This window comes from Papaver somniferum, chromosome 7, assembly GCF_003573695.1.
Source record: "Papaver somniferum cultivar HN1 chromosome 7, ASM357369v1, whole genome shotgun sequence".
NCBI classification, from domain to species: Eukaryota; Viridiplantae; Streptophyta; class Magnoliopsida; order Ranunculales; family Papaveraceae; genus Papaver; species Papaver somniferum.
In genome coordinates, this window is record NC_039364.1 from 197,650,995 (window position 1) to 197,723,083 (window position 72,089).

The 72,089-nt window shown below is 37.4% G+C and overlaps 3 protein-coding genes and 1 pseudogene across 4 annotated transcripts in view; 2 read left to right on the top strand and 2 right to left on the bottom strand.

Annotated features, from left to right (window-relative positions):
* LOC113299342 (60S ribosomal export protein NMD3-like) overlaps nucleotides 1–1,230 on the top strand; it is a 3,809-nt gene extending 2,579 nt beyond the window's left edge. The window contains exon 3 of the mRNA XM_026548358.1: nucleotides 838–1,230. The gene's annotated coding sequence lies outside the window, so the exon portion shown is untranslated. The remainder of the gene's footprint in view (nucleotides 1–837) is intronic.
* Nucleotides 1,231–7,983: 6,753 nt separating this feature from the next.
* On the bottom strand, nucleotides 7,984–9,712 carry LOC113295777. Its single transcript, XM_026544102.1, has 3 exons — nucleotides 9,151–9,712; nucleotides 8,731–9,066; nucleotides 7,984–8,189 (listed from the first exon to the last, which is right to left on the bottom strand). The coding sequence occupies exons 1-3, from the start codon at nucleotides 9,710–9,712 to the stop codon at nucleotides 7,984–7,986; spliced, it is 1,104 nt and encodes a 367-aa protein (XP_026399887.1).
* Nucleotides 9,713–26,901: 17,189 nt separating this feature from the next.
* LOC113295779 lies at nucleotides 26,902–32,217 on the top strand (annotated as a pseudogene).
* Nucleotides 32,218–32,239: 22 nt separating this feature from the next.
* On the bottom strand, nucleotides 32,240–33,505 carry LOC113299343 (universal stress protein A-like protein). 2 transcript variants are annotated; one of them, XM_026548360.1, is made up of 4 exons: nucleotides 33,071–33,505; nucleotides 32,895–33,001; nucleotides 32,687–32,805; nucleotides 32,348–32,596 (listed from the first exon to the last, which is right to left on the bottom strand). In XM_026548360.1, exons 1-4 carry the CDS (start codon nucleotides 33,246–33,248, stop codon nucleotides 32,494–32,496), a joined length of 507 nt encoding a protein of 168 aa, XP_026404145.1. In that variant the 5' UTR covers nucleotides 33,249–33,505; the 3' UTR covers nucleotides 32,348–32,493. The 2 variants fall into 2 exon arrangements, with proteins under 2 accessions (XP_026404144.1, XP_026404145.1); XM_026548359.1 differs by having other exon boundaries at nucleotides 32,240–32,596; nucleotides 32,895–33,248.
* Nucleotides 33,506–72,089: the final 38,584 nt, after the last annotated feature.

Below are 72,089 nucleotides of genomic sequence, written 5' to 3' on the forward strand. Positions count from 1 at the left end.
ATGTCTTTTTCGCCATTTTTTCCTTCCTTATATTTAAGCAGAACTTAGCTTCCTACTCTTTCCTCTAAAATTCACATGAAATCTAATTGAGCTCAGCTTACAATTGTTCTCCAAAGTTACATTTGATGAGCAAGAAGCTCGGAATAGTCACTCTGCGCGCCTTTAAGCAAAAGTTCTGGTCATTCACAGCGCTATGTGAGCAAATCTAAACAACAAGAACACTGTTATATTTGTAATCAACATAAATTCGTCATAAGTTAACTTCGCTTCATAAACATTTGTTTGTGCCATAAACTTGCATATGCAAAAAAAGTTCTGCGAGGTAGTATTCTTGATATGCATTAAAAGTTACGGATATTAAGAACGTATGTTATATCCTTTTTCTTTGATATCCTTACTATTTTTAGAATGTAGGCAATAGGCTGAATCATAGTAAATGGAACCTTTTACATATTTTTTACTTTTTAGCGATTGCACCCTGTCATTGAGTATATTTTTTATTCCGTAGCATTTGGTATCCATGCCTCACTTTAAGATTGATAATAGAATACTTTTGTGAACGTAGCTGCGATCGTAGGGTTTCCTGTTGATCTCCCCAAGTGGAAGTGGGAGAACTTATGTTGTAATTTATTGGGTAGAAAGTATGAGTGTATGCTCGCATGGTGCCTTCTTAATAAAATATAACCGTGACAGGAACACTAATAAATACTTATCAAGCATTCTTACTATCTTATCATATATGCTACAATGATTTTCGGTGCTTCAACCCTATGAATTTTGTTGTTAGGTTCTTGAAAAATTGAATTCTTCAAACAAGTTGAAATATTCTTTTTGCAGGAGGAACTGTTGAAGCTTGTAACTACTCTATGGATCAGAATACTTGTTGCAATGTATGACGCTTGATTGCATTTTGGGAAATTTAGCTGATGATTTCAACTTTGATTTTTGCCTCTGGTGGGCATCCGCAGTTCCTCATCCTTCTACCTCCAAGTCCTTGTATAGAGGATAACAAGTGTTAGTCGTGAATGTAGTTAGATCACGTTCATAGTAAGTGGAGGGTGCAGAAAGGAATTTACCAGTTTTTAAGTTTTGGGTACTTTTAAGTTACTGTTTGCTATTTGATACTTTTTAAGTGGTATAGTCGTATCACAATTCTTCAGGGGAAGTTAATTTTAATTTGCTTGTAGTGAATTTTTCCTTTTGATTGTCTTGCAGGTGTTAATTCTTTATCATTTATTTCTTGCTTCTGTTCTTTTTTTTTGTATCCAATAGTTTCACTGTTCATGTCTGGCAATGGCGTTCCTTGAGCTACTATTGAGATAGAATGTGACCAGTGAAGTAATTAGATATGATAGTTCTATCTATTATCATAGTATATTTTTGATGGTCTATCTATTATCATAGTGTATTTTTGATTTCTTGGCTTTGCAGTTTCCAGTCTCATTATCAGTCAAGAGACTCAAGAGGGTTTGTCCAAGTTTTGGCATGGATTAGATATATGGTTAAAGATAGTACTCTCTCCGTCCAAGTTTACTTGCCTAATTTGGATTTTGCAAAAACTTGAAAGAAATTCAAATTACTCCCACATACAGCATCGATCTTCCAAATTGTTTATTTAATATATTAATTTTTATATCCTAATTTTTGTTTCTTTCTTGATAATTAGGAAATTTTAATGGAAAATATACCAAGTTTTTGGTACAATTTTGCTAAAAACACACAATTTAGGCAAGTAAAGTCGGACGGAGGAAGTACCAAATATAAGTACCAGACAGGGTACCGAGCATGTTTAAATCGGGCATTGGCTCAGTGATTGAATTAGCCTGAGAGTACTGCCTAGAATCTTTGCTATTTCATCCATAATCTTTAACTACAAAACAGAAGCATGCTACTTGATTCATAATCTTTAACTACAAAACAGAAGCATGAATCTAGTATTCATCTCCTCCCTACATGTGGGTGTATCACCGCACTTCATTACTTACACCACTTGGACGATTAAAATAGGATTAACTACTAATTATAACACTTAAACAGGATTTTAACACCTTACTCTAGATATGAGACATCACATAACCATAATAATACTCCCCTTTCAGCATATCATTGTCCTCAAGGATGATATTTTGGAAAGTGAGCTATGATATGGGCCAAGTTCTCCTATGTTGCATCAACAAGAGTGGTGTGAGACCGGAAAATCGGTAGCTGTTAAACTGCTTGGCCATTGCCAAAAATTTATCGGGAATCCAAAGATGCAAGTGGCTTCAAAATGATTTCATCTTCAGAATCCAGTGAGGGTAGTGTAGGGATGGTGGTTGCAACAACATCAATCTTCTTTTTTAACTGAGAAACATGAAACACATGATGGATCTTGGAGCTAGGTGGAAGGTCAAGCCAATAAGCAACTTGGCCCATCGGGTTGACAATATGAAATTCTTGCGTAATGTTGTAGAAGACTGACTGTAAGGTTGTAGTTTTAAGTAAACTAAATCACCAATATCAAAGGATTTATCTTGTCAACAGACAACTTTATCCTTTCTTGTGCCTTATGAACAGACTCCTTCAAAACATCTATCACAACATCTCTTTTCTTCAAATATTCTTTTACCGAAGCTACAAAAGTAGTTGTTGCATACGAAAAGCCAAGTGAGATGGTAAGTAACCATAAAAAGCTTGAAATGGTAACATCTTCAAGCTAGTGTGGTGGTTGGTATTGTACCACCATTCTCCCAATGACTGAGGATGGTACGCAATACTCATGAGAAGATGTGTACCAAGTGTCCTGAAGAGTTCTTGCCCAAAGGTACTGGTGAAAACTTTATCTTTGTCAGAGACAACGGAGACTGGTAAGCCACGTAGCTTGGAGATGTTATTCAAGAATTCTTGAGCCACTATAATTGTTGTAAAATGATAAGTGAGCCCCAAAAAGTGACTGTGTTTGGTGAATCTGTCCACTACCATAATGACATCCTTGGTATTGGATTTCTGTAGGCCTTCAATGAAGTCCATGCTGATGTGATGCGAAGCTCGATCTAGTGTTGGAAGAGGCTGTAAAAGACCAAGGGAATAGGTATGTTCCACTTTGTTTCTTTAACGAGTATTACAGTGACTAATCAACAATAAGTTGTCTTGCTTCAATCCTCTCCAATAAAAGTAACTTTTGGCTCTCGTATAGCTACCATGTATGCCTGAATGACATTCAATAGCAGAGAAATGAATAAAATGCAAGATGTGTTGTCTTAAATTTGTAGCAGCGTCCACACAAACCTTGACTTTATACCTGAGAATGCCATCATTGTAAGTATAATGGGGAGATGTAGAAGTGTTGACCAATAGTTATGGGATCAGCTGATAGGCTACAACGTCATTTGCATAGCTCTTTATGATGTCTTGAGCCCATGTAGTAGTAGAGATAACTATGGATCTGCAGCTAGAAGTAGAGACATCAACAGATAATCTAGAGAGAGCATCTGCAGATGATGAGCCATCTTTGTTGTAATAAGTTGGTAATATTTCGCTCCATGAAGAATCTGATACTTTGTTGATCACTTCATTAACAGAAGTGTTGATGATGAAATGATGGCCAGTGAGGTAGTATCTCCACTTAGTGACAACATTGACCACAACCAAAATTTCATTTTCAGATGTAGAAAGTCCCAAAGCTTTTGGACCCAGTAGTTTGCTGTAGAAAGCAATTAGTCTTCCTTTTTGCATCATCACAGCTCCAACTCCTCTAGAACAAGCATCAATTTCCACCAAAAATTACTTCGAAAAGTCAGGAAGTCCAAGTACTGGTGTAGTACGCATGGTATTTTTGAGTGTAATGAAATCATTACTTGCTAATGGTGACCAAATGAAGGAATTTTTATGTAAGAGGTCTGTCAGAGGCTTACTAATGGCACCATATCCTTTGGAAAATTTCCTATAATAACCGGAAAGACCCAAAAATCCTCCAAATTGTTTAAGTTTGGTGGGAACAGGCCATGACTGCACGCAAGCAATCTTTTCAGGGTCAGCAGCCAGAACATTAGCTATGATGATATGACCCAAATACTCAAAGGAGGATTGTGGAAAACAACATTTAGAGTATTTAGCAAAAAGAGGACGCTCTCTAAGTAATGAAAGCACTAATGATAGATGATGAACATGCTCTGTAATGTTTGGAATATAAACCAAAATGTCATCAAAGAAAACAAGAACAAATTTTCTACGATGATGACCAAAAGCAAAATTCATGAGTGCTTGAAAATTTGCAGGTGCATTGGTGATCCCAAAGGGAATCACTTTGAATTCATAATGACCATGCTGCGTCTTAGATGTTTTTTTATGAATGTCAGGTGTATGCAATTGTGACGCCCCTAAGTCCACCTACTTACAAATCTGACTTAATTCTCAACGTTCAGAGGCATCAAGGTTCTAAAATGTCTATTGGAGCAACAATAAGAAACTCTAGTAATGGATTAACCCAAATCTAAACCCTCTCTGTAAAAATATATATAGAATCCCTCATTATCCCGACCACTACAAACTCCAGCAACACCATCGTCGAAAACGCCACGGATATCAATAATTTTTTTTTTTTTTTTTGAAATACCCTAATTAAATTAAGGTTCATTTCTCAGATTGATTGAAGCTAATTAAAGAAATTGGGTTTTGTTTTCTATAAATTTCACAAGATGAGTAAGTTTCCTAAACCTAATTTTGATAATTTTCTTTTTGATGCACTTGCATAAATACTAGTTTACATTTTATTGAATTTGTTTAGATTAAGGTTTAGAATCTGATGCAATATTTTACTAATGGATGGGATTGGTTTATCATGTATTTCCAGTGATGAAACATGGTTTCAGCATGTGTTTATGTCGAATGACTGTTTCAAATATCTTGTGTTATTACTGGATGAAACTGGTTTCGTCTTGTGTTTCCGCGGGATGAGCCTGGTTTCATCATCTGTTGATACTAGTTGAATCTGCTATACATCTTATGTTTTTACTGGATGAAACTGGTTTCCTTTTGTATTTCCACAGGATGAGCCTGGTTTCATCATGTGTTGCTACCGGATGAATATTTTGTACATCTTCCTATTTCAGATTCGATTGAATTTAGTTTTTTCCTATTTATATACTAGGATGAAATTGGTTTCATTCTGTTTGGGTTGGATTTGGTTTCGTCCATTTTTAACTAAGATGCAATTGGTTTCATCCCCGTTTTAGATTGTGTTGAATTTGATGTCTCCCATGTTTAAAATAGGATGAAACTAGTTTCATTCTGCTGTAATTTAGGTTGAAAATGATTTTATCCTGTTTTAGATTGGGTTGAATTCGATTTCTCCCATGTTTAACTAAGATGAAACTGGTTTATAAGAGATTGCAACGGGTGAATTGAGAGTAACAAATACTAATGGGGTGTTTAAGGGATTGCAACAGTTTTTTTTTATTATGGTTGATGGTCTGGGTATGTAATTGAATCAATATAGGATACTATGTGTGTAATGGATAGTAGTCCTAATATTATAGGTTTTATTGTTTCAATTAATTGAGTGAAGATATCTCACATTCAATGCTTTTAGTTGAAAAATAAGGGTTTCATTTGTTATAAAGGTGGTTCAGTTTTCATCTTTATCGTTATACTTTACTTGATTTTCTGGGTTTTTGATGTGTGTTTATCCTTTCTTCTTGTATTAGCCCTTTTCTTGTAAGTTTCAATCTTTCAATGGTGGTTACTTCTTGTTTTCCTTTTCTGGGTTTTCTTCAAATTGCTTAAAAATGGTTTATGTTTCCATTCTGTGTGAGTTTCTTATGGTTTCTGTAGTGGATGGTGGATTTCTGATTTGTGAGTTGTTTGTATTTGCAGGGACTGTTGAGATAGAGGGGGTGAATTGTGACTGAACTTCGCAGTTCGCAAGTTTGGCCTCTCTTAGAATCAGCAACAATACTCTAACAGGCGATGTTCCACCTACATTAGGGAATTCTCTAAAGCTGGCGTTCTGTAGACCTCTATTCCATAAGCTTATTCACTTCGATGCCATTGATAAATCTGAATCTCTCAGGAAATCAGCTTAGGGGTCGATTCCTTTTCAAGGTTGTCATATGTTTGAATTGTTATTTCTACCGTCTTTTCCATCTCTAAAATCCCTAGAATTGTAGAAGAACTTGTTAGCAGGTGTTTTACCTTCAGATATATGTATTTTTGGGATATAAACAAGGTTTGTCGGTCGAAAGATGAATACAAGAGCATTTTAGTATGTGAGTATAAAAGTTGGTTATTAAAGTTGGGTGACATAACCAAACAGGATATTTGAAAAGTATCGATTTGATTCTTGGGCATTTAAACAATATCAAACTTTACATGTTATTTTTTTTTTTTTGACAATGGCAAATTTCATTCGAAAAAATATACTCAGTCATAAAGGCATGACTAAGTACAACAAACAAGAAACAAAGTCAGGCTTAGAGATCAAGTCACTATAGCCTCCCAGTTACAAATGATTGTGCTCAAAGAAATGTTTTCAAAAATCTTAGTACTCCTGCACCAGCTGAAGATAGTGCATTTAACTGCAATGATTAATTGGTTAACATTTCTTCTTCTATTCCCATACAATCTGTTGTTTCGCTCAGTCCAAATGTTCCACCAAATTGCAAATGGCAACAACCCCAAAGATTCTTGTGCATATTATTCCCTTTCTTAGCAGGCCACTCCCACAAAGTTGCTTTGACAGAGACAGAAAAAACCCAACCAATGCCAAAACCGTTTAGGAAGTAATTCCGAAGTTTTAAAGTTTCAGAACACTACATGAATAAATGATTGTTTGTTTCTTGAGACTCATTGCAGAAAAGACAATCACTATTATTTATCCTGCCAGTTCTATGGAGAAAATCCAGAGTTGGAGCACCTCCATAGCAAAGGGTCCAAACAAAAAATGAAACCTTCGTTGGAACCTTTGAATTCCACAGTTGCTTATGTGGAAAAATAAGGAAACCATCCATATCCAAAGATTTATAGCAGTTACTCACTGTGAATTCTCCTCCCTCAGCAATCCATTGTATCTGATCATCTCCCCTTACTCAGCTGTCAATAATAGAAGCAAGGTCACCTAAATACTGTAGTATAAGAACAACATCATCTAGCTCAGCAGCATTTAAGTTCCTAGAAAAATCCAAATTCCAAGCTGCTTTATCTGAAATGCAATCCTTAATAGGTACATGCTTCTTTCTTGATAATTTGTAAAGTGACTTGTAAGTATCTTTAAGTGGATTATCACCATTCCACTTATCTTCCCAAAAAAGAACTCTGTCACCAGAATTCACAGTCAAGGAAGTATTCTGCAAGACATGCTCTTTAGCCTTTAAGATTCCATCCCATAAGCTACTTTTAATAGCCAATTTGAGTTCTTAGGAAAGAAATCATTCAATTCACCACCAAATTTTTGTTGAATGATTTGTTTCCAAACAGCTCTAACTTCAGAGCCATATCTCCATATCCACCTACAGTGAAGTTCCTTGTTCACCAGCTTCAACTTTTTAACCCCAATTTCTCCTCTCTTCTTAGATAGAGCATCTCTAGACCATTTTACCCAACTTCTCTTCTTAGAGTTTGCTGAAGAACCCCAAATGAAGTCTCTCATAATCTTTTCTATTTCTTTCATGACAGATGTAGGCATTTAAAACATAGAAAGATAGTAAACTGGTAAGTTAGATAAAACATTGTTCACCATTATTAATCTTTGTCCCTTAGAAAGATACCTACACTTCCAAGTAGAGAGCTTTTGATGAATTTTCTGAATTATAATTTCCCACATAATTTTACACTTTGAGTTGCTTCCCAAGGGAATGCCTAGATAATTCAGAGGCCATTGAGATAAGCTGCAACCAAAGATATTAGCATACTCAGCACCATTATGTGTATCTCCAATTCCAACAATTATACTTTTTCTGAAATTAACTTTGAGACCTGAAATCAACTCAAAAGAGAGCAAAATATTCTTCAGATTGAAACTTGTTCAGCAGTGTCATCCAACAATACAATCAGATCATCAACAAACTGAAGATGCTGAACTGAAGTTCCATTTGAAGAGATTTTGAAACCAGAAATCAACCCAGAAGAAGCAGCTTTCTTAATCATTAAAGAGAGAATTTCAACTACTAATATAAGCAGAAAAGGGGAAATGGGGTCACCCTTCTTATCCCTTTCTGAGATTTAAATAAAGAAGTAGCTTCACCATTTAGGAGTATAGAAAATCTTGAATAAGAGATACACCATTTTATCCAGCTCCTCCAAAGGTGACCAAAACCAAATCTCTCCAAAGAAATGTCTACACAACCCAATTGATGTTGTCAAAGGCTTTCTCAAAATCCACCTTGCAAACAATGCCTAAGTTATTCTCTCTTTTTCTTGAGTCAATCAGCTCAGAAGCAATCAAGATGCCATCATTTATCTGTCTCTCATGGATAAAAGCTCATTGAAATTCAGAAATAATAGAAGGCATGACATGTTTCGTTCTCTGAGCTAATAATTTAGAGATGATCTTATAAACTCCACCTATTAAACTAATAGGTCCGAAGTTATGCAAAGAAACTGCTCCACTGCATTTTGGGATCAACTTCAAGTTGGTGCACTTTAATCTCCAGTCAAGTGAAGAAGTTGACTCAAATTATTTTATCACCTTCATTAGATCATCCTTAATTACCTCTCAGGTATGCTTGAAAAATTCCATAGTAAATCCATCTGGACCAGGAGCCTTGTTAGCTCCAAAATGCCAAATTACATTCTTGACTTCCTCTTCAGAAAAAGGCTTTTCAAGTTGAATATTGTCTTCCACAGGAATAGATGGCATTTGCAGCTCATCAAACCTTGGCCAGGTAGGGAATTGCTCAGAAAAAAAGTTAGAGTAAAAGTTAACATCTTCTGCAGATATCTTTGATTTATCATAAGACAAATCACCATCTATTCTTAAACAATTGATGTTATTCAGCTTAGATTTATAAGAAGCAAGTTGATGAACATATCTTGTATTTCTCTCATCATCTTTAGACCACTTACCTTTAGATCTTTGACCCCATTTTCTATCTAGATTTAAAGAAACATGCTTTTCTTTTGCATTCTATCTCTGAACAATATCATCAGTATTGAGAATAACAAATTCTTCCATACAATCAATAACATCTATTTCCTTTTCAAGATAATCCAGCTGAATTTGGAGGTCACCTAAAGATTTCCTCCGAGCTTTAATAAGAACTTTTAAGCCTTGAAGTTTCTTAGCAAACACAAAACTTGGTCTACCAGAAAAAACTAGACTAGCCCACCACAATTTCATATTATCCAAAAAAGAAGGATGAAACAACAAGTAATTATCAAATCTGAATGGAGAAACAGGCTTCATTACAGAATTACAATTCATCATAATTGGACAATGATCAAAAATGGGTCTCTTGAGTCTCATTTGCATTAAAGAAGGACAATGATCTTGAAAATCTCCATTAACAAGGAATCTATCCAACCTAATCAAAAGTGGATGCTGCTGAGAATTAGTCCAAGTAAACTTACCTCCATTCGGTGGCAAGTCAATGAGGGAATGTTGTTTAACAAATTTCTTGAAAAATTTCCTAGAAGCCAGACAACCTTCAGGTTTGTTCCTTTCTGGTTGGAACAAGATAGCATTAAAATCACCTCCCACTATCCAAGGCTCATCAAAAAGAATCTGAATATCATTCATCCCAGCCCAAAACTGTTTATAGTAACCATTGTCAGAAGCACCATAAACTTAAGTAAAAGCCCACCTGAAACCATCAGCAACATTCTTGAATTTGATTGTGAGAGAGAAGGCCCCTAGAAGACTATCCTCCATTTCCACCACACCATCTTTCCACATAACAATAATTCCTCCAGATGCACCATTAATTCCACATGATGGAATGTGAATATATTTGCAACCATTATTGCCCCAAAGAGACCTAGTAAGAGCATCATCCACCAATTCCTTCTTAGACTCTTGAGTTGAACAAATAGTGATGTTGTTTCGCCGGATAACATTTCTAATTGCAATCACCTTGGTGTCTTGACCCAAGCCATTAATGTTCCACAACATGATTTTATGATCCATTAAGATCTTGAGAAGCCCTAGAATTCAAAATTGGGTTAAAACCATCCAAATCATAGGATTCGAATTCTGCAACATCAGAAACTGCATCAATACAGTCATTATCAGTGGATTCATCAATTGGTTCAACATCCTCCTGGTCAAATGATCCCTAACCATCAGCATCTTCTACGTCAGGAATTTCCATGTTATTAACCGGTGATGCATTCCTGATCACCATACTTTCACATATTTCAACTGTTTTAGGATGTTCACATGAAATCCCCATTCCCTATGCTGAAATCAATGTGACTTTTTTTTATCTTAGATGAAATATTAGTATTCACCTTAAAAGGAGTAGAGTGAAGAGGTTGAAGTATGGTATTTTCTGAAATCTCCAACGTTCCGTTATTTGAAATATCATTATTCAAATTTTGATCCAACGCTGCATGATGATTTGAGATAGACGGAGGAGATTCCGAGAGTGGTAACGAGTCAGACTTATTCAAAACCTGAACCGAGGTAGAGTCAAAAGGTGAGTCAGACTTACTCCTCATTTGGTTCTTAAATTGGTTTGATGAATCTGAACCCAAATTTGAACCCGAATCCAGATGATCATGGGCAGGAGTTAAATTCAAAAAATTAGGGTCGAATCCGGGTTCCTTAAGAGGATCCGACAGAACCCCCCACCCTACCCCACCCCCATCTGGCCCATATTTTGATCAAATAAATCAAGAGTTCGCGAGTCATGAGCAGGAGCGAGATTCAAAAATCTAGAGCCGAAACCTGAGTTTGTATCCAAACCCGTAGATAACGCTCCCCCCATCTGGCTCATATGTCGACCCGCTTTTTTCTTCCTTACAGTAACCCAAGGAATTATCGTTTCATCATTAGATGGAAATGATTCTTGAGAAGAAGGCCCAACATCACACTTCAAAGGCCCAAATTTGTCTCCTTCAAGCTGTGCGTCTTTAGAAGATTGGGCACCCCTTAACTGAATGTGGGATACACGTTTCCAAACTTTCTCCACCTTTTTTGGCGTCTTTTTAGAAGAAGAGTTTGAATTTGAAGAAGATGTATTATGTGACTTATTTTTCGGCATATATTTAGCATGCACTGAAAGATTTCCTTGAGAACTTTCGTTTGACTGCGAAGAAGTAGGATTTGCAAGCATTATATCATTATCTTGATCATGAATATTCTGATGATCCGGAATCACCAGTTTTGATTGATAGATGGAACGATAATATGCTGATGGTTTAAGAAATTATCAGTATAATCGTGGATCCATTCGATACTCAACCAACTGCCTCTGTAAGAAACAACAACTGGGATTTTACAGAGATCAGCATGGACCTTTATTTTGCAACTGTTAAGTTTCGAAAAGTCACTTGATGATTTATGAATCTCCACTACTCGTCCCCAAGGATAAACAATAGCTTCCAGATTTTTAATATCCCAGAGATGAAAGGATAGACCTCTAATACATATCCAGTGAAGACCCATATCTATATAAGATAACTGTTCATCAGATTTCCATTGTCTTAGGTATAATTGTGTTTTACCCAAAGATATAACTTGTTCCTCCTTGAATAGCTCATATATTGAGATATTTTTTGCCTCAAAGAAAACAATACGAGAATTGATGCTTCTTAGACCCAAATCACCCGACCAGATAAAGTGTTTTTTTCAACCCAATAGAGATACGCATCAATCCAAGATGAGGACCCTTAGTTTCAACAACAACTCCTAAATGATGATTATTATCTTCCTTAGCTACATGAAGCCTTGGAAAATCATTGGATTTCGGACAAAATTATTTTGTTGATGATTCCGAGGAATCAAAGATGCCCAGAAAGTATTCCAGATTTCTCCTTCTTTCCCACTAGGAATACAGATGAAACTGAAACTTGAATCAAGTTCAAATCTTGATATCTTTAGATAATCACCTTTAAGATTAGAGCACATTTCCAGAAGCAATACTATCTGATTAAATCTCTGTGACCATTTTTCTGGCTTTCTACCCAAGAAAGAAACAGCTTTCACAGTGAGAGACTGGATCCAGTCAATCGCCTCTTGTGGAATAAAGATCCAACTTTGACAGCCCCTGAAATATTCATTAATCTTTATCTCCTTTGACCACCTCTTTTCTTCCATGATGAAACGAAAGTTTTTGATTCAAACGAGATCGTAGCCATGCAAAAAGAAAAAACAAAAAAAATAGCGAAAGGAATAAACTCTACTACCCAATAAATCACGGCCCCAAGGGGAAGGATCAAAGATCCGTCCTTGGACATCGGTGATGTTCAGAATAGCACACTTCTACCATGAATCAATCACAAGGATTAACTGGTGGGCCCGGGAAAGTGTATAAAATTGAAGAGCAATGAAAACGGGCCTACAGTAATACCGCAAGTGCACGGTCGTCGGTTGTAGCTCGTGCAAGTACGGGTCGATCCACAGAGACTGGGTGTGTTTGGAGTTCTCTAGCTATTTTGGGCTCTAATTTGTTATTGGGCTATGAATAATCAATGGGCTTTTGAGTGGTTTTGATGGGCTGAACTTGGGTTCAGTTGGTTTCTGATGTGAATTGAACTGGGCTTGATCTTTGGATTGAACTGGGTCTTTGCCTTAGTAAACTGGGCTTCAGTTTGTACAAACAATGGACAGTGGGCTTAGAGAGTTTTTGGTCAAGAAGAAAAGAAGTGACTAGGAGAGACATGTAACAGTGAGCAACAATGGCTCTAGGCCAAAACAGCAAAGATAGAGGAAAAAGGCAGTGAGGCAATAATACAAAGGCAGTTAGCCTAAGGCAAAGACAATGAAGAAAATTAAACAAGACAATGACTAAACAGCAAAGAACTAAACAACAGTGCACTAAACAAAGCAGTGACAAAAGATTGTGAAAGTGATGAAGATAGTAGTGAAATAATGAGGCAATGGATGATAAAACAATAAACACAAGGTAATAGTGAAGTAAATGTGACAGTACAATGAAACTACAAGCAGAGAACAATGGAACCAAGGCCTAAGCCAAGGGCAGGGGAGATGGTGAAGGTGAAATGGTGAAGGTGAGCCTAGGCATACTACTAGAGTGGGAAGAGAACCAGCTTGCTCACAGTCACTAGTGAGCACTAGTTTCTCCCCACTGCTCAATCAATCCAATGCTTCACAGGCTTTAGCCTAACATTCACACAAAACAGTAAACAAGACAGAGATAACATAGTAACATACACAAATCAGGAGCATTTACAGTGAAATTAAACAGTGCAACATTCTAATTAAACTATCCTAACATAGATTAAACAATGAAACATTAACAAAATTTACAAAATAAAATTAACAGTAACACAGACAATTAACAGCAAACACTAAGAATAAAATTGAAAATTGAAATTAACTGAATTTGAAATTAAAACTAACCTAAACATGGAATTAAACAAAAGTATGGAATTGAAATTTGGACAGTGGCAGCAAATGAAGAACCCTAAATTAACAGAACCCTAACTGTTTATGAAATTGAAATTAGAATTTTACAAACTAAAATTAAACCTAATTGGTAACTTGGCTAGTCCAAGAACAGTTTTCTACAACACCCCAGCTCTCAATTTATAGTTCTATACATTTTCCCCAAATTCCCCCCCCCCCCCCCCCCCAAAACAGTTGAGGCTAGGGTTAGGGATTACTCACCCAATTTGACACAACCACTCCAGTTTGATGTCGACCCATGCTTCTATTTGTCCACCTCTACCTCTCCATGCCTTTCAATTTCTCTAGCACACGTTAATCCATCAACCCATAACCTAGGGTTTAGGTTAGGTAATAAGTTGATGGGATAAAGGGCTAGAAGGATGGGGGAAGCTATCAATCGCGTGTAGGATGATAGGGTGGCAGTGTGTGAGCTCGAGGTGGTTGTGGCAGGGCGTTTGGTGGCGCGGCAGGGAGAAGGTGGTGGAGGTGAGGCTGTTGCAGACGGAGGTGAGGGAAGATGGAGTCGATGGAGAAGAGATTAGGTGCTGTTTGGTTTAGGGTATAGGTTTCTGGGTACTCGGGTGTTGAGCGGGTGTAGCGAACTTTGATGCACAGCAAGTAAAGAGCGTTGGATGATCCCATATAGATTGAATCGAACGGCTACGATGGAGAGGTATGTGGTGACCGTCGGATTATGAGATACAACAAAATTGACGACATCAGATGGAGTTAGGTGTTGTAGTGTTAAGCGGAAGTATCTGGGTTTGATGCGCAGGCAAAGAAGCGATCGTTGGATTCAACTACAATCTAATCTGAAGGCTTGGAATTTAGGAGCTGTGGTGTTTGTCAGAGACTTCAGATTTTGATGATCTACGAAGGAGCGACCGTAGGATTTCGATGTAATCCCATCTAACGGATGAGAATGGAAGCGGGTATGGATATAGAAAATGGGTTTGGGTAAGGGTTTTGGGCCTTGGGTATGCCAAGCCCATATCTTCTTTAAGAACAATTCTTCCTTCTTGAGCCCATTCCTAGCTTTTTGGACGTGCGCTCCATTCTTTGCGGCTTCCTTGCGTAATTTCTTCCGGCTTTTCACTACTTTTCTGCTCTTTTCCGCTCCGCAAGTCATCCAGACTTTATTTATTACCTAAAAATGCAAAATTAAGTAAGAAAAATATTTATTCTTGAAAACAATGAAAATACAGAATATGGGATAAAATGTAGAATTAATGCACAAAAGATGAGTTAAATGCCAAGAAAAATATATAGAAATATGCACTTTTTAGCACTCATCAAATACCCCCAAACCTGAATTTTACTTGTCCTCAAGTAAAACAAAACTAAGGAAATCCTACCTATACCACTGTCGCTGGTCTCTCGAATGCATTTAGCATATGCTCTAAGCCTTTTAAACCACTAAGTGTCCCTAGTGGACGAGTTAAGTCTCGTGAAGGTTTGCTTAGAACGTACCTACAAAGTTCTAGGTCAAAATATAAGCTCAGATTCCATCAAATGTGACATGTGCAAGTCAGTTAAGCTCACAGAAAAATGGAGATGTCAATCTAGCTATCAAAGGCACAATCCTAGCACTGATAACAAAAAAAGACATGTGATAAGAGTGTAAAGTGTATCTACACATGTGTAAAGAAAGATCGGATGTTATGACTACTAATCACCAAGAGATAGTTTCTCAGGCTAAGAACCGAGGTCGAAATCTAGCTAGCTGTCCGGACTTTACGAGAATTGTGAATGAGTTGGAGGTGTTTCACAATTACTCGCGTTGTACATCAATGGCATACACCCTTCCTTGCTTATTACAATGAAACAACAAAATGACTCTTTACATGACTCTTATTTACATTGACTACTCTCTTTTATTTTTGGAACAAGAGAGGATGGAATTGATAAATACTTGATTTTTTTTTTTTTTTTTCTGAATATATACATCGTTTTTTTTTTTTTTTTTTTTTTGAACAAGGAAACACTTTTGATACATAAGGAAAAAGAAACAAAAAATTACATGACACTTTGCAAGAGGTAGCCCTTTTTGATGCACCCAGTTAAATTCGATGGTTGTCTTTCTTAATGTAACCTCCACCTTCTATCCCAACCAACCAAAGAACAAGCTAGTCAAGTTTCGTTCAGTATTCTAAAGTGATTGGCAATCGTGACTTCCTATCAAACACCTTGAAGATCGAGGCTATACATGTATTGGTAGATCGTGCGCGTGCAAATTTCTTATCACTATGTGAATTGTGCTAGAATCAGGGTGCCTAAATATCTAGATTAAGACTCCTAATAATTACATATTTGCACAAGAGTCAACATTTCAAGGTAAATGAGCTCCATTTTTTATGATTTTTCATTTTTTAATTTTTTTGGAATTTTTCAATTTTTTCAAAAAGATGGAGTTTTGTTTTCAATTATGGCATATTATCGTGGTATCTACTCTATACCCCCAAACCTAAACTAAACATTGTCCTCAATGTTTCAAAATATGGAAAGAATTAAAATGCAACATATGGAAAGGGACATGCTGAGTAGAGTAAAAGGAGAGAGAATACCCGATTTCGGCGAAAGCAGAATTAAAACTCTGTTATCCAAGGCAAAACTCCAACATATTCGGAGTCCAATGGATGAGCACAAAATATATACAAAAGAAAATTTAACTAACACATTATCTACAAGAAAATTTGGTTTTTAATGGGATTGGACTTTTTGGGAAAAATTTGGTTTTGTTGGGAGAAATTTGGTTTTGGCGGGAGACATTTGGTTTTGGCGGGAGACAATTGGAAACTTTTTTTTTTTTTTTTTTTTTTTAAAAAGAAAATAAAATTTGGTTTTTGAATGGGAGCAAGCCCACTGTTGGTTTTGTGTTTGCTTTGGCTCAGCTGGTTTTGAAAACGTTTGGTGAAACTGAGTCCAAAATCTCGGCCTAGAATTTGGGTACTCGGCCCACTAACGAGTTAACCTAGCGTGATCGGTTACAAGCTCAGCTGGGTTTAAAAACCCAGAATACAAAATACAAGTCCAATGAAAGAATTTAAACAAGCCCACAAATTAAACAAACAAGCCCACAAAAATTAATTACAAACCCAACAGAAAATAAAAAACCCAAAAATTGGCTTTAATATTACAAGCCCACAATTAAAAATTGGAAGCCCACAATTCGGGTTCTCTGAATGGGTTTACCTTTTTAGCACAACCCAGCTGCTCTGATATTGTTGCAAAAACCCAGTTGGGCTTTGGTTCTTTTCCTTGGTGGCGTCCCAGCAGAGGAAAAACAGGTTCAGAACAGCAGGTCCAACAGCAAATGAAGTGAAGCAGATGCAGATGCAAATGCTATGCAGTGAAATGCAAAAATAGCTAATAAAACTACAAGAAAAACACAGCACCAATCCCCGGCAGCGGCGCCAAAAACTTGGTGGGCCCAGGAAAGTGTATAAAATTGAAGAGCAATGAAAACGGGCCTACAGTAATACCGCAAGTGCACGGTCGTCGGTTGTAGCTCGTGCAAGTACGGGTCGATCCACAGAGACTGGGTGTGTTTGGAGTTCTCTAGTTATTTTGGGCTCTAATTTGTTATTGGGCTATGAATAATCAATGGGCTTTTGAGTGGTTTTGATGGGCTGAACTTGGGTTCAGTTGGTTTCTGATGTGAATTGAACTGGGCTTGATCTTTGGATTGAACTGGGTCTTTGCCTTAGTGAACTGGGCTTCAGTTTGTACAAACAATGGACAGTGGGCTTAGAGAGTTTTTGGTCAAGAAGAAAAGAAGTGACCAGGAGAGACAGGTAACAATGAGCAACAATGGCTCTAGGCCAAAACAGCAAAGATAGAGGAAAAAGGCAGTGAGGCAATAATACAAAGGCAGTTAGCCTAAGGCAAAGACAATGAAGAAAATTAAACAAGACAATGACTAAACAGCAAAGAACTAAACAACAGTGCACTAAACAAAGCAGTGACAAAAGATTGTGAAAGTGATGAAGATAGTAGTGAAATAATGAGGCAATGGATGATAAAACAATAAACACAAGGTAATAGTGAAGTAAATGTGACAGTACAATGAAACTACAAGCAGAGAACAATGGAACCAAGGCCTAAGCCAAGGGCAGGGGAGATGGTGAAGGTGAAATGGTGAAGGTGAGCCTAGGCATACTACTAGAGTGGGAAGAGAACCAGCTTGCTCACAGTCACTAGTGAGCACTAGTTTCTCCCCACTGCTCAATCAATCCAATGCTTCACAGGCTTTAGCCTAACATTCACACAAAACAGTAAACAAGACAGAGATAACATAGTAACATACACAAATCAGGAGCATTTACAGTGAAATTAAACAGTGCAACATTCTAATTAAACTATCCTAACATAGATTAAACAATGAAACATTAACAAAATTTACAAAATAAAATTAACAGTAACACAGACAATTAACAGCAAACACTAAGAATAAAATTGAAAATTGAAATTAACTGAATTTGAAATTAAAACTAACCTAAACATGGAATTAAACAATAAAGTATGGAATTGAAATTTGGACAGTGGCAGCAAATGAAGAACCCTAAATTAACAGAACCCTAACTGTTTATGAAATTGAAATTAGAATTTTACAAACTAAAATTAAACCTAATTGGTAACTTGGCTAGTCCAAGAACAGTTTTCTTCAACACCCCAGCGCTCAATTTATAGTTCTACACATTTTTCCCCAAACTCCCCCCCCCCCAAAACAGTTGAGGCTAGGGTTAGGGATTACTCACCCAATTTGACACAACCACTCCAGTTTGATGTCGACCCATGCTTCTATTTGTCCTCCTCTACCTCTCCATGCCTTCAATTTCTCTCTAGCACACGTTAATCCATCAACCCATAACCTAGGGTTTAGGTTAGGTAATAAGTTGATGGGATAAAGGGCTAGAAGGATGGGGGAAGCTATCAATCGCGTGTAGGATGATAGGGTGGCAGTGTGTGAGCTCGAGGTGGTTGTGGCAGGGCGTTTGGTGGCGCGGCAGGGAGAAGGTGGTGGAGGTGAGGCTGTTGCAGACGGAGGTGAGGGAAGATGGAGTCGATGGAGAAGAGATTAGGTGCTGTTTGGTTTAGGGTATAGGGTTCTGGGTACTCGGGTGTTGAGCGGGTGTAGAGAACTTTGATGAACAACAAGTAAAGAGCGTTGGATGATCCCATATAGATTGAATCGAACGGCTACGATGGAGAGGTATGTGGTGACCGTTGGATTATGAGATACAACAAAATTGACGACATCAGATGGAGTTAGGTGTTGTAGTGTTAAGCGGAAGTATCTGGGTTTGATGCGCAGGCAAAGAAGCGATCGTTGGATTCAACTACAATCTAATCTGAAGGCTTGGAATTTAGGTGCTGTGGTGTTTGTCAGAGACTTCAGATTTTGATGATCTACGAAGAAGCGACCGTAGGATTTCGATGTAATCCCATCTAACGGATGAGAATGGAAGCGGGTATGGATATAGAAAATGGGTTTGGGTAAGGGTTTTGGGCCTTGGGTATGCCAAGCCCATATCTTCTTTAAGAACAATTCTTCCTTCTTGAGCCCATTCCTAGCTTTTTGGACGTGCGCTCCATTCTTTGCGGCTTCCTTGCGTAATTTCTTCCGGCTTTTCACTACTTTTCTGCTCTTTTCCGCTCCGCAAGTCATCCAGACTTTATTTATTACCTAAAAATGCAAAATTAAGTAAGAAAAATATTTATTCTTGAAAACAATGAAAATACAGAATATGGGATAAAATGTAGAATTAATGCACAAAAGATGAGTTAAATGCCAAGAAAAATATATAAAAATATGCACTTTTTAGCACTCATCATTGACACCAGTAGAAGGCTGAGTTCTATAACGGAGATCGCCATTTTCTGGAAGCTCCGTAACGTTCGGAGAAGAGATACCATCTTTCTCCTTTACATGTCTTTTTCGCCCAGGAATTACTGTTTCGTTGACCCGTTTTGTGATTAACTACTGATTAAAACACTTAAACATGATTGTAACACCCTACTCCAGATATGGGAACATCAAAAAAAGAATAAAAAGCTTATTGTAGGGGCGGCATAGTTTATTAGAGGGGTGGCATTGTGATAGTAATGTCCCTTTAGTTGGTTAGGAGATGTCCTAAAGGGGATGTAAATTGACTAGATTACCCTTTTCACCTTAAATCAACCAAAATCAAATCAATTTTTTTAAACCTAATGAATCAGAAAAAATCAAATCAGTTTTTTTTCATCACCTTCTCCATCTTCTCTTCTCCTCCATTAAAACTGAAAATTTCATCGTCTTCGATTAATCGGCGATTTGAAAAATGTTTGGAAAAACCCAGTTAGGGTTTAGTTTATCGTGTTGGATTTAAGTTAAATTTGTATCAAAAATTAGGGTTTTGTATGAAAATTGAAATTGAAATTTCTGGTTGCATGTGAGTTACGGTTGGTAATAACTCAAATACGAACCGTAACTGTAGATTGGGTTGATGTTACGGTTGGTTTTAACTCAAATACCAACTGTAAGTTCTTAGTTTTGAGAAATATGTTCAGTTACGGTTTGTATTTGTATCATATTTATCAACCGTAATTGTGTTATGGTTTGTTACTCAAACAACCATACCAATTGTAAATAATCCTGTGTCTTAAGAATTTATCAAATAATGATTTACGGTTCAAAAGTTAAGTTGACACACCAACCGTACGGTAGTTACGGTTGGTCTCGATTCATTAGTTACCTACCGTAATTTAGTTACGGTTGTTGTCCAAATTTAATTACCAACCGTAACTGGTTTTACGATTGGATCTTCCCCAAATTTAACCAGTTACGGTTGGTATTCGATAACTTACGAACCGTAACTAAGAGTCACGGTTGGTCACGTGCAAAATTGCAACCGTAAGTTCTTCTGAAAATTTAAAAGTTTTGATTTTGTTACGTACTTTAGATAATTTCGAGCGAGAAAAAGCTAATGGGAACTAATTTAGAAGTATACCGGGTCACTGGAATCACTCATTTTGGTTGAGTGAATCAAAATCTAGGGTTTCACAAATATCACAAAAGTTTTTCTTTTTCTTCTCCTCTGATTTTTTTTTGAACTCTATAAATCTAATTTTATTTTGATTTTGAGTTAATATAAGTGAAATTAATCATTAACACTAAACTTGATTATCATCACTAAATTAGGTTATCAATAATGAGGATTAATTTGTCATTTCCAATTTTTTTTATAAGGGACACCTTGAATGATCATGTAATGACCCTTTTTGTCCTATTAGAATGCCGTCCCTCTAATAAATCATGCCGCCCCTATACTAAGCTTGAAAATAAATGAGTTCAAGTCTATTTTCCATCCCTCGATAATGTTCCCCAATAACAATCGACTAGCGCGAGTATGCCTTGGACAGAAAAACTGGAGCAATGCGTATAAGAGACCGCTGGGTGAAAAGAGTTCAAAGTACAAATATCCGCCGGAGTCCCGGACACTTGTCAGATATCGGACACGTTGATACCTCTAGCCAAAATCGCTATGTTTGGGATTTAGGGTTTTCCAGTGAATCATTTATACAATCACAAACAGTGATTATCGTGAAGAAGTGAATCTTAATCCAATCTTCTTCATTCCACTAAAGAAAACCAATGAATCACCTCCTCATCAGAAGGATAACATCCAGTCACTCATCACTTGCTAAACCTCCGTTCCTCGAGCACAACAATAATGTTAATACAGTCCAGCAGCCTCCTCCTTTGATTCTAATCACAACTAGAATCAGAAGAAGAAGTTATGTTTCACCATCAGGTAAACTTGAATTTAACAGCAGAAGAAGAAGTTATGTTTCACCATCAGGTAAATTTGAATTTATGAAAAAAAGAAAAAAGAAAACTCTTTGAAGTAAAAGTACTCAATCAGTCCATACCTGGTCAAATCAAGAAACTTGATGAAGCATTAGGATACTTTGATAAATTGGTTTCACTGAATCCCTTGCCATCTATTGAAACATTCAACCATCTATTCATTTCAATCTCAAAACTTAGATGTCATTCTTCTGTTTTTCCACTGTATGACAAGATGAAATGGATTGGTATTAGAGCTGGCAAACCAAGCCAAAACCCGCGGGTTGGCCCGTCCCGTCCCGTGAAAACCCGCACCCGTCCCGGCTGGTAACTAAACAAGACGGGCGCGGGTTGTACAATTAGTGGCTTGTGAAGAAACGGGTTAACTCGGCCCGTACCATGAAACTCGCGATCTGGCCCGTAACCCGTAATTTTATACCCTGCTGAAACTGAAACACGTAGCTTGTTACGTGTCATCCAAATCTCCATCGTATAAAACGGGAAAACCCTAAGCTTTCCTATCTTTCTTCTTCGGTTCTTCCTCTTTTTTTCTTCTTCCCTGACTCAGAGAGAGTCTCCTGAGTCCTGACGCACAGAACAACTGAACATCAAAGGCAGTTAATTTGATCTAAAGATTCAAGGCTAGCAGGTAATCAGATTTTAATTTTTGTTTTCTTCTTTATTTTCTTCTTCTAGGAATCTAGGGTTTTACATAGGAATCCCAACAAATCTTTAATATTCTTAGTATTGTTGTGAACTTGTGATTGTGATTCTGTGAAGATAGGTAATCTTTAATTTTCTTAATTTCATGATGTTTCAGTTCTTACCACAAAAAAAGGGTTTTTTCTTAATCTTTAATTTTTTATTACTCATTAGTTTTGCTTGGTTTAAAGGCTTTAGTTGATTTGGTGATTTGATTTCTGTGAGCCAATCAATGGGTATTCACAATTTCGTCTAATTTGTGGATAGTTAAGTTTTTAGTTGAAATCCTTAAGAATATTAACATGCATGTGGTTTGGTTTATTGGTTAAGTTTTTAGTTGATCAATTAGTTTTTACCATCTTATGTTACATTTAATCATGTATTGGGAATTGGGATCATTATCAAAACTAAAGTGTTATTTGGAATTGCAGACCAGATGTTGAAATGGAATTGCAGACCAGATGTTGTTTCATATAATGCAATTCTTGATTTAAGTCAGGGTCTTAGACTCTTAGTCTTACACTGTTACTGCTTATTGGTGTCTCCATCTTTTTTTTTATCACATGAATTCTTGTTGAAACATGGAATGACAGTTTTAACTGAATTAAATTTCTTACTGTTGTGGCCTGTGGGTCTTGAGATTTTTTATGTTCTTTACAGAGATTTAGGGGATTTGTTTGAGTTGTTTGTTTTGTTAGATGCTATTGTTTTGGGTGACTTGAAAATGCATGTACTATAATAGTTTTGTTGGATGTATATGCATTTTTTCAATTTCTGTTTATGTAATTTTCATGTTTCTGAATGACTCTTTGACTTGTTCTTTGTGGCCGCTCCATCCATTTCAGGATGTCAAGAACAAGAGTTACCAGAACCAGACCATTACAACGATGTTATGAGTGCTGATGATGAAGATGATGATGTTGAGATGCTAGATTCTGTGAATGAGGATCCAACTGTTGGTTGTGCACCTGAACAAGTTGCATGTGGAAAGAAAAATAGACTTAGATCCGAAGTTTGGGAATTTTTTAAACTCGTTAAGTATAAGGATGGTACAACGAAGGGGGTGTGCAAGGCTTGTAATGTAGGATATAAATATGAAAGCCAAAGAGGTGGAACCTCAGCCATGAAAAGGCATAAGTGCATTAAACGTCAGTCTATGGACGTAGGGCAGATGATATTAGCTTCACAAAATAGCCAGCTGTCTACCCGTGTACGCAAGGTTGATCAAATGAAATTACGGGATTTGTTCTCAGCTTTACTCATTGCAAGAAATGTTCCATTTGCTTTGGTGGAGTGGAAAGATTTTAGGGATATATGTGCTTATTTAAATGATGACTTTAAACCAATATCAAGGAATACTGGGAAAGCCGATGTGGTAAAGAAACATAAAGAACAAAAAGAAGTTATTCGCAACAGATTGAAACTTGCTCCAGGTATGATTCAAAATTTCAAATCCTAATGACCCATATGATTTGTTTATACTTTTATAATGTGTATGACTTACCCTTACAGGTAGGATATGTCTAACATCAGACATGTGGACTTCTGTAACAACTACTGGATATATAAGCTTAACTGCGCACTATCTTGATAAAGATTGGGTATTGCAAAAGAAGCTTCTGAATTTCTCTCCCCTTCCACCACCTCATACAGGTAAAGCACTTAATTTTATTTCTTTATTATCTTAAATATAATTTCATGTTAACTTATTCCCCTTTCTACTACCTCAAACAGGTGAACACCTTTCTTCTAAGTTATTTGCAATGATAGAAGATTGGGGAATTGAAGACAAGGTATCCAACATCACCTTGGATAATGCTGCAAATAACGGAGCTTGTGCTGGAATTATGAAGAGTAGACTTGTTGCAAAGAAGATCTTGTTGAACGATGGAAAATACTTTCATGTGCGTTGTTGTGCTCATATCTTAGCTCTTATTGTAAAAGAAGGACTTACGAAGATTGATCCATCCGTGCTTAAGATTCGAGCGTCAGTGAAGTCCCTTAAAAAGTCCCAAGTAAGAAAACAAAAGTTCTTGGACATTGTTGAAACTTTAGGAATGTCTGGTCTGAAAAAGGGTATTCGGCAAGACGTAAAGACAAGGTGGGATTCCACTTCTATCCTGTTATAAATTATAAAGTTGGAGAATTGTATAATTTGTATTAATGTTTTTTTAGATACTCACTGAATGTTTGTTTTATGCAGGTGGAATTCAACTTATCTTATGTTAGACAGTTGTATCTTGTATAAGCCAGTTTTCTCTCATTTGAAGTTGGTGGATTCAGACTATGAAGACTGTCCAACTAATGAAGAATGGGAACAAATTGAAGTAGTCACAAAGTTTCTCAAGGTGTTTCATGAACTCACAAAGGTTTTTTCTGGTAGTAAGTATCCTACTTCCAATCTGTATTTTGAAAGAATTTGTCAAGTTCAGGTGTTACTAAAGAAAGAGAGCATAAGTAATATTGAATTCATTAGGAACATGGTAAAAGAGATGCAAGCAAAATTTGATAGTTACTGGAAGGAGTTGAGTCCTATATTGGCTATGGCAGTTGTGTTAGATCCTAGATCGAAAATGAATTTTGTGAAATTTACTTACTCCAAGTTGTATCCTGATGAGAGAGAATTAGAATGTCAAGTTAATAAAGTGCATAGTAATATAAAAGCACTTTTTAATGAGTATTACACCTTGTCAAGTTCAAGAGCTTCCAACAGTTGTGCAGCTCAAAATTTGAGTGTTCAAAATGGTGGGAATTTTGCTGCCCAAGAAGGGAGTGATTTTTTTCAGGTAATTTCAACTTTTATGTTCAGTTTGATTCATTTTAGTTCTTCATGATTGGTATAAGTCTGCAAAACATGTTCTTTTTTTTTTAATACAAGATGATAACTTTGTAATTCCTACGATAGAAAGATGATAACTTTGTTAGTATCTCTTGATAATTCACAATTGGAATCTATGTTAAGTATTTATGTGGTTTGATCTTTCAATGATGCCTGATTCTGATGCTATATATGTTTAATACAAGATGATAACTTTGAACCCAGATTTAATATGTCAATGTAAACTCTGAGCATGCCATATATCGTTTATTTGTCATTATAATTACTTATGATAGAATGAGGAATGTACCCAAGAATTGGTTGTTGGATTGTTTGGGATTCTGTGTCTTGATATCTAGTGTGTATGAGTGTATGAATTCCTTTACCGGGCTTCGGTTAGAACTAGGTGGTGGAGTTTTTCTTTTTAAAGTTACTGACTTTAAGGGTATTGTCAACAGGAATATGTTGCAACACAGGAACGTGGTGGTAATGTATTAACTGACTTGTCAGAGTTAGATGAATATCTTGGCGAGACGTACAAAGGTTGTCTAAATTCACTAGACATCCTAAACTATTGGAAGAACCATGAACAACAATATCCAGTACTTTTAAGAATGGCAGGGGATATTTTGTCAATTATTATTTCAACCGTCGCATCGGAGTCTGAATTTAGCATTGGAGGAAGGGTGATTGATCGATTTCGCAGTTCCTTATTACCTGAAAATGCTGAGGCGTTAATAACAACTCGTGATTGGGAATATGGAATTGGTAAGTAAATCAATAATATTTTATTTAGTTGAGTGTCTAAATCTTATCTATAACATTGGTTGTTTTATTATGATCCATATAGGAAAAGAAGATATGGATGAGGACAATGTGATCGTTGAAGAAGATATATTAGGATTTGAACCTGGCGCAGTGGAGGATGTGGAGGAAGTAAGTTCTTATGCGTCTAGTTAGTATGCGTACTTCTTCAATATAAAGCGGGGTAATTATGCAAATTCCATGTTTTTGACTTGAATCTTTTTTTTGTTTGGTTTATATTTTCTTGAAATTACAGATTCATATTGAATAGTTGGAGCAACTCAAAGATAAACATGGAATATGAGAATGTTTTTTGGACAGACAGTTATTTATCACTTACCAGTATCTCCAAATATTGCATAGAAAAGAGATTGGAGATGTTTTTTTGATAGTTAACACTTTTTTTGATTAACCACACAATATATATTTTGTGCAGGAAGTGGTTATTAATATTGTCGCACTTGGTGATACAAATTAGAAACAATGGTATCTACAGTCTCGGTCTCGGAAGTTTATTTTCATTATTTATCAATTATCATCATGAACTGATGAAGTACTGTGTAACTGTAACTAAAGTACTTAAGTACTAAAGTAAACTACTAATGACTAGTATGAATGTATGATACTATGATAGTATCTGTGTCTGTGTTTCTTTAAGAAGACTAATTTGTTTAGTTTTGCAATTTTGAGTTTTTGTTTTGAATTGATATACCAAATGAATTGGATGAATGTTAGATACTAGGTTGTAGCTTGTAGGAAAGGAACTTTAGATGGCCTGAATGTGGAAGGAAATAGCCCAGAAATCGATTTCTGGCGAGTTGACTCAACAAAAACCAGGTAACCCGTGAGCACCCATGAACCCGCGAGCTTTACCCGGGACGGGCACGAGTGGGATAAATGACCACCCGTGAAGAATTTCAACCCGCGAGCTCAGGCTTGTATTAACCCGTAACCCGCGGGTTGGTCACAAGCCAGACCCGTCCCGCCCGTTTACCAGCTCTAATTGGTATTCAACCCACTATATTCACAGTTAACATTTTGATAAATTCTTGTTGCCAGTTAAGTGGAGTCAATTATGGGTTCTGTTTGTTTGGAGAAATTCTTAAGAGGGGATATCATCCTAATATTATAACATTCAATAATCTGGTTAAAGGGGTTTGTGTGCAAGGAATGAACCGTTCTGCGCTTCAACTGTTTGATAAAATGACTACAAGCGGTGTTTCTTCCGAAGTATCTACCTATAATATACTAATAGTTTCTATGTATAAACAAGGGGAGATGGAAGAAGCAAAACGGTTGTTTGAGGAAATGATTAAATTAGGCAAGGAGCCTGATGTAATTACTTATAACTCGATAATAGATGGTTTGTGTTCGGCAGGTAAGATAGAGGAAGCACGGAAACTGTTTGATTCAATGGTTGATAAGGGTCTTGAGCATGATTTATACAGTTTCAATGTGTTGATTAATGGGTATTGCAAGAAGTTAAGGTGGATGATGCTCTGCAGCTGTTCGAGAAAATGAAGCAAAAGAGAATAAAGCCAACTCAAGTTACTTACAATACTCTGCTGGATGGACTATGCCGCGCCAAAAAAGTTACAATTGCACGAAGCCTGCTACTTGAGATGCAATCAACTGGTGCATCTCCAAACATAGTTACATATAATGCCATGTTGGATGGCCTTTGCAAGAATGGACATATTGATGAGGCGATAGAGTTATTCCAGTCTATGAAACTTAAGGGGTGTAAAGCTGATATTCAGACTTATGGTTTAGTTATTGATGGCTTGTTCAAGGCGGGAAAAGATGAAGATGCAAAGAAATTGTTCCATGAAATCCCAAATCAAGGATTAGTCCCCAATGTTAGAACATATACCATAATGATCAGTGGCATGTGCGGAGAAGGTAATTTACTGGAGGCCGAGAAATTGATTTTTGAAATGGAAAGGAATGGTTGCATGCCAAATGCCGTAACCTATGAAACCATTATTAAGGGTTTTCTTGAAAGAAAAGATGTTGAGAAAGCCCAAAAGTTTCTTTGAATATTGCGGCAAAGAATTTTTTCACCAAGCAATGCCCTTATTTGATTGTTTCTCTGTGGAGCAGCTCAAAAACTTACTTTGGCTAAACCTGTATGTGACTGAATCTAATCGTACGGAATGTCTGATTAGAAAAGTGGGTGCTTATCTGAGTGGTGTTGCCCCGTTGGTCATATATAACTGAGGTATGTATTATCTGCTATTGAGATAGAATGTAATAGCCTCTTGTACTCGGGTAAGTCAGTGAAGCAGTCAGACATGATAGTTCAATCTTCTCCGTTGTGGAGGAGTTAGTGTCCTAAACTAAACTGTCCTGAGAATTATCATAGGGTCTTTGTATTTTTGATGGTCTGGGCTGTGTTGTTTCCTTACAGTCGCATGACTCATACAAGAGACCACTGTGTGAAAAGATATACAGGTACTGACCTTAAACTCTAAACTCTAACTCGTTCACTACTTCTGCTGTATCTTGCAGCCCTTTTACTTTGACCAAAAGAAATGTCTAAATGATGATAAGGTTATTGGTAGCTGGAAGTCAAAGTTGAGAAAACTTCAAGAGTTCGTTACTAAGGGAATTGAAGAAGGCCCTGGCTATCACGTAAGGCGTAGGGACACTGCAGGTGTGGTGGACTTGGCAAAAATCAAGATAATAAGACAATTTTTATCTAGCCAAATACTTTCCTTGGTCTATGTACGACCCTTTGCCAAGTACTTGGCAGCAGCACCACGCAACAGTTTCTAATCTATTGTTAGAATATTCAACAGTATATAATCTATGGTTGAGCACCAGTGTAAGTGTGGATTAGTGAACAAATCATAGGAAGCTCATTAATCTAACACTTTTTAAACTCATAATAAAATTCCTTTCAAACGAATAAAATAAAGTCATAAAATTGAAGAGAAAGGTCAACCACATTGCTATTTTTGAAGTTGGTATTTCAGTTGATTACGTCTGACTTGTCAACAATCGAATTGTTTTAGAAAGTAAAAAAGTTTTATATTCAGCATTTCTCTATCCATTCAAATGCATAAGTTATAGAGAGTGATTTTAGAGACTTGGGCAAAACCCATTTTATTGGAAGATGAAAAACACAACAATAACCAGCAGACTTTATCCTTTGTCTATACTACTGCAGTTCTTTCTCATCTTGTTCATCTCTTTGTTGTGTCTGCCAAGAGAATCAACATTGGTGTATGCACAAAACAGCAGCTAAGCGACGAGGATCACAACTGTTGATGTAGGACTAATTCTTGATTTGGATACATGGGTTGGGAAGGTGGGCCAAAGTTGTGTCTTAATGGCTATCTCTGACTTCTATTCTTCAAATCCTAACTACAAAACAAGGTTGGTTCTTCACACCAGAGATTCTAAAAAAGATATCATCGAGGCAGCTTCTTCAGGTAAACAACTCTTTCTTTTCTCAATTTTATTCTGCTAGCTATTTTGTAGTCATACGTGCGGTTATTACCTAAAGTACTTATTACTGAACCAGGATATCATTTGCATGTCTACAGCTATAGATTTGCTCCAAAATGTTCAAGTGAAAGCCTTACTAGGACTGCAAAAATCTTTCCAAGCAGAGTTTGTAGCAAACGTTGGAACCAAATCTCAAGTCCCTGTGGTATCCTTTTCAGCTACGAGTCCTGAACTGTCCTATGCTAAGACTCCTTTTTTCGTCCGAACTGCACTCAACGATTCATGTCAAGTTAAAGCAATTGGGGACATGATAAAGGCTTGTGGATGGAGAGAAGTAGTAATTATGTATGAAAATTCCGACTACGGAAAGGATTCATTGCCGTATATAGTAGATGCTATTCAAGAAGATAATGCCAGGGTCCCCTACCGAAGCGTTATTTCTTCTGCCGCTACTGATGAACAAATCAGTGGAGAATTATACAAGCTGATGAGCATGCAGACTAGAGTTTTTGTGGTGCATGTTTCATGCACACTTGGTTCTCGCCTCTTCATGAAGATTAAGGAAGTTGGAATGATGAGAAAAGGGTATGCCTGGATTATAACAAATGGTCTGACAGAATTATTAACTTCAATGAATTCCTCAGTAATTGAGTCGATGCAAGGAGTATTAGGTGTAAAGCCTTACGTTCCACGATCCAGAGAACTTGAAAATTTTACAACTAGATGGAGACGAAAATTTCTTTTGGATCATCAAGATGCCAATGGAAGTGACCAGCTAAGTATTTTTGGACTGTGGGCATATGATAGCATCCGAGCACTAGCAATGGCAGCTGAGGAAGTGTATCCGTATAATAGAAGCAGTGGATTTAAAATGCTAAAGACGGGAGAGAAATCGACTGACCTGGAGAAAATTGGAGTTTCTCAATTGGGTCCAGAGTTCCGCAAAGCAATTCTGGGGACTAGTTTTACAGGATTGAGTGGAGAATTCAAGCTTATAGACGGGCAACTACAATCGTCAGCTTTTCAAATTGTAAATGTTATTGGCAGTGCAGCAAGAGTCATTGGATTTTGGACACCAACTAATGGGCTTTCTCAAACTTTAGAGTCGATAGATACGAAAAAGAACTCAAATTCCATGGACAACCTTCGAGCCACTATCTGGCCTGGTGAATCCACTGAAATGCCAAAAGGTTGGGAGATTCCTACAAGCGAGAAGAAGTTAAGGATCGGGGTCCCAGTGAAACAAGGCTTTACTGAATTTTTAAAGGTAGAGAGAAATGCCAACTCCGAGCCAAAAGTTACTGGTTTTGTAATTGATGTGCTCAAGGAAGTGATGGATTCATTGCCATACTCAGTTCCTTATGAGTTTGTTCCGTATGAGAAGTCCCGTGAGAATTCATCATCAGATTACAATGACATGGTCTATGAAGTGTATCTCCAGGTAATTAATCTGCTAAAATCTCTATGCATCTCTCAGTCGAATATCGTCAGATAGCTAAACTCTATATGCATGGCCGTTGGATATAACAGTATATGTATGTGGTAAAAGCAGATTAAAGATGCTGTTGTAGGAGATACAGCAATTGTTGCAAACAGATCGTTGTATGTAGACTTCCCGTTGCCATTTTCGGAGTCTGGGGTGGCGATGGTAGTACCAATCAAGGATGATGCCAAGAAGAACGCCTGGATATTTTTGAAGCCTTTGACAAGGGATCTTTGGCTAACAATTGGAGCACTTTTCATCTTAACTGGTTTGGTAATATGGGTTCTTGAACATCGAATAAATAATGATTTCAGAGGGCAACCTTCAGAACAAATTGGCACCGTATTTTATTTCTCTTTCTCCACGCTCGTGTTCGCTCAGAGTAATTCCCTTGGTCCTTTTGCTTCTAGCGCAGCAAATGAATATTTTGGCACACTTGCAATGAACTAATCAATTGTTGTGTCGATGTTTTTTTTGTTTTTTTTTTCCTTTCCTGCTGCTGCAGAGGAGAAAGTAATGAGCAACTTATCAAGATTTGTGATGATTATATGGCTATTTGTTGTGCTCATTATTACATCAAGCTACACGTTTAACTTCTCTGTTGACAGTACAACAGCTTCAACCAACTGTAACAGACATTAAAGATCTCATCAAGAATGGAGACTACGTAGGATATCAAAGTGGTTCTTTTGTTGCTGGCCCTATGGAGAGCTTAAATTTTGACCCTCAGAGGCTCAAGGCATATAACAATGCCGAAGAATATCGGGATGCCTTAGATAAAGGTAGTCGAAATGGTGGTGTTTCTGCCATTGTCGATGAAATTCCTTACATAAAGCTCTTCATGGCCAAGTATTGCACCAGTAAATACACCATCATCGGACCGACCTACAAGACTGCCGGCTTTGGTTTTGTGAGCAGTCTCTCTCTGGCAACACTGCTAGCTAACCACTGTTTTCTCTTTTCAAGCAAACTTCTGTATAACTAATGCGCTATCTTGTTTTGTCTTGCTGCAGGCATTTCCAAAGGGGTCTCCTCTAGTACCAGACATTTCACGAGCAATCTTAAGTGTAACAGAGGGAGACAAAATGATAGCAATTGAGGAGGGGGTTTGGGAATCAGGGTTGACTGTCTCGAACAGAGACGGGGTACAAATCTTAATTCGGACAGTTTGTCGCTTGATAGTTTTCTAGGCTTATTTTTTATTGCAGGTTTCACTTCAATTTCGGCTTTCTTGATATTCGTAATCATTTTTCTCCGTGAAAATAAAAACATTTTAGCTTCACAATTACCGGTTAGGCAAAAGCTCCGCTCATTGTGCAAGGAATTTGATAAGAAGAAACAGAAGAATATCAAACCAATTACGCCAGCATTATCCGTAGACTTAAGTGATGTGACAGGGAATAACAACAGTACATACCGTGATCAGCAACAAACAAATTTCCCTGCTATTATTTGTTGTTCTCCAGATGTTATGTCTCAATTAGATCAAGGTTTGTCCTCCGCAGAACCCAGCTCACCAGATAGAGAACACCCATCTGCCGTGGAAATTACATAGAAAAGAAAGGTGTACACAATTTCATTTGGAAAATATTTTTCTCAAGCATCTTTTGTATAGCAGCGTCACAACGAAGCCAACTAAATGGTTTTTGCATCCACATTTTCGCCACATTGTCTTATCATCTTAGTATTAACGGATACAGACTTTGACAAGTTCAAAATGCACCATTCCATAGACAGTACGACGACATTCTTATGTTACAAACTTACAATTACAGAACAGACAGTTAAACTACACATCACTCAGTTACAAACAAGGAACAACTATAATAAAAAGTTACAAAAACTCGAATAGACAAAACCTAGGATGATTTGCTGCCAACCTCTGATTTGGGCTTCTTCACAATCAAAACAGGGCACTTGACATTTTGTGCACAATGAGTATTTACACTTCCAAGAAAAGCCCTGTCGGACAACCATTTTGATCAGTTAGATAGATACCCTCTTATAGTTCAAGGATGGGACTAAATTAAGAGTACGAGATAAGATTCTCACCTCTTGATCATGCCATAGCCATGAGTCCCCATGACTAACATATCAGCACCAATCTTCTCAACTGCATCGCAAATCACATCTCTAGCATCACCTTTCTCAATCCTTGCCTCCACTTTCACCTGCGCGACAAATCAAGCATTCCGTCAGACAACTTGAAAAATACAAAAAATCACCATTTTACTCAAAATCAACAATTCAAATGACATACATTTTGAAGATCTTCGCAAACCCTTTTAGCTTTCTCAATTACAGAATCAGCAACTTCCTTGCTATACTTCTCCATTGACATAATAACATCAGATGAAAACAAATACCCTGCAATAACAAAACGTACGGTCATACTTACAGGCAAAATTGGATCTGAACTGAAAAATCGTTTATTACCTGATCCATCAAGAGTAGAATAAATTTTCAAAGGTGGTTTTGCATAGAGAAGAATGACGGTATCATTGGAATTTTGTGAGACAACATTCTTGATTGCCCATGTTAATGCATATATACTTTCATCTCCTTCATCAATTGCAACAACTATCTTACGTTCTTGTACTTCCATATCAGCCATACTGGCACCTAAATAAGAGCTCGGTTTAGTAATAACAAGTGGAAAATGAAATTCGGCAAAAGTGTATTGTGCTGTTATAATGGATAAGGGAAAAGTCGAATTCTTTTCTTATATAAACATAAACACAACGGGGACAACATTTGAGTTGAGGTGGTTTATGGTTTTGATTCTGATTGGCGGCTTTGGTTTTGGTGGTGAAAGTGTTTTGAGAATTTTTGATTTTTGAAGCGAGAAAATGAAAGATCTAAAACCATATAATCACCCCCTGTTTCTAATTTATTTATTAGCCTTGATTTTTAATTATTAATACAGTGGGTTGCTTACACGTGGCGAATGTTGTACATTCGAGATGTTGAAATACTGCCACGCAAATACCAAGTGGATAAGAACGGATATTTGGCATATGCTTTATCTCCCCATGTTGAGGTTTGCGTCTGCAGTGCTGCTGGACGGACGATTCGAATCGGCGAACACTACGGCAGTTAGCTTGTTTCAACCAATTTAGCCTCCGCCCAGATATGGCGGATACCACGGTGTGAGCACTCACCCGAGACGAGACTTGGCCGATAATCTCGACCGAGATGGACCGACACGAGGTAGCCCCGATGACCGAGATGGTCGATACTAGGATGATGGGACTAACTAAAAAAATAAGATAATTTTTTTATTCTAGAATTTCCAATTGTTTATCATGTTTTATGGGTTTCATCTTAATTTCATGTTTCATTGTTTCATGTTCACTAATGGATGATATGATTGTGATTTCTCGGATTTGAGCTTTGCGATTCTTAAAATTTACATCAAAATCAACAACTATCTTAGGTTTGTGCTTTGTACTTTTGATTTTGTGTGTGGGTTTCATCTTTTTCATACAAATACTATCGGGTTTCTGGTGGTATTTTAGAAAAATGAGTACTAATTTTATATCTTAATAGGTGTTATATGTGAAAAATATTTGATATAATAATTATATATATAAAATTTGGAACCGAAATTTTGCCCATATGTCAATAACAACCTCTCTGATACAGATATATACCAGTGTATAGGTCCCCGAGACAAACCAAAATCTGATATTGACTATATTGGTTTTAACGAGCTACAGTCTAGTTAGAATTACCCCAGACTCAATCTAACTTCTCAAGATGAGGACGACATGGAGGACAATAAACATGTCGTCCTTGACATATACAAGACCTACGGCGAACATAAATTTGGACCTTTTTTTACTAATTGATTTAGGTGGCATAATTGGGTGATACTCTCATAAATTGGGGAATACTCACGGTTATATGGAGCGGGATTTTGGCTAAGGTGACATTTTTTGAGATAAAATGTCAATACTGCACTTCACCCTAATAAAAACTAAGAAGAAAAACATAAATCATTTTAATTTGATAGCCCCTCAAAACCTGAATCAATTGCAAATGTCAAGCGCTAATATTTATATCTTGAGAATTGTAAAAGTGATGGGGAAAGACCAGAAGAAAAAGAGGAGGAGGTTGAAAAGGATACACTTGGGGATATCATCTTTTCATAAAAGTACTCCTGCTTCCCTCCTTCTCCTTCGTCTTCTTTAATTAACTAAAAAAAATGGATACCACAATGTTCTTCAAAAAAAACCCTTCTTAATATCCTCTCTTTAAAATGACGAGGGTACTAAGTACAACACAATCTTTTCGATATCAACCTATAAATATGATACCTTGTGTGGTTTAATATAGACAAAGATTGTCAAGAAGATAGCAAACTACAAGGTATACATTTGGTATCTAGTATAAACCCGGAACCGAACTTTAAACTATAGGTATATGGATCAATCCAAGTGTTGGATTAACGTACAAGTGCAATTACTTTAATTATAACTTAAACAATTATAATGCGGAAAGTAAAGTAAAAGCACACAACAAGGTTTTGTTAACGAGGAAATCTCAAATGTAAAAAAAAAACTAGACCTAGTCCAGTTTTGAATACTCTCATAATTAAGACGATAGACAAAGAACACTACCAACTTCGTATAGTTGAGACCAAGTAATCTAACCCTAGTTACCTGGTTTCCTCAGTCCCTTCACTTACAACCAATATGGCCAAGGCACGTGAATCCTAAGATAGAGTCCACGATCTTAAGTTGCTTCAGCCGCTGTGAAGAGTTCAAGCACTCAAATCATTTGGATCGTCTTCCAAACAGTGAAGGACTAATTTGTTTGGTAACCGCTCTTCAACCTCAAGAAGTTAACCAGAGATTTATGTTGAGTACGACAAAGGCTTTATGTTGAAATCAATAAAATCCTTTGTCTGGTTATCTGAATTACAAGTTATCATATTTGGATACTGAAGAATACCACCAAATGATAGCTTGCTGATCTACTACGACTATTCAATCTGTAAGAATCTGCAAAATCGGTACTATGATGAAATAAAAGAATTTTTGCTTGAACGTGTTGATAGATGTAGGTTGGTCATTGTCCGTGACTGAGATTAAAAAGGTGTTTATGGGTGAAAACTGTTTCTACTGGTTTTGGTAAATTTGAGTGTGTGGATGAGAAACGAATCTAAACCCTAAACAAATGCACTGCACGGGATTGCTTTTGATTCGAGATATCAATCTATACAATTCTGGCTTAAACCAAGAAATGGCCGTTCCAGACTTTCTTCGGTCACAAAGTGAAGGAGATGGAGTTGATCTTAGGGAGGGAAGCGAAGAAGGTGTTGAGATTGTGAAGGTGTTGGCTGTTTATGACTTGTATCAGAATGATGAACTGGCTTGCACAATGAAAGCTATCAGTTCTGGGTGTTTTCTGAATACTATGACAACACTTGGTTTCTCTCCGTTTGTGTTGGAAATAGGTGAAGGACCTATTTATACAAGTCATTGAGCGCAACCCTCATCTCGTAGGAAGTGGAGGAGGTGAAGTGATGGAGTAGTGGGGTCGTGTAGGAGTGGTGATTGTCACACGATCACACCTTTGCCCACTTCCCTCATCACTATTAACCGTCCACCTTTTCTCGACACGTTCTTGTAATGGCGCGTTACACGCTGCACGCTGTAAACCGCCAGACCAATAACCCAGTATGTATCCCCCAGTTTGTGACATGCTTGATGTCTCGAATGAGCGGATCGTAGAAACCACGCAGGAAATAGCATACGTTGTTAAGTTATTTAAGGAGTTGGTATCCGTGAAATATCGTGTATGCTCGATGCATGTAATGCATCGAAAACAATCAATATGTATGAAGCATCGCTGTTTTAAAGCTTAACCGAATAAGTCGCGTATTAAGCGTCTTAAAATAACATCACGTCCAACCATCTTCGAGTGATCGTTTGGAGGCCGCATGGGCGGGCCATCCCCTGGTCGATCACTCCCTGTGGAAGAGTGGTGGACGGTGATCACCGGGGTGCTTCATTGGTCGTTTAGCTTTTAACCTAGGTTGTCCATCCAAGCTGGAAAAGTTGGACGGACGAGATGGTTTACGGTATATATCTACGACCGTTGATGGAATAGGGTTTTTAAGAGGTGCGCAAGCATCCCTCTTTGGATTGATCGAATTCAAGCATGGGCGTTACTTTTGGTGGGACCGATCGGTCACGCATGGATGCGGTCCGTTGTTGTGCACGTCTATACCTCTCAGTCCCATGAAGGCTTGATCTAGGCCACTCAAATTGACTGGCAAAGATGAGTGGTCGTGATCGATTTGCGACAGAAATCCATTGCCGCAAAGGATTTGGAAGCCGCGTGACATGCCACCTTCGGGCATGCGTTTCGAGGCGCTCGGTCATGGTTCGCTTAGGCCGGCCAGTCACACGCACAGGTGGGCCCACGATGATCACATCGACATCCTTGGGACCTCTTGAATCTGTATCTACACCCTCCGTTTAGGCTGGCGAAGATGGATGGACGCGATCGAAATGCGACAGATATGCATCGCCGTAAACCCTAATTAGGGTTTTTAAACAGTCACGCACGCGTGACTTTGGCCAAACAGTTTGGCAAGCCACGCTTCCCCTTTGGGAGGACCGACCGTGTGGGGCCCACATTGGGATGATGGTGAACATATGTGCACCTTCCTGATGGTCCTAGGCGCGATCTAAGCCATCTAATTATGCTGGCTAAGTTGGATGGTTGTGATCGTTTTAAGACACTAGTGAAATTTCCACGATCTTTTAAAGCATCACGCCAGCCATGTTTCGAGCAAACGTTCATTGCTCCATTGCATTGCCGTGAGAAAGCCGATCGGGTAGGTGAGAAGTGGATCTGCCAATTTGTGCATTAGCACTTCACTGATCAATCGCGGGGCGATCCAAGCCGTCCAACTAGGTTGGCGAAGTTGGACGATCGTGATGATTTTAAGACTGACCTAATCAGTCTCGCTCGTTCAAGCCTTTCCCAAAAAAACACGACCATCCTATTTTAGGTTGGCGTTCGGCGGGTGTTTGGGAGTATAGCGTGTGTTAGACCGGCTAGGGCATAAGCGGGCCCGCCGGTGGTCATCACGGTGATCGCCTGCTCCTGTAGGGTTCGTTTAGGCTGGTTAAATCATGCGGTCAACTTGTGTGGCCGTGATTGTTTCTGAGACTGATACGGAAAATCCAGATTTCCTTTAAGGAAATTAAATACATTCGATCGAGTTGTTTCGCGTCAATTCGAAATTCTCTTTGTCAGAGAGTGATGCAGCCTGTACGGGTATTTCGTACATATCTCAAAATTGGCACTTAGAGATTCATGTCACTCTGCTGAGAGTGAACATTCAGTCGTCATGCCATGCTAATAATGAGAGTTCGGCTAGGAACAACACAGGAAATACTAGGCAAATCATGTATTAATTAATAATGCTAAAATTCACAGAATATTTGGGATTGTTGCTACATGCACTATTCTGGGTGAATTTTGTATATTTATTGAATTGCTTCGAATAAATAAAGTGAAGAGGTATTCATCACTTATCAAACGGATTTACCCTTTGCAGGATGTCAACACATTAAATACTGGTTTTACAATTTTAGCCCTGAACTAAAATCCACCATCAACATTAAGTCCCCTGCCTAGCACGTAATAGTTGCACTATTGCGGGGTGGGCATTAGATGGTGACAGTTCGAATATTAGAACGATTAAGCTAAAGCAAATAAATAAATATTTACCGTAGAGATGAATATCACTATATGCCTTAAACGTCCCGGAGCTGGTCAAATCATTCCCTTTTAGATATCCAGCGACCTTTCCAACTTTGATTAGGGTTTGGAAGAAAGCACGACTTGGTAGGTTGAATCCTTATTCATCGGATAACCCTCGCTGCAGCCGATTTGGTCTTCCTTTAGGGTTTCCTCCATATATATGTGCACACAAGGATATAGAACCACCATTTATCTTTTCGTGACAACGTTTTTCAGGAACTCCATCTTTTCATCATGTCGAACAACAATGGATCGTTCTCTTCATACCATCCAGGTTCTTCTGCTAAACGTACACGACTTGCACCCGAGGTATGATTCCGAGCCATCTCTTAATTTCAACGATGCTACTTTTTCCTTTATTTTACTTTTCCGAACAATTGTTTGTTCTTCATGATCAGGTGAATAAACCTCCCCTTTCACAAGGATATCCTACTGGAACATGTGTGACAATGATCGATGATGACGACTTAAACAGTTCCCCGCCTTCAAACTCAAACACGCCTACCCCCACGGATCTTGAATATGCTGATCTGGGCATCTCATCTCATGAATATTCCAATGCAGGCCTTTCATTTGATATCCACATGAAATGTCTATCTTCCAGTTACCGAACTGTCGGTGAATTCTTAGTGCGGAAGGAGTTTGTTCCTTTATACACAAAAGTATGGAAACAGTATGGCCATATTGCAAACAGGAATGTAGTTCGACACTGTTCATCTGCTTTGGTTACCACGGTAAACTGCCTTCTTCCCATGTCTGCTGAGATGGAGAATATCTCTATCCGCAACGTTACTGAATCAAACCTCGAAAAGTGGGAGAACATGGTGTTTACCCGCGAATTCATGGAGTTCAATGTGGGATGGTTGCGGAAGCGTCTTGACATTATCAAGGTTGATCGAGCTGGTATCCTCGTGAATGTAGTTCCTGCTGCGAAAGCTATATTGGAGGAAGAGAAGGCTCTGGCTGCGGAATCAGAGAAGGTGGAGCAGGCAATCCAAAACTTGAAAAATAGGACAGAGAGATACCAAACTAGGTTGAAGATGATGCTCTCAAGGAACTATAATCTGTTGGATTACCTATTCTAGGCTGCATTCTCTTATTGTCAATGGCGCTCACGTCATCTCTTTTTTTTTTTTGAACACTTTTGAGAAATGAATTGCATTGATTATTTTTTTGGTAGGTGGAAGGAGTTTTTCGTTAATGTATTTTTGAATAAATTGATAATTCAGATGTGTAATGAAAAAAGAATGCATGTATTGCCATGTCATGAGACAATGGTAGGATGATGATCAAGCATGATATGCCTTGAACCATTTTCCATTGATGACTGCTTCTAACTTGCCTCCATCCACCTTAACGATCTTGTAGTAGCCGGTACTGTAAGCCTTGGTAATCACATAAGGACCTTCCCATTTTGGAGAGAACTTTGGTGCATACATGTATTGCTGAATGTGCTTGTCCGTCTTTAAGACCAAATCTCCTTCTTTAAAAACACGCGGCCTTACAGTCTTGTCATATGCCCTGGAGATCCTATTTCTGCACACCTGAGCACGTTCCTATGCTTTACCTCTTCTGGAATCTAGAGTGTCTAACTCGGCGATCCTGGAGCTCAACGCTTCAGCTTCATTCCATATATCCCACTTGCTGCTGCAATCCTGGCTGACGGGATCTTGATTTCTGCTGGGAGGATCGCGTCTGCGGCGTAAACAAGCGAATATGTAGAAACTCCAATAGAACTTCTAGGTGTTGTTCGATACGCCCATAGCGCCATCGGTAGTTGTTCGTGCCATTCTTTGGGATTGTCATGCACTGTTCGAATGAGAATCCGAATTAGTGTTTTGTTGGTGCTCTCAGCTTGTCTGTTTCCCCGGGGGTAATAAATGGTGGAGAAGACTTGTTTAATTCTGTATCCCTCAAGCAACTCTCGTACTTGTTTGTTGGTGAAGGGAGTGCCGTTATCGGTGATGATATATTTAGGCACGCCAAACCGACAAATGATGTACTCTTTGATAAAATCCGCAATCGTTGCTCCTGTAGTCCCTCGTAGAGGAATGGATTCAACCCATTTGGTAACATATTCTGTCGCGATTATGATGTACTCGTGCTGCTTTGATGAAGGCGGATTGATCTTTCCAATAATGTCAAGTCCCCGGCTATAAAAGGGCCATGGACTGCTTATCAAGTGTAAAGGGGCGGAAGGTGCGTGAACGAGGTTCCCATGAATTTGACATTTGTGGCAGCTTTGAAAAAATGCAGCTGCATCATCCTCCATGGCCGGCCAATAGTATTTCTCGTGTATCTGGAGAAACAATTTCCTCTTCCCTTGATGTTCCCCTTCATTCATTTTTTTCAACATAATTGGGATCTCTAATTCGGCTAGGCACCGTAACATATTGCCTCCAAAACTTTTGTGATACAGGATCCCTTCATGAAATACGAATCGCTTCGCCTTTTGCTTCATCTTGATGGCATCCTTTTGATTAGCAGGAGTTACTCCATCGCGAAAATAGCTAATGTACGGCTCTCTCCATTCCCAAGCATGACTCACGCTAAGTCTCGGTCTAGGATAGTTAGGAATAGTTGAGCTCCAAACTCCATGGCGATTATCTTGCAAAGACGAAGAACTACTCAAGGAACCGGTGAAAATTCATCCGACCAAAAGGTATGTGGAAACTTGAACTCATCTTGTCACTCAAAAGTCTATCTACTCTATCTCCTACTCTTGAGACAAAAGTCGTATAAGTATGATAGTTTTCATACATACACATTTGCTATTTTGAGCCGAGTTTACTCGCCTATCTTTTTATCGAAATACGTGTGGGTAAGCTTTTGATTTAACCATCTTCATCTTTACCCGTGACGAAAGTCATGATGACGTTTCAATCTTGAAAATAGCTTTGATGACGATAGTCGATTCTTTATGTCTAACGACTGTTATAACATTATAGAAGAATGTTTCAATGATTTAAATGTAGAGTTGAGAATATGTAACCACCTATGGATGTAAGGATATAATGTGTTCGCACATTAGTGTATAAATACATGTGCCGGAAACCAAGTGCGTGCATATGTATGCATGCGGTATTGGTGAATGAGACAGGTTGGGTACGCGTACCTGTACGCGTACTGGCGGAAGTTCACGTCCGTGAAATTCTGTTGAGTTTGAAGTTTACGAACTCAAAAAACCAGTCACCTTAGGTACGTGTAACCGTACGCGTACTGGCGGAACTTTTTCACTCGAAAAGTATGCTGAGTTTGGAAACTAAAACCAACTCAAATCTGGTAGCTAAGGTACGCATACCCGTACGCGTACCCAAGCTAGTTATTTCTCAAATCGGTAGTTCATGGACTTAAAACAATAAATTATAAGGAATACAATCTTTGCAAACCGTGGGTATATTGTTCATGAATTGATTCAAACGAATCCAACCGATTTTGTTTCAATTGTGTCTATGTATAAAGACCTAAGCAATTGAACAACTCTTGAACTAGTTCTTATGAGTCATTTGAACTAGTTATGAGAAAGATGAATACGGTTAATATGAAAGCACTCATATAGCTAACCATTGGTCAACCATTTGTGAACCAACCGATGTACACGTTTAGGTACGGTTACTCAAACCTAAATGAATACATTTCATTTGTGTGTGACAAGCTAAGTTTCGATCTAACAGTTGAAAGATATTAGCTTGGATAAATCAGGTTTTTCATATAACGTTGAATATTGAATGCTTTGTTACCAAGGTAACTTAGATTGCAAACCCTGATTTGAAAACTATATAAGGAGACGTCTAGCAACTGTGCAAAACTAATCCCCATACCTCATGTGTGATACTAGTTGGTTTGCTAGAGTCGATTCTCCTTTATTCGTAGGTTTCTTATCGATACCCTGTCGATTAACGACTTAAAGAATTCATTGGGATTATGAAGCCAGACGAAACTACTTCTCTTGTAGTTGAGCGATTTGATCTTGCCAATTTCAATCGTACGAGTTCAATTGAATAATTGACTTGAGATTATATCTCCGATATGGCAAGATAAAAAGACATCACAAACATCTTCATCTCATCGTTTGTGATTCCGCAATATCTAGTTTCGCTACCATACGATTTAGATTATTGTGAGGTGATTGATAATACTAGGTTGTTCTTCGGGAATATAAGTCTGGTTTATCAATTGGTTCTTGTTCACCTTGATTTTTATCAAAAGACAGAACAAAACTTTTAGGTATATCTGTGGGAGACAAATTTATCTATCCTTGTAGACTTTTCTGTGTGATACATATTTGTTTACTAAAGTCTTCGACTTTGGGTCGTAGCAACTCTTGGTTGTGGGTGAGATCATCTAAGGGAATCAAGTGTGTAGTATCCTGCTGGGATCAGAGACGTAAGGAGCGCAACTGTACCTTGAATCAGTGTGAGATTGGTTAGGGTTCAACTACAGTCCAGACCGAAGTTAGTTTGTAGTAGTCTAGTGTCTGTAGCGGCTTAATACAGTGTGGTGTTCAATCTGGACTAGGTCCTGGGTTTTTTTTGCATTTTCGGTTTCCTCGTTAACAAAACTTCTGGTGTCTGTGTTATTTCTATTCCCCGTTATATTTTGTTATATAATTGAAATATCACAGGTTGTGCGTTGTATCGATCAATTGTGAAATCCAACCTTTGGTTGTTGATTGGAAATTGATTGATCCTTGGATATTAGTCTTTGGTACCATCCAAGTTTATCTCTCTTGTATTTAATCGAGACTCGCACATTGCTTGAGTAAGATTTAAATCAAGAGATAGAGATATTAACTCCTTGATATACTTTTTATTAAGATTGATTCTGAATGTCTAGTTGATTCTCTTAAAAGTATATTAGAGTTAGTACATACAGATTGCTAATCGAAATATTGGGTGAGGTTGTTACACCCCCGCATTTTCAGACCTTATGTCAGAACAGAAGGCTGTCAAGAATAATCAAACTAGGTGCAATCAAGAGTTAACAACCGTTAGTCAATCAAATCATAATCGAAAACCAAAATAACAAAGCAATTCTAGTTTCCCACCAACGGTACTAGTATACGCCTCTTAATCCCAAAAAAGTCTTTAAACTAACTCGCCTAATTAGGTTACTTTCCTCTCCAAGATACTATTAGTCAGCTAGAGCAGTGAATACAAAATGAAGTACCTGCCGCAGGATAAGTTTGTAAGAAGAAAAACTTCACTATTTATTTCCATAGTAGAAAATATTCTCAAGATATGCAATAAGCACCTAAATTCGGTTTTATCTAATTCCAACTAATATCCAACTGTATAACCGAAATCACTATTGGATATAATATCTAGCATACAAGATACTTAACTCATATATCTTCCAGAGATATGTTTTTCTTGTTGAAAAAACAAAACGCATTCGAAAATCTTAACAAAAAGATTCTCAAACATTTCGGCTTGGGATCTCATCATGAGTATCAAGGAATATCTTTGAACAATATAATATGAGATTTATGCACATGTTCAAATTACTCATTATGTCGACATCTTGAACTTTCCTATTTTGCAAACCTAATTTCCAAAATCACACAAAACCTAAAGTGTACGTGACTATATAAATCGGTTTTGCATATGGGGATCAGTTCTACCATGACTGCCAATATAGGTAGGGATCGGTTCTACCTTGATTCCCATATAGTTTAGGATCAGCATTACCTTGACTCCATACATAGATAAGGATCGGTACGACTTTGACTCCAAACATAGGTAACGATCGGTTTTACCATGTTCCCAATATAAGTAGGGATCGGTCTTGCCTTAGATCTTCAATGAAAACCGGACCACCAATCCTATTGATTTCTTTCAACTATGAAATAAGTTCGTAAGTCTACTTCCTTAAACTCAAGTAATTATACATAGTTTTCTAGGCATGAAATCAATCCTAAGTTCATTACACAATCTGGTAAACAAGTTACAATTTATGTTTATGTCGCAATTACGAAGTTCAAAAGATAAACATCATACTCTTAATTAAATACACATATTGTAAAAAAAATTGTATATTCTTCCGTGACACTTTGATCACAATAAGAAGAAGATGATCAAGTCTTTAATACTACAGTTTCATGTATATAATTAACTTCGCATGTTATGTTTTCAATATAAACGACTTTAAAGTAACGATATAGAAATAGAAACAAGTCAAGTCTTGTATTACTAACCTCAAGTAGAAGGATGATGTCTTCGTTGATGTCGATATGTCTTCGAAATTTTCAGGTCTTTAGAGTAATATTTGTATGTCCCAATATTTCCAGACTTCCTAGTCTAACTTAACGAAGTTGACTTTAGTAATCTAATCAAGTGACCTTTGAGTTTTGATACTAAAATATGACAACCAACTATTAGAGCATTGCTCGGTTGAACCCACCAAGCGTTTTAGTGAATCAAAACTCATGCTAAGAGTCGCTTGATTATGTATTAGAGTCAACTTCGTATAGGTTAGCTTGAAAGTATTGGGATATGAGACATTACAAGTATTGCGAAGTCTTGAAGATGTGAAGAAGAAAGGAGCTACAACGACAACAATCATCCTTCCGCTTGAGGTTAGTGATATTTGACTTGAACTGTTTCGTTCCCTAACGTATCTTTCAAGTCGTGCATATTGAAAACAAAACTGCGAAGCATATTTGAACTCTAGATAGACATAGTATTAAGGAATACAATACGAGGTTTATTGATTAACCATTAAACTTTGTAGATAAGACATCTCCATAATCATTTGAATACTATTGTGATTATGTATGGGTATGAGGTGAGGATTTCATCCTAGGGAACAATGTTTAACATGTGTTCTAAGGAAGTAAGTTCATAAACTTGTTTGTGAACCGAAAAGGAAATTTCCAGGCGTTATTGGTTTTGTTATTTATTGCATATCTTATGAACAACCAATATGTGTGATTGAGTATAACCGTTCACGACTTGTTGTGTTCTTGGTAGAACTATTCACAAAGGCATGACTTATGTATTGGTATGACTTTTATTAGTGAAACCGATCTTAAGTAATCACCTGAGATGGTATGATCGGGTTTGTGATTTTATGTCTGACCAAATATGGGAGAGGGGAACCGATCCTAGTAAGAGGTGCAGTACATCACAAAGGGGAACCGATCCTTGTATGAGGTGCAACAAGGTTTATAGTAGAAAGGGGAATCGATCCTATGAACATGTGCAACACGTTTTTAGGCAAAGGGGAACCGATCCTATGGACATGTGCAACACATATAAGTTAGATACCATATATATGTGGGGAACCGATCCTAGTACCTAGTCAACCGAATTTTGGAAAGATAGTGTGACTATTCACAGTACTCAATGGAAGGTAGAACCGAAACTTGTTTTGGTATAACCGTTAAACCCATGATTGTGATTGAATGTTATTTGATCAATCACATAGTTCTTAAAAGTCAGATGAACTAATTCTAAACTTTTTTGGAAGTGTGGCAAATCGGTTTCAAGGTTGTAAGTGTGAAAGAGAACTTACAAAGTAAGGATGTCGACATACTTTGAACACGTGTTATGAATGTTTATTATTTAATTGTTCAAAGTTATTCCTTAATAGCTAAGGGAAGAGAATCCCACGATCAAAACATAAACAAGTTGAGAATCTTTTAATTAAGGTATTTAACTTCATTTTGTAGGGAAATAAGAATTAGTAATGTGTATTTACTAATTAGAGATTTTCCGAGAGATTTCGATCATTATTTTTGGACAGATCATTTCCAGGAATTATGAAAACCGAATTTGTGCTTTAATGAATATCTTGACAATATTTTCGGTTTTGGAAATTCCTTGGTGTTCAAACTTCTTTGTCTATAAATACTTGAAGTTTGCCTTTCTAGCAAACTAATCCTTCGTAACAACAAGCTTCCTCTTTGTTGTGTTGTTACTGGTGTAGCCGCCTATTCGGAGAGGAGAGTAACCTAATTAAGCGAAATCTCTTACGACCGCTCAGTTTAAAGTCTTCTTTGGGATTGAAAAGCTCTAGCGTGTACCGTTGGTGGGAAACTAGGTAATTGCGGTTTATCTTTTGTTTTCATTGATTTGATTGCCTAACGGTGGTTGAACTTTGATTGCACCTAGTTTGTTTATGCTTGAGAATCTTCTCTTCTGATATAAGATTCACTAAAACTAGTTCAGAGTTTCGACAGGGATCTTTAGACTGTTGTTAGTTCTAAAGACGATCTTGTGATAATCCATTGTTAACAGACTCTGTTCTGTGCATGATTGATCACAAGAGATTCAAGTGATTGTGTGCATGTTATTATTGAAGATCTAAGAAGATTTGAAGACGAAGAAGATATTCAAGATTTCTGATTTGTGGGTTCATAATCTTTGGTCTGCACAATACTTGTTTCAGTAAAAGAGGATCCAATTAATAATCAGTTTATCATTGTGATAGATTGGATTGATTAATTGAGTAGATCGGCATCAACACAATTCTTTGGATTAATAGTGTTGTTGGCTTAATCTTAAACGATTACTTCGGTAATTGAATATAAGATATATCTAAGAACCTGACGAAGGAGTTTATGTTAAGATAAACAGAAGAGCCTTTGTCCAACTCATATCACTTGGTTGAATAGAGTTGATACCAAACAGATTTGTTGTTCCTTTACTGTTTGGAATACGAACCAAAGAAATTGTTCCAAGTACATGACTAAGGTCGGAGGCGTGGGAATACAGACGGAACTAGGTGAACTATAGGTTTAGTTGCTTGGTCTCAACTATATAAAGTTAGGTGTAATTTTGTGTAGCGGCTTTATCCTGAGAGTATTCAATTCTGGACAAGGTCCCGTGGTTTTTCTGCATTTAACAAATTCTTGATGTGTCATTTACTTTATATTTTCGTATTATAATTGTTTTATTATAATTAAAGTAAATTACACAAACGTTAATTACTATTTACTTGATAAGTGAATCATATTGTGTTTGGTTAAGTACAAACCTTTTTATCAAGTAACATACTTCGTTGTTGTATTTTCTCGATCTCGTATCCATAGACGATCACGCGAAGTGTGAACCGATTGGTTGTATTGTCTCGACTCATTCCGTTGACAATCACTTTCAGAGAAAGGACTTATAGGTAGGAAAAGTTTTAGCTTGAGGTATATTTGGGTACCCTCGCCTTTTCAATTGGTATCAGAGCAGGAAAACACGAAAAGATCTAATAATCTGTGTTTGTTGCGATCCAACCTATAAGAATGAATCTAATGAGTGATTCAGTTAACGTATGCCAAGATAATGAGAATAAGATCTCAAGGAAAACCAATGGAAATTGTCCTCGAAAGTCTTTTCATAAATCAAAGAAAAAGTCTTTGACTATTGACTTGATTGGGAGTCAGGTTACTGATCAGAAAAGAATGAGTTCGAAACTCAGGAGAAATGTTTTGGATTCTACTCCAATTCCTAGTGAAAAATCTTCTGAAAAGAGATTCGATTCACTAGTCTTCCCAAGTCCTGAATTTCGAAAGATGTTGGAAAGATTTTTCAAACATGTTCAAAAAAATTCAGAAAAGGGAAAGATCATTAACAGTCTAGATGATGTCACAGAACTTTACTGTTCAACTAAATGTAAGAATATGTGAAGGAAAGCGAGAAACACTCAGTCTTCAAAATAATCTGGCAGATTATATGGAACAAAAACTGGCCTTGTGCAAGGAAGTTCATCATCAGACTACAGAGTGTGAAATTCTTACTCATTCGCTGGAGCATTCAAAGATAAGGTATATCTAAACAAATGTTTAGAAAAGGACTTCCAACAAGGAATGAATACCTTAAGAGGGCGTATACTATTAGAGCATTTCTCGATCGAACTCGCATGCGTTGTTATCTCAAGCATGTTTGTCAATGTTAGTGATCAAAACTATAAGTCTTGATTTCTAGTCTACTATAGCTAAGTCTCGGACTAGGATAGAAAGTGTAGTTGAGCTCAAGAACTCCATGGAAATCATCATACAAGACGAAGGACTACTCAAGGAACCGGTGGAACTTCATCGACTAAAAGGTATGTGGAGACTTGAACTTATCTATCACTCAAAAGTCTATCTACTCTATCTCCTACCTTGAGACAAAAGTCGTTTTTCTATATAGACTTTGATTATACACATTTGCTATTTCGAGCCGAGTTTATCTCGCCTATCTATTTCTCGAAATATGTGTTGGTAAGCTTTCGCTTTGGACAACTTGATCTTTACCTAGTGACGAAAGTCATGATATGTTTCAATCACTTTGAAAATTGCTTTGGCAAAAAATGGTTTGTGAATAACAACTATATAACATCCTCTAAGAATGTTTCAATGATTGAAATGAGAGTTTAGATTATATAACCAATGTTGGATATAAGCATTGTGTGGCAACACATATATGTATAAGTCCTTTTTCCTTGAACCGAAGTTTGCGAACTTTGTTGATCAAGAGAACCGGAACAAGAGCCGTGAACTCAGTCCGCGAACTGGCGGAAGTTCTCGACCCGAGAATATCCGATGGAGTTTGAGAACTCCTTCCGGGAACTTAAGTCCGCGAACTAAGTCTGCGAACTTAAGTTGGTTATATCTAAAGACGATTGTTTGGGAACTTATTTATATTAACTACGAAATGCTAAATGCAAACCGTGGCTATAAAGTTCATGAACCGATTCGAGTCAATCAAATCGTTTTTGCTTCGATTGTGTCTTGTGTAGTTACATAAGATTTCCTTGCAATTGAACAACTCTCTAACTAGTTCATTTGAGTCATTTGAACTAGTTACGGTGAAGAAGAATATGGTTGATATGAAAGTGCTCATATGGCTAACCATTTGGTTAACTATTGTTGAACCAACAAATGTACATGTTTGGTTACGGTTACACAAACTTAAAATCGTGCACTTCATTTGTGTGTAACAAGCTAAGTTTTCGATCCAACGGTTGAAAGATATTATCTTGAATCTAAATCAGGTTTTCATCTGACGGTAAATATTGAATGCTTTGTTGCCAAGCTAATATTGATTGCAAACCCTGATTTGAAAGACTATATAAGGGAGAACTCTAGCAACTGGGAAACTTAATCCCCACACCTCATGTGTGATACTAGTTGTATTAGCTAGAGTCAATTCTCCTTTAACCTTAGGTTTCTTCTTGTAAACCAGGTTAACGACTTAAAGACTTCATTGGGATTGTGAAGCCAGACCGATACTACTTTCTCGTAGTTGTGTGATCTGATCTTGCATCTTCTATCGTTTTAAGTACAATCGTAACGATTGACTTGAGATTTATATCTCCGATAGGCAAGATATATAAGTAATCACAAAAATCTTCGTCTCCTCGTTTGTGATTCCACAATATCTTCTTTCGCCGCGTCGATTAAGATTATTGTGAGGTGATTGATAATACTAGGCTGTTCTTCGGGAATATAAGTCCATTTTATCAATTGGTTCATGTTCATCTTGATTTATCAAAAGACGGAACAAAAACTTGTAGGTATTTCTGTGGGAGACAGATCTATCTATTCTTGTAGACTTTTCTGTGTGATACAGATTTGTTTATTAAAGTCTTCGACTTTGGGTCGTAGAAACTCTTAGTTCTGGGTGAGATCAGCTAAGGGAATCAAGTGCTTAGTACCTTGCTGGGATCAGAGACGTAGGAGCATAACTGTACCTTGGATCGGTGTGAGATTGATTGAGGTTCAACTACAATACAGACCGAAGTTAGTTTGTAGTAGGCTAGTGTCTGTAGCGGCTTAATACAGTGTGTGTTCAATATGGACTAGGTCCCGGGGTTTTTCTGCATTTGCGATTTCCTCGTTAACAAAATTCTGATGTCTGTGTTATTTCTATTATGCATTATATTTTGTTATATAATTGAAATATCACAGGTTGTGCGTTAGAATCAGTCAATTGGAAATCCGACCTTTGGCTGTTGATTAAAATTGATTGATACTTGAACAATGGTCTTTGGTACCGTTCAAGTGATTTCTCTTGTATTCAATTAGACTCGGAGATTTCTATTTGCTTGAGAAAGAATTGAATCAAGAAAGAGAGATATAACTCTTTGATATACTTTATTATGATTGAGTCTAGTTGATTCTCTTGAAAGTATATTGGAGTTTGTCCCTACAGATTTCTAAGCGAAATATTGGGTGTGGTTGTTGTACCCCCACTTTTTCATTTGGTATCAGAGCAGGCAAACACGTTCATGACCTTATAAGTCTGTGTTTGTAGCAATCTGACTCTATGGACAGAGGTGTTATCTCTATCAACGTACCACGAGTCTTCGATGGCTCTAATTACTTATGGTGGAAAATTGTTATGCGAGCTTTTCTTCAAGCACGTGATTTTCAATCATGGGTATATGTTGTTAATGGCTATAATGCTCCCATCATACATGCCATTACCCCGAATCTTCAGCACCATGTGTCAAATTGCACTAAGTCTAAATAATCTTGGGATATATTAGAAACCGTATTCGAAGGTAATACCAGTGAAAAGGAATCTAGGCTTCAAAACCTTAATTCCGATTGGGAAAACTTCGTATGGCAGATGAAGAAACATTTGATGAGTTTAATCACAAAGTGTCTGAAATTGTTAATGCATCTTTTGCATTGGGTAAGACTATTCCTGAAAAGGACATTGTGATGAAAATTCTCAGATCGCTACCATCTAGATACGATTCTAAAAAGCATGCCATCGTTAAGGGAAATAACCTAGATAATCTCTCCAGAAATACGTTGGTTGGGAAGCTTAAGATCTTTGATCATGAGCTTTCATCCAAATCTAAGGATGTTGCGTTCAAAGCACTAAAGGACACTAAATTACTTGATAAAAGTAAAAAAGTGTATATCTCTGAAGACGATCGCTCTGAGACTGATTCATCAGATGAATATCTTGACAAATCGGTCTCGATGATCACAAGACAGTTTAGGGTTCTTCTGTTGAAGAGAAGTAAAGGTTCTCTAGAGATAAGCCTAAAGCATCAGTCAAACCTCATAATCGTGTTCCTCCTAAAAATAGGGATACTGATGAAACTGATAACGAGGATATGCCTCAGTTCTTTAAGTGTAAAGGATCATTTTGAAAACGAGTGTCCAAATCATAGAAAATACACTGGGAACAAAGGTCTTGCTACAACCTCTTGATGAAATGTCTGGCAGCTATGATTCTAATGAAGACGAAAAATCAAGTGTTGCACTTCTTGGTGAAAATATTGCTTTTGATAATTGTATCAATACGTACATCAATCTTGATATTATTTCAGAAGAAAACTCAACTAATCTGGAAGAAAAAATTGACACATTCTTTGGAAACTCTATATGTAATGTTTCAGGTTCCACCATGTGTCTAGCTGCTTGCACATCTCGGAAGCCTGATTTTTATGCTAGATTGACGTGCTCGTACTGTTCTCTAAAGGGTCATGAACTTTCAAGGTGTTACAAGTACAAACACCAATTGAGGCACGTCAACAAACTTCAACGAAGAGCAAATAAATTGACAAATAAGCTTAAACTTGCAAAGAAGACCGCTGAGGTATGTAGGATTTTATCTTCGTCTAAGAAGTTAGTTTCCAAGGATAAACCAAGACCATCAAAGAGGAAAGTATGGTCAAATCGCTTTGATATACAGAGGTCTGTGGATTCCTCTCAAGAGGAGAATGGTGGATAAATTTTTTTCACCGCAGCACAACTTGATTGTGTTGATTGGTAAATCCTGCCTCATGTGCCTGATCAAAAGAGACAAGATTGTGTACCTCTCAGGCTTTAAGAAAAGTTTTTTTTCTCCTTTTCTTAGTTTTGGGTCTATCAATAAAGGAGGGTTATTCTTGACAATTCTACTCTCTCTAGGGTTCAGAGTTGTGCATGCACGAACCTTTAAAAGGTTGCGTGACCCTACATTCCTTTTTCCTTCCCTGAAATCTCTTTTTATATCAAGACCACTTGTTGAGATTGTGAATTCCTCTCACAAACCCATACGCCTATGGATGCTCCAAGTACCTTGTCTTCTGATGGAAAGGATATTAATATGATTGTCAAGCCATCAATCATGAAGTAAAAATAGAAATCTCCGTTAGCTCCGACATTGAAAAGAAAAAGAAGGAATGTGAGGAAGCCTAGAGTTGTTCCTTCAAATTCTCAGAAGTTTTCTGATGTTCTTGAAGTGTTGAAGGAGATGCAAAAGGAGATTCATCAAATAAAGGCTTTTGTGTTTAAGACTCATTAGATTCAGAAGGCCCTGGTCCGATATCAGTCAAGAAGGTTTATTCATATTAACTCCTATCTTCATGAACCTTATGTCCCAATGGATGTTGAAGACAAGGAGTTCGGGGACGATAAAGAATTCTTCAAAGGTATTAATGCCTAGTAAATCTTCTATTTTTTTGTTTTGTTTAGAAGAATAACTAGCTGTAGATGGTGGATTTTCGACAAAGGCTAAAATCGTAAACTCATAATTATATGAAGCTCTGATTCAGCAATCAGACGTGAGTATCGAGACACGACTCTCTCGTCGAATTCTCAACGGAGAGTACTTTCTCTCAGAGTACATGTAGATATGTAGTCTCACGACTGGACAACGGCATATCTCATGAATACTGAACACTTTCAGTGATTATTTCTATATAGTATCACGAGATGGACGGCTCATAGACAGCTTGCTCTGCTAGTATAGAGCGATAACGTCTTCAGGAACAAACAACGAGCTTACCCTGACTATATAAAGGATATGACTTACCGACAAGCTCATATCGGGATAATTAATGCTCCTAGACAGCTTGCTCTGCTAGTATAGAGCCACAAAGTTAATTATTCCTAATTACAATTTCTCTTATTCCATGGTCGAATCCACGACTGGTCCCATGGAATGGCAATAACAATTGTTATGATTCTATGATCGAATCCACAACTTGATCTCATAGAATAGCAATAACTATATTATCTCATTACTCCGATTTCATGATCGAATCTACAACTGGTCTCATAAATGGTAATAGATAAATCTTAATTACTCCGATTCTATGGTTGAATATACGATCCCATGGAATGGTAATGCTCACTTTATTATTCTGAATTCGTAGTCGAATCCTCAGCTGATCCTATGAATTAATAATAAACATCTTATTACTCAGTTTTGTGAATTATTCTCCATTGAATTGCACAATTAGTAATAAATAATCAACAACCGGGTGTCTGAGCTACCTCTAAGTAAGTCCCGATTCAAATGGTGAAGGTGTATTCAACGACGATACACTAACAGTCACCACATGTACGAGTATTTCAAAAAATACAACGAAACGATGAATCTATGCAAAATAGGGAAGAAAATAATAAATAATTAAAAATATTGATCAGGGTGCTGAGAGCACGGACTCACGACCGACCGATCGTGTCGTGGTCAATCCCACGCCAGTTTTATATTTTTAATGCATTTTTATTTTCCATGATTTGATGAAAATTCTCTCATTTTATCAAATCTCCTTCGTATCGAGGAAACTCCTCGGTTTCATGGTACTTCCATAAATTCATAAAAAATAATATAAAATTAAGGAAAGGAGTTTGGGGTGTGACCATTGGCCAACCGGCCATTCCTTGGTCCCAACCGTCCCCACACCCCACGGTTCCTTATTATTTTATTATTATTTCTCTAATTTCATGAAAAAACTTCTTGATTTCATGGTATTTTGCACAAATCATCAAATAATAATAATAAAATAAAATAAATTATGAAAACTTGTGGGACCGGGTCTTGGCCAGCCGGCCATGCCCTAGCCGGTCCCACACGCCCCTTTGTTTTATTATTTTATTATTAGTTTTCCTTGAATTCATCAAATTCCTTGATTTCATGGTATTTCTCTCAAATTAGGAAAAATTCCCTCAATTCATCAAAAATACATGAAAAATACACAAAAATTAGGGAAACTCGTGGGACCGGGCCCAAGCCGGCCGGCCATGCCTTCCACGGTCCCACACGCCCTTGTTTTTATTATTTTAATATTTTTTGCTTCCTTGAACTCATGAAAACTCCTTCAATTCATGGAAACTCCATAAATTCATCAAATTTCTCAAAATTCATGAATTTTTCATAAAATCATCAAAATATTATAAAATTAAGGAAAAGGCACCATAGGACCGTGGTTACCCGGCCGACCATGCCTTGACCACGGCGGTCCCACGCATCCTCATTCCTTATTTTATAATTATTTTTCATCATCTCATGGTGTTTTCCTCAGTTTCGTCGAAACCCTAATTTTGGCATATTTTCTCGAATGGATGCTCAATTGCACGTCAGAAAATATCAAAATTCTCAGGACTGAGACGCGGACGCCTTGGGGAAACGAGCACGCTATCTTGACTGACCAAGATAGGCTCTTTGGCTCACGGAAGCCGGTCCCATCAATTTTCACAGTTTTGACCTAATTTTCACAATTGCTCGTATTAGGTCCAAAACTCTTCCAAACACTTTGGATTTTCATGAAGTGATCTTCAGGCGGTCACGTGACAACCCAGGGCTGGTTTCATGACTCCATGGTCGGTCCCTCGCCTCGTCATAATTAATTAGGTTTTCTCACCTAAGGTTCAGACGAGCATTTTCGAATAAATGATTAAACCAGCATTTAATCATTCTTTCACCAACGAATCGTCAACTCTACAAGGAGTTCTTCATATTTTCTCACGTGAGCATATGGAAACTACATGGTTGATCCACGGTCCCATATAGTCGCTCCCTCCGTCGTCCCATGGTTAAACTTCTTACGAACCATGAATTGATCATCAATTGATCAAATTAGGGTTTCTGAATCCAAGGATCATCATTCCAGATTCCAACCTTAATAATTTTACGACGGCCTCATGGTCATTAATCTACAATTATGCTCGGCCCAACGACCAGTATTATAATTAATATTCTTGGTACGCCGCCAATAATCCATTAGATGAGCAACACATGCTCAGACGATCAAATATTCAACAATTCATCACATGAGCAACACTTTCTCAGATGATAAATATTTTCTCGAACCAAGGAATATTGGTTCAACAATCAATATTCAACGATCCATCGAATGAGCAATACTTTCTCACTTCATCGTAAGAACTATGCCTCTGTCTCATGACATGTTCAACTCGTGAGTTTCAGAACATCATGTTCAACTCAGCAACTACATGGACTCATCGTCCCATCAAACCACGAAGTCATCAATTGACTAACATACCACGAGACGTCAATCATGTCACTTTGGGGGGATATCACTTAGGGTTTTGGTCTGGAGGTCTATGGCACGTGTGTTCAAACACACGATGGAATGTGAGCAAGTCGTGCAATCGGTTGAAGGAATTCACGAGGTAGTGGGTGGAAAATCGACCAAGTCTCCACATGTTGAGCAACTGGTTTCAAACACGATCTCCACTTCCCCACTCCTTGATTACATCAACTGTCACACTTCATGGGGTCATGGTGTCTAAAATTCCAGCAATATAAATAAGTTCTAAATCATGATTGAATTATCGGCATCATCAGTATCATCAATCTCACGTCAAACTGACAACACGAGATCATCAACTCATCAATTGAGCAACTACTCTCAATTGAGAAATTTCAATCACTCAGAGTTTATCATATTCAGAATTCACACACCCACAATCTTTGACTACCATTGATTCCACACATTTCTCAGCTTCCCTCCTACAGATCAACCCATCCTCTCTTGTGACCGAATTTACTCTGGAACGGTCATTGTCTTGATTTAGGCCGGAGTACTAAAGATTGATCTCTCGAATCTAAAGAACCCCCTTTGCAGCGGTGCATCTGTGTGAGATTTACATTTCGCTCGGTTCGAAGAGTCTCCTCCGTATGGTCGTCTCCTCAATTCCTTAAAACCAGCAAATCGTCTTTCCCCATCTACACTAGCGTTTGGATTATCCATTATTGTGACTACACATAGCTATGTCCAACGTTTTCATCTTCATGTTTTTAGATTTTTTGTTTTAAATTCTAAAATTGTTTAGAAGATGATTTTTGCAGTATTAATCTTTATGGTTTTATATGTTGCAATTTGTTATGGGATATGTGTGAACTGTGATTGTCTCATACCTTGTCAAAAGTTAAGTCCTTTATATGTCGATATGCATGTGTTGATAAAAGAAGGAATGAACTTTTAACAAATACAAAAGTTAAGCCTATTATGTCAATTATTGATGAAATATAGGTTAAAATCTTTTGTTTACAAGGATTATGTCTATTGTATGTCATTGTGCAAATGGTGATGGAAAGTAGAATGAATCCTTGGTTATTCCACAGTATTTGGTCGACCTCCAGTCTACAATTTTTGTGCATATATTGTGTTGTTCCATAAAGTGTCTTATGTTGAGCACAATCGACTGAGTTATTCTTAGTTGTTGCTCTGTGAGGTATTTTATGTCGAGCTTGTTCAACTAAATTAATTATCCTCGTTTGGTTATTTAGTTGTTGCTCCGTAAGTTTTCTTATGTCGAGCATGACCAATTAAATTGATTACTTTTTGTGGTTAATTTGGTTGTGTATTTCGATTAGATTAATTATGGGTTCTCTTGTGATTAATCTAATTGAGTATTTTTGAGTCTCCATAAGTTCACTTATGTTGAGCATTTCCGATTAAATTAATCATGGGTTCTCTTTTGGTTAATTTAATTGAGTATTTTGGATTCAAATTCATACTTGTATGTAATTTGTTATGTCCAAAGAAATCCTTCTTTTCTTTTGAAATTAAGGTCGCTCTTGTTGTTCTTTCGGAAATGACATATTATGGGGGAGAGTTCTTAATTGAACTTGTGCTTAATTGCCAAATCTTTGTGGGGAATGCGGTTGTGGAATATTATAGGGGTTATCTTGTATCTTTATAAACTCCTTGATGAATGCATTTAGCTTCGGCTTTATGATTGTATCTAAACAAGTTGATATATGTTTTCTTTTGGTCATGAAATGTCTCTTTTGGAAATTTCATTAGGATCCCGTTTTCGTACCTTTGCCAATTTTATTGACCAAAAAGGGGAGAATTAATATGTACACTACAAATACATATGGTTTTCGGATCATTATGTAAGGGGGAGTGGTTTCCATGTGAGATGGAGTATTGACTAGGGGTGGGGGGTGATACATATCACCATAGTATTGTTGTCGAAGTTGTGATACAATTAAACTTTGATGCTATATAATGATACTATGACACTGTATAACAATGATTGAGAACTCTTGTTTTCTTGTTGTTATAGTTACGGATTTTCAACAACGATGATGCTGAACTTACAAATTTTGGGATCATTGGAGTACTTGGAAGTGACGAAGATTTCGAGTAATGTTGAAGATTAGGCATGTGGAATAGGAGATACAAAAGTTAATTCATTTATTTTTTGTATTCCACATGTATTGATAATTTGTCACTAAAATTGACAAAGGGGGAGATTGATTGAGCATTGCTCGGTCGAACTCGCACGCGTTGCTATCTCAAGCATGTTTGTCAATATTAGTGATCAAAACTATAAGTCTTGATTTCTAGTCTACTATAGCTAAGTCTTGGACTAGGATATAAAATGTAGTTGAGCTCAAGAACTCCATGGCAATCATCATACAAGACGAAAGACTACTCAAGGAACTGGTGGAACTTCATCGACTAAAAGGCATGTGGAGACTTGAACTTATCTATCATTCAAAAGTCTATCTACTCTATCTCCTATCTTGAGATAAAAGTCGTTTTTCTATATAGACTTTGATTATACACATTTTCTATTTCGAGCCGAGTTTATCTCGCCTTTCTATTTCTCGAAATATGTGTTGGTAAGCTCTCGCTTTGGCCAACTTCATCTTTACTAGTGACGAAAGTCATGATATGTTTCAATCACTTTGAAAATTGCTTTGACGAAAAATGGTTTGTGAATAACAACTATATAACGTCCTCTAAGAATGTTTCAATGGTTAAAATGAAAGTTTAGATTATATAACCAATGTTGGATATAAGCATTGTGTGGCAACACATATATGTATAAGTCCTTTTTCCTTGAACCGAAGTTTGCGAACTTTGTTGATCAAGAGAATCGGAACAAGAGCCGTGAACTCAGTCCGCGAACTGGCGGAAGTTCTCGACCCGAGAATATCTGCTGGAGTTTGAGAACTCCTTCCGGGAACTTAAGTCCGCGAACTAAGTCTGCGAACTTAAGTTGGTTATATCTAAAGACGATTGTTTGTGAACTTATTTATATTAACTAAAGAATGCTAAATGCAAACCATGGCTATAAATTTCATGAACCTATTCGAGTGAATCAAATCGTTTTGGCTTCGATTATGTCTTGTGTAGTTACATAAGATTTCCTTGCAATTGAACAACTCTCTAACTAGTTCATTTGAGTCATTTGAACTAGTTATGGTGAAGAAGAATATGGTTGATATGAAAGTGCTCATATGGCTAACCATTTGGTTAACTATTGTTGAACCAACAAATGTACATGTTTGGGTACGGTTACACAAACCTAACATCGTGCATTTCATTTGTGTGTAACAAGATAAGTTTTTGATCCAACGGTTGAAAGATATTAGATTGAATCTAAATCAGGTTTTCATCTAACGGTGAATATTGAATGCTTTGTTACCAAGCTAACATTGATTGCAAACCCTGATTTGAAAGACTATATAAGGGAGAACTCTAGCAACTGGGAAACCTGATCCCCACACCTCCAGTGTGATACTAGTTGTATTAGCTAGAGTCGATTCTCCTTCAACCTTAGGTTTCTTCTTGTAAACCAGGTTAACGACTTAAAGACTTCATTGGGATTGTGAAGCCAAACCGATACTACTTTCTCGTAGTTGTGTGATCTGATCTTGCATCTTCTATCATTTTGAGTACACTGACTTGACATTTATATCTCTGATAGGAAAGATATAAAAGTAATCACAAACATCTTCATCTCATCGTTTGTGATTCCACAATATCTTCTTTCGCCGCGTCGATTAAGATTATTGTGAGGCGATTGATAATACTAGGCTGTTCTTCGAGAATATAATTCTGGTTTATCAATTGGTTCATGTTCAACTTGATTTATCAAAAGACGGAACAAAAACTTGTAGGTATTTCTGTGGGAGACAGATCTATCTATTCATGTAGACTTTTCTGTGTGATACAGATTTGTTTATTAAAGTCTTCGATTTTGGGTCGTAGCAACTCTTAGTTGTGGGTGAGATCAGCTAAGGGAATCAAGTGCGTAGTTTCCTGCTGGGATCAATGACGTAGGAGCATAACTGTACCTTGGACCAGCGTGAGAATGATTGGGGTTCAACTACAGTCCATACCGAAGTTAGTTTATACTAGGCTAGTGTCTGTAGCGGCTTAATACAGTGTGTGTTCAATCTGGACTAGGTCCCGGGATTTTTCTGCATTTGCGGTTTCTTCGTTAACAAAATTCTGGTGTCTGTGTTATTTCTATTCCGCATTATATTTTTTTATATAGTTGAAATATCACAGGTTGTGCGTTAGAATCAATCAATTGGAAATCCGACCTTTGCTTGTTGATTAAAATTGATTGATACTTGAACATTGGTCTTCGGTACCATTCAAGTGATTTCTCTTGTATTCAATTAGATTCGCATATTTCTATTTGCTTGAGAAAGAATTGAATCAAGAAAGAGAGATATAACTCTTTGATATACTTTATTAAGATTGAGTCTAGTTTATTCTCTTGAAAGTATATTGGAGTTTGTCCATACAGATTGCTAAGCGAAATATTGGGTGTAGTTGTTGTACCCCCACTTTTTCATATAGAATGTCTTGAACATGAGACATTAGCATACTGCCGACTGGAAGATCTAGATCAGACGGGTTCAAGTTCAAAGAACATACCATCTTGGGCACAAGATGTAATTAAGGATATTGCATATAGCAATTTTCCTAACCAAGAGGATGGGATCAAAGCTCGAGAAAAGGGACACAATAATGCTCCTAAGAAAAAGGAGGAAGAATCTCCTTTAAAGTATTTGATGAGGAAGTTCCTCATCCTAATGCTTAATCGCATTAGAATGTGCATCCTTATGTTTGCCCAATCTTCGGATATAAGGAAGCACATATACTTGGGCAATCAGAATCCTACAAACATCTCTTATTCATTATAAAGAGAATACACAATCTACCTTAAAGAGGATTTGAGTGGTTATTTTGAAGTATCTCTTGATACCGATTTTTGAGATAATCTTTTTGGAGAATATTGTGTTTCTGTAACACATCAGATGCGAAAATCTTTTCAAATCTTGTCAGAATTATTTATTTAAGGCTGATATCTATGTTTGGAATGTGTTAAAGGTATTTCAGGTATTTGTACTCAACGTGTCTGAGAACTTATACAAAAGGATGTATTCTCAAACAAGATCTCAAGCACAACTTCTGAAAGCCTTAAGTGGAATGACTTCTAAGGAAAGCGTTCATCTTGATAATACCTTCGAGAAATCTGGTTGCGAAAATATCAAAAATGATGAAAAGGGAGATGTGACTCATCTCCTTTTCTAAAACAGTTTGGATGCTAAGATTGATATTATCAATCTACAACAAGTCCTCCTCAGTACCATCGAAACTCATCATAGACAGGCAGCATTACTAAGAACTGTTATCCGTAACCAAAGGAAACTATTTAAACTTGGAATCGGTAATAGGGAGTATGCTCGGAATATTAATCGAAAGGTTAATGCTTTAGCCTGTGAACATGACCAAGGTACTGTGTGCAGAATCCGAGATATCAATCGAGATGTTGTTGATGAAGATCCTGAAAAAAATTGAGGAAATTGAAGATGATCTTTGAAAACACCTATCTGAAGGTTAATAGAGATTAAGTTATTTGTTGTTTTACTTAATCTAGAAAAATAGACATCAATTTTTGATTTCTTTCAATGATTATATTGGTCTATTATGAATAAAACTATTATGAACAAAATTATTTGATTTATAATTTTTCTTGTGATAGTTTTCGGTTTACATAGCATGTGCTTGAATGCTTTTATCTTATTGCTATGTATGTCTATGGGATGTCTGACTTTGGTTTTACTACCTTAATATTCGATCTCATATATTCTGAACCCTTGTGGTTTGGGTGAGTTTTTGGTTTAGCAGGATTAAGTTCTAGCCTATGTTGGTAGGCTTTATCAAAGAATCATGAGGGGTTCTGGTAGAAACAATATGTGAAAAGTCACAATATGTTGAATCGGTTTTGGTTTAGCATAAAAGCATATGTGTTTCGACGTTTTCAACTTTTGCTTGCAATTGTTAAAACCGATTTTCAACCTTTCTCTGGTAAAGGTTGGTTGTTGTTATTCTTTTGTTTCAATATCAATTCTCCCTGGACGAAGATGCAATCATATTGGAGAAGTGGATGCGAAATTTGAGGTAACAATCTTGTTAGTTAATTGTTTTCCTGTTGTTGATGGTGGATTTTAGTTCAGGGCTAAAATTGTAAAACCAAGTCTAATGCGCTGACATCTTGCAAAGGATAAAGCCGTTTGATAAGTGATGAGAATCTCTTTGCTTTATTCGAAGTAATTCAATAAGCACATAAAATTCACCCGGAATGGTGCATGTAGAAACAATCCCAAATATTCTGTGACTGTTTTAGCATTTAATATTATTATTAATGCATGATTAGCCTGGTATTTCATATGTTGTTCCTAGCCGAACTCTCATTACTAGCATGACATGACGACTGAGTGTTCACTCTCAGCAGAGTAGCACGAATCTCCATGCCAATATTGAGACATACATGAAATATTCACACAGGCTACACCATTTTCTCTGACAGAGAGAGTCTCGCATCGACACGCTTTGGTTAGCCCGATCGAGCATGCTTAATTTCCTTAAGGGAAATCTAGACTGTCCAAATCAGTCTCAGAAATGATCGCGGCCACACAAGTTGGTCACGCAATTTAACAAGCCTAGCCAAACCTTGGAAAGAGTAGGCGAGCATCGTGATGACCACCGGCGGGCCCACTTATGCCCTAGACGGTCGAACATCACACGAACTCCTCCCAGCACGTCAAACGCCAGCCCTAAGATAGGGTGGTTGCGCTGCTTTGGAAGAAGCTCGACGAGCTAAGACTGTTCAAGGCAGTCTTAAAGTCATCACGACCGTCCAACTTCACCAGCCTGGTTGGACGGCTTTGATCATCCCACGATTGATCAGTGAAGCGCTAATGCACGCATTAGCGGGCCCACTCCTCACCCACCTGATCGGTTTTCTCACGACCTAGCCCTAGAGCAATTAACGCTTTCTCGAAGTGAGGCTGGCGTGATGTTTAAAGGGTCATGGGAACTCCACTAGCGTCTTAAGTCGATCACAACCATCCAACTTCTCCTGCTTATTTAGATGGCTTAATCGCGCCTAGGGCCATCGAAAAAGTACACATATGTTCACCGTCGGCCCAACATGGCCCCCACACGGTCGGTCTCCCCAAAGAAGGAGCATAGTCTGCCAAACTGTTTGGCCGAAGTCATGCGTGCGTGACTGCTTCAAAACCTTAATTAGGGTTTGCGACATTGTATAACTGCCGCAGTTTGATCACGACCATCCATCTTCACCAGCTTGGATGAAGGGTGTAGATATAGATTAAGGAGGTCCAGAGAGTATCAACGTGATCACCATGGGCCCACCTATACGTGTAACCGATCGACCTAGGCCAACCATGGCCGAACGCCTCGAAACGCACGCCCAAAAGTGGCATGTCGCGCAGCTTCCAAATCCTTTGCGGCAATGGAATTCTGCCGCAAACCGATCTCAACCACTCACCCTTGCTGGTAAAATTGAGTGGCATAGATCGCACCTTCGTGAGACGAGACATCATGGACATGTACACCGGCAGGCCGTCTACACGCATGCCTGGTCGGTCCCACCAAAAATGGCGTCCATGCTTGAATTCGATCGAGCAAAAGAGTGATGCTTGCGCACCTCTTAAAAACCCTAAAATTCCATCAACGGCCGCAAATGAGAGTCGCAAACCATCTCATCCGTCCAACTTTGCTAGCTTGATTGGACAACCTAGGTTAAAAGCTAGACGACCAATAAAGCATCCCGATGATCACCGTCCGCCACTCTTCCACAGGGAGTCACCGACCAAAGCATGGCTCGCCCAAGCATCCTCCAAACAATCACTCGAAGATGGTTGGACATGATGTTATTTTAAGGCGCTTGATCCACGCTTATTCGATCAAGCTTTAAAACAATGATGCTTCATGCATATTGATTGTATTTGATGCATTACATGCATAGAGTATACACGATATTTCATGAATATCGATTTCCTAAATAACTCAGTTATTTAACATAGCATCGTATGCTACGTCTTGTGGGTCCCACGATCCACTCATTCGAGACATCAAGCATGTCACTTACTGGGTTATTGGTCTGGAGGTTTACAGCGTGCGGCGTGCAACACGCCCATTTACAAGAACGTGTCAGGAGGCATGGACGGTTAAGAGGATAAGGGAAGTGGGACAAGACGTGATCGTGCAATCACTCACACGACCCCACTACTCCATCACTGAACTTCCTCCACTTCCTACGAGATGAGGGTTTTGTGCTCAATGACTTGTATAAATAGGTCCTTTACCTATTTCCAAAACACAAGAGACAAGCACAGAAAAACCAAATGTTGTCACAGTATCCATAAAACACCAGAGCTTACAACTTACATTATGCAAGCCAGTTCAACATTCTGATACAAGTCATAAATAGCCAACACCTTCACAATCTCAACACCTTCTTCGCTTCCCTCCCTAAGATCAACCCCATCTCCTTCACTTTGTGACCGAAGCAAGTCTGGAACAACCATTTCTTGGTTTAGGCCAGAATTGTATAGATTGATCTCTCGAATCAAAAGCACTCCCGTGCAGTGCATTTGTTTAGGGTTTAGATTCATTTCTCATCCACACACACCCAAAATTACCAAAACCAGCAGAAATAGTTTTCACCCATAAACACCTGTTTAAGAAAAGCCTGAGTTTATATCATATAAATTTATTGCTTTTGCTTAACAAAAATATATCATATATATTTATTTCGGTTAAATTGATATTTATTCCATGATGTGTGTGTGGATGTGTGTGATTCAATTGGTTCCTGTTTAGAAAAACGATTGTTATCTTGCTTTATTGTGTGGTATCAATTGTTTAGGCTTACAAAATTTCGGTGCAATTGCGGTGTTTTTTAATGCTTATGTTGTTTCAATTGCTTCCGGTTGAGGTGAATAATTATGCAAGTTATTTATTTGGTTTGTATGAATTATTTATGGCTTAACGAAATAAAAGGATTATGGGATGAGTTGTTTAGTCCAATTCGATTCCAGATAAGAGAAATCAAGTTAATTCTGATCTTAGTTAGACTTATCGAAGTGAGGTTTTGGTTATTCAAGTCTAATAGAATTCCTTAACAAGAAATGATAGTTAACTAACCTAGTATTTGTCTTGTTTAAAATTGAAAGGTCTAAGTTTATGGATAATTAGAACCTGGTGAGAAAAATAGAATCTTTATTTTGGTCTTATCGAATTAAGCGATTGTTTTTGTACAATCGGTTTAGCAAAGGGACTAAGATACTTAGTTGATTTTTGTTTTGCTAAACTAAATTGGAAAAATTGTTTCCGACAATTGTTTCCTTGGTAACATATTAAAATAAAACTACTTGTAGTTTCGGTTTCTGATACTGGTTATCAGAACACGGTGTGTGGAACCCTCGTGCCTAACTCTACAGGTTGCAAGTCTTTTGAGATTTGTAAGATTCTTTTCGTGTTGTCCTTTATTTTTTCGTTTCTTTGTCATTTTGTGACAAAAAGGGGGAGAAATATATGGAGTAAACAAGTGATACTTGCATTGATTTTATATTGATTGGTATCGTTAAGGAAAAGAACATTGGTGCTTAATCGTTTTATTTAAACGAAAGAGTGAAAGCATAGACTAAGGGGGAGTAACATGTCATATGAAGTGGTATAACAAAGACGTGTGGTTTAACAAAGCTAATACTCCTTTTCTTTGTTATTATAATGTCAGCAACGACATTTTCAAGGATTAAATGTAAGCAGTTTACTTTGCTGTTGAATCGGGAATCAAGCGTATGTGTAATGAATTCTTGTAATTTGTTTATCCATATGATGTAAGAGTTTTGTCACTAAAATTGACAAAGGGGGGGTTATTCGAGCATTGCTCGGTTGAACCCACCAAGCGTTGGTATGTCAAGTTTGGTTGTCATATTTTAGTGAACCAAAACTCATGTTAAGAGTCGCTTGACTATGTACTAGAGTTAAACTTCGTATAGGTTAGCTTGAAAGTATTAGGATATGAGGCATTACAAGTATTGCGAAGACTTGAAGATGTGAAGAAGCAAGGAGCTACAACGATAACAATCATCCTTCCACTTGAGGTTAGTGATATGTGACTTGAACTGTTTCATTCCCTAACATACCTTTCAAGTCGTTCATATTGAAAACATAACCGCGAAGCATATTTGAACTCTAGATAGACATAATATTAAGGAATACAATACGAGGTTTATTGCTTAACCATTAAACTTTGTAGATAAGACATCACCATAATCATTTGAATGCTATTGTGATTATGTATGGGTATGAGGTGAGGATTTCATCCTAGGGAACAATGTTTTACATGTGTTCTAAGGATGTAAGTTCATAAGCTTGTTTGTGAACCGAAAAGGAAATTGCCAGGCGTTATTGGTTTGTTTATTCATTGCGTATCTTATGAACAACCAATATGTGTGATTGAGTATCACCATTCACGACTTGTTGTGTTCTTGGTAGAACTATTCACAAAGGCCTGACTTATGTATTAGTATGACTTTTATTAGTGAAACCGATCTTAAGTAATCACCTGAGATGGTTTGATCGGGTTTGTGATTTTATGTCTGACTAAATATGGGAGAGGGGAACCGATCCTAGTAAGAGGTGCAGTACATCACAAAGGTGAAGCGATCCTTGTATGAGGTGCAGCAAGGTTTATAGCAGAAAGGGGAACCGATCATATGAACATGTGCAACACGTTTTTAGGCAAAGGGGAACCAATCCTATGGACATGTGCAACACATATAAGTTAGATACCATATATATGTGGGGAACCGATCCTAGTACCTAGTCAACCGAATTTTGGAAAGCTAGTGTGACTATGCACAATACTCACATGGAAAGGAGAACCGAAACTTGTTTTGGTAGAACCGCTAAATCCATGATTGTGATTGAATGTTATTTGATCAATCACATAGTTCTTAAAAGTCAGATGAACCAATTCTAAACTTGTTTGGAAGTGCGGAAAATCGGTTTCAAGGTTGTAAGTGTGAAAGAGAACTTACAAAGTAAGGATGTCGACATACTTTGAACACGTGCTATGAATGTTTATTATTTAATTGTTCAAAGTTATTCCTTAATAGCTAAGGGAAGAGAATCCCAGGATCGAAACATAAATAAGTTAAGAATCTTTTAATTAAGGTATTTAACTTCATTTTGTGGGGAAATAAGAATTAGTAATGTGCATTTTCTAATTAGAGATTTTCCGAGAGATTTCGATCATTATTTTTGGACAGAGCATTTCCAGGAATTATAACCGAATTTGTGCTTGAATGAATATCTTGCGAATATTTCCGATTTTGGAAATTCCTTGGTGTCCAAACTTCCTTGTCTATAAATACTTGAAGCTTTCCTTTCTAGCAAACTAATCCTTCGTAACAACAAGCTTCCTATTTGTCGTGTTGTTACTAGTGTAGCCGCCTATTCGGAGAGGAGAGTAACCTAATTAGGCGAAATCTGTTACGACCTCTCAGTTTAAAGTCTTCTTTGGGATTGAGAAGCTCTAGCGTGTACCGTTTGTGGGAAACTAGATAATTGAGGTTTATCTTTTGTTTTCATTGATTTGATTGACTAATGGTGGTTGAACTTTGATTGCACTTAGTTTGTTTATGCTTGAGAATCTTCTATTCTGATACAAGATTCACTCAAACTAGTTCAGAGTTTCGACAGGGATCTTTAGACTGTTGTTAGTTCTAAAGACGATCTTATGATAATCCATTGTTAACAGACTCCGTTCTGTGCGTGATTGATCACAAGAGATTCAAGTGATTGTGTGCAGGTTATTATTGAAGATCTAAGAATATTTGAAGACGAAGAAGATATTGAAGATTTCTGATTTGTGGGTTCATAATCTTTGGTATGCACAATACTTCTTTCGGTAAAAGATGATCCAATTAATAATCGGTTTATCCTTGTGATAGATTGGATTGATTAATTGAGTAGATCGACATCAACACAATTCTTTGGATTAATAGTGTTGTTGGCTTAATCTTAAACGATTACTTCGGTAATTGAATATAAGATAGATCTAAGAACCTGACGAAGGAGTTTATGTTAAGATAAACAGAAGAGCCTTTGTCCAACTCATATCACTTGGTTGAATAGAGTTGATACTAAACAGATTTGTTGTTCCTTTACTGTTTGGAATACGAACCAAAGGAATTGTTCCAAGTACGTGACTAAGGTCGGAGGCGTTGGAATACATACGGAATTAGGTGAACTATAGGTTTAGTTGCTTGGTCTCAACTATACGAAGTTAGGTGTAATTTTGTGCAGCAACTTAATCCTGAGAGTATTCAATTATGGACAAGGACCCGGGGTTTTTCTGCATTTGTGGTTTCCTCGTTAACAAAATCTTGTTGTGTCATTTACTTTATATTTCCGCGTTATAATTATTTTATTATAACTAAAGTAAATTACACAAACGTAATTCCTATTTACTTGATAAGTGAATCTTATTGTGTTTGGTTAAGTCCAAACCTTTTTATCAAGTAACATACTTCATTGTTGTATTGTCTCGATCTCGTATCCATAGACGATTACACGAAGTGTGAACCGATTAATTGTATTGTCTCGACTCAGTCCATAGACAATCACTTTCGGAGAAAGGACTTATAGGTAGGAAAAGTTTTAGCTTGAGGTATATTTGGGTACCCTCGCTTTTTCACCAACCTTGACATACCAACTCTTGGTAGGTTCAACAGAGCAATGCTCTAACATTGTTCCTCGACCAAAAAAAAGTTCAAGAGTTGGACCTAACACACTGGTCACAGCTGATAGACACATTTTTGTGTCTGAATTGTCCTCATTGTCTCTATTGTTAGTGCTTGAGTTTGTACTTATTATGGTGTTTTTATGTTTGTGTAGGTGTTTTTGGAGAAATACACTTGTGTGGAAAAAGTTGCTAAAAAAACGCTATTTGGTCCCCCTGAGAAAAGTACTAAAGGCACCCTCATTTTGGATAAGCGGCACCCCAAGGCACCCCTCAAGGAAGCTGTTATTCGCATCCCCATCTCTGTTAGGGGGAGGTCATCCCCAACCTTTCAAATCTGGTTTTTGGCGGGAAAATCTTGTTTCAAAAGAACCAGAATTAGGGTTCAGATTTTGAAGGTGTTCTAGTGAGACTCTGGCTGAAATCGTTTTGGAAGTCTTGTTCGAGCATCACAGGCATGGTATGGTCGTTGATTTCGATCCAGTTGGACTGGATATTCGGATTCGAAGAAAACAGGGAAGGCAAAATCAGAGAGGTTCTGTGAAGTATCGTGGAGAGTTTTGAGAGAGATTAAATCTCGGATTTGGGTTGGAACCAACCTGTTTCTGCGAAACAGGGTTGGTATAGTTATTTGTGTCGAATAGATTTGGCAGAATCATCAAACAAAGAAGAATCAGGGAGGAATATATTCTCGTCTTTCTGTTTGGGAAGTTTGCACGAGTCTACAGCATGTTACACTAATTATGGAACGTGTAGGAGACAGTTTAGAGTCTGCTGGCATAAAATCAACGCGTGAGAAGGGAAGAATGGAAATAAAATATTCCCGAGAATATTTTTCTTCAATGCCGAGTAATGGAAAATTTTCTGGAGTTATGGAGGAGTATTTTCAGTTCTGGGAGTCTATATAAGGTGTAGAGGAGTAGTAGAGCGGGGACGGAGAGAGTTTGGGAGAGTTACGGAGGACGGAGTGATTAGAGAGAGTTCAGAACATTACGGAGCGAGAAAATCAAGTTGCAGAGAATCGTCATTTTCTGCTGCTGTGAAGAACACCAAGAACATAAGACGCACAAGGACCGTCTTTTTGCTACAGTGACAACGACAGTTAGCTTTTATCGTTCCATGTGACAGTTCGGTTTGTAACACATATAATTGTTACAAACCCGGTTTTTAATTATTTTCTCACATTTTCATCATTTGTAAACACTTTGAGCAATGAAATCAACTTTTGAGTGTGTTTCCAACATAACAAGAGGCTAGTTCTCCCATAACCAAGGCAATGAGGAAGCTATTTACGCATGAATAATTGGTAATTATTTATTTTTTCTAATTTATAATTTATAATTCACTCAATCACTGTTTTTGCAGAGTTTTTAATTGTTTGCATAATTTTCTTAATTAGTTGTGATTCAATTTGATAGGTTATACTTTGTTTAGTCAATTGATAATCTATGCTTAGGGAATAAAATTGATATTTGAGAATATGCCTGATTATTTGTGAATTAAGAATTAAGGGACTTAAAAGATAATTAGAGTTTTGGATTATTTACCATCATTTATTCATGTGTAATAGTGGAATCAGTGTCTTGGTTATTACTAATATCTTGAAATCAAATTTTGAGTTAAGTTTTGTTTGTTTTTAAATTTCATTAAGTCTAAAATCTTTTGCTTTCACAAGTATCAACGAACCTATTTACTACAACTTTAAAATCCCATCAATTTTTGGCGCCGCCGACGCGGACTTTTCTTTAGGCTAGAGTTTTTAGATTTTTTTTTTAGGTTTTTATTTTTTTTTAGTTTTATTTGTTCTACTTTACGTTTTTGGGTTTTTGTCTTTTCATTACAGATTTTGGAATTTGGAGCGAAAGAAAAATTTGCCAAATATTTTGGTGAATACTTAAAGATTTGGAGTAAAAGACAAAGCGGAAAGAGCAAAAGAAAAAAAAAAGAAAAAAAAAGAGTTTATTTTTATTTTTTTAGATTGTATTAGGATATCTTATATTCTTGTAATTTTCTTTTTTTTTGCACTTTATTTTTGGACTTTGGACTTTAAACTTTGGGACATTATTTTTATTTTTTAAACCCTACGGAAGGGTAATTTTAAATATAAACTGCTTGCAGAGAAGGACGGCGATTGCGATATCGCCTCGGCCCCTCGGTTTCGTACGTGACATAGGAGTCGTAGCCCGAGTTGACTTCAGCGGTTCATCCCCCGTCTGGAATGGGAGGTAAGTTTATCTAAACACCCGGGAATCCCCTATCAGCGAGTTTACTGTATTCCTTCGTTTGCATATATGTTGAGGAATTGAAAACGGCTGCTTTAATTTCCTAGTAAATGGAAAGGATTGGCCATACAAGATAAGGGTTCGGATTTCATCACCGTTCTCTTCTTTCCCGCCTTAGGAAAACGATACTTAACGCGAACCTAAGCCTTAAAATTTGGAATAAAACGAGACCGATAGGGTAACGAGCTTAATAGGAAAGTCGTTCGAAAAATATTGATTACTCTTTTAAGCATACTTCGAAGTTCATGATGGTATCTGTAAGTTGAATGCACCGTCTTGTAATGCCGGTGAGGCCTTGGGTATCAAAGCTACCACGCAGCTTCGCTCGTTTCTATTCAACTTACTTTAACTCGAATTGATTCAAGAGGGGTTTTCTCAGATTGTAACGAATTCCTTTTCGAAAGAATAGAAGCTGGTCTAGAAACAATCTAAGTGGAGTCATCATGCTTTTTGTTTGCTAGAAATCTTTGGGTTTGCTTTGGTGGAGTCAGCCTGTTGTGTGTTTGCTTAGAATCTCCCTTCCATAGGATTTTTATTTTTAATTTTTGTTAGTGTATGCCAAAATCGCTCGAGTCCACTAGAGAGCGTGCTTGGAAAAGAGATACTTTTGGCCGTTTGGTTAGTGACGAGCCTAGAAGTTCTTCTTATGGAAGCGGGGAGATCGAAGACTCTTCTTAGAGAGCCTCGTTTTTTGAAACTTCAATTTTGAGAATTTAAGTCTTAGTGAGGAAAGTACCCCTAGTACTTCAGTTGTACCAGCAATGGCTACTTTGAAAGATTACATGTACCCAACTAGGACCAACCGAGCTTCGTGCATTAAATTGCCACCCTCTACGACTAATTATGAGTTGAAACCTGGTATTCTTCAGATGATCCCTATATTCTTAGGAAAAGATGACGAGAACCCTTACTTTCACATTAGGGACTTTGAAGAAATTTGTGGAACAATTAAGATTAAAGACCTTACTGATGAAGTCTTGAAACTTAGGATGTTTCCCTTTTCCTTGAAAGATAAAGCCAAGACCTGGCTGAATAACCTACCATATGAATCCATAGAAACATGGCAGGAACTTATTGTTGCTTTCTATTTGAAATTCTACCCTAAGCATAAAACTGCAACTGTTAGGCAGAAAATTAGTTCCAGTATGCAACAAGAGGGAGAATCTCTTTATAGGTTTTTAGAGATATTCAATGATCTCCTATCCCAATGTCCTCATCATGGGTTTGAGAAAATGAAACTAGTAGAGATTATTTATGATGGTTTAGACTATTCGACCAAAGCCATGGTCGAGTCTATGTGCGCTGGTGAGTTCACTAGTAAAAATGCCGATGATGCTTT

Bases quoted from the DNA above. Each gene is read 5' to 3' on its own strand.
- LOC113295777 (XM_026544102.1), bottom strand. From the start codon at position 9,712: ATGAATGATATTCAGATTCTTTTTGATGAGCCTTGGATAGTGGGAGGT. The intron at 9,067-9,150 runs GTATGGAAGAAT...CTTTAAATCTAG, and splicing joins GGAAATAGATGTTATTGATT to ATAGAAAATGGGGTCAAAGA. The intron at 8,190-8,730 runs GTCCAGATGGAT...TTTAAATCTCAG, and splicing joins TGGAGCTAACAAGGCTCCTG to AAAGGGATAAGAAGGGTGAC.
- LOC113299343 (XM_026548359.1), bottom strand. From the start codon at position 33,248: ATGGCTGATATGGAAGTACAAGAACGTAAGATAGTTGTTGCAATTGAT. The intron at 32,806-32,894 runs GTATGTCATTTG...TTTGTCGCGCAG, and splicing joins TTTGCGAAGATCTTCAAAAT to GTGAAAGTGGAGGCAAGGAT. The intron at 32,597-32,686 runs GTGAGAATCTTA...GTTGTCCGACAG, and splicing joins GGCTATGGCATGATCAAGAG to GGCTTTTCTTGGAAGTGTAA.